Raw genomic sequence first — 72,089 nt, 5'->3', positions numbered from 1 at the left:
CGTCGATAAGGATGGGGCACAAACCTTTCGACTCAAGGCATGCTGCATTTGACTTCCCTGGATAGTACTTGATCTCGCAATCAAAATCTTTCAGTAGATCAAGCCATCTACGCTGCCTCATGTTCAACTCTGACTGAGAAAACAGATACTTCAGGCTTTTATGGTCAGAGTAAATCTCAAATTTCTCACCATACAGATAATGACGCCAAATCTTTAATGCAAATACGATAGCCGCCAATTCAAGATCATGAATGGGGTATCGAATCTCGTGTGGCTTCAGCTCTCTAGAGGCATATGCGATCACATGACCCCGTTGCATAAGAACACACCCCAGCCCTCTGTGAGATGCATCACAATATACAACGAAATCACCAGTACCTGAAGGAATCATCAAGACAGGTGCACTGGTCAGCCTCTTCTTCAACTCTAGGAAGCTAGACTCGCAATCCTTTGACCACACAAATGGTGTATTCTTTTGCGTCAACTGGGTAATCGGCTTCGCAATGCTGGAGAAATCTTTGATGAATCGTCTATAGTACCCTGCTAGACCCATGAAACTGCATATCTCAGGCACCGAAGTCGGTCTCGGCCAACTGATCACAGCTTCCACTTTACTCGGATCCACAGAAATACCATCTCCAGATATGATATGACCCAAGAAGACAACCTGTCTCAGCCAAAACTCACACTTTGACAGTTTCACATATAATCTTTCATTTCTTAGTGTTTTGCAACACAATTCTCAAATGATTGGCATGCTCATTCAAATTCTTTGAATACACCAAAATATCATCAATAAAAACAATCACAAACTCATCTAAATATCTCTGAAAGACACGGTTCATCAACCCCATGAACACCGCTAGAGCATTCGTTAAACCAAAAGGCATGACAATAAATTCGTAATGTCCATACCTGGTTCGGAATGCTGTCTTTGGTATATCAATATCTCGTACTCGCAGCTGGTGATATCCAGATCTCCGATCGATCTTGGAATAGATGGATGATCCCTGCAACTGATACGAGGCAAAGGATATTTGTTCTTTATCGTTGCCTTGTTCAGTTGCATGTAATCTATACACAATCTCATAGAACCATCTTTCTTTCGCACAAATAGCACTGGTGCGCCCCAAGGAGACACGCTGGGTCTGATATATCCCTTGGCTAGAAGATCTTCTAGTTGTGCTTTCAATTCTTTCAATTCTATTGGAGCCATCCTATATGGAGCTCTCGAAATAGGAACGGTACCTGAAATAAGATTAATGCTAAAATCTCTCTCTCGGGCTGGAGGTAACTCTGGAATCTCGTCAGGAAATATATCTGCAAACTCCCGTACTACTGGCAAATCTGCCAATGCCGGGCTCGATTTCAGTAAATCTACTGAATAATAAGGAACCCTTCTGCTCCTTGCTGCAACAATCTACTCATAGTCAGAGCAGATACTAAGGGAATCCGAGATCTGGAACCCTTACCGTAGAATTTCCACTCCTCTGTCATTTCAGGTCTGAATCTGACAATCTTGTGAAAACAGTCTACGGTGGCTCTGTACTTAGTCAACATGTCAATCCTGACAATACAATCAAAATCAGATAAACTAAGTACAACACATTCTAAATCGATCTCATGCCCTTCAAACTATAGTAAGCAATGTCTAACTGAAGTCACAGTTACCTGCAATCACATCGTCTGGTGCATCTTGGGCTTGCTCTTCCGTCAATGCAAATACCTGAACTTGTTGTCTGGGAGGTTGGCTCACCGTCTGGCCACCTCTGGCTCTAGGCTGGGACTGTGTAGGCGTGGGCTGGAAGGAATGGACAGACGAAGCTTGCCTCTCAGGCTGAGTCACTGATGCTGATGACCCTACACTCTGAAATCTCTGGGCACCTCTCTGGGGACAGACTCTGGCGAAATGTCCCTGTTGCTTACATATATTGCATCGGCCCATAACTCCCTGACACTGCTCAGTGGCATGTCGGCCTCCACAAGTAGTACAATTTACACCTGTCACATCTGTACTCTGGCCAGGACCTCTCTGTCTTGACCCACTGGAGTTCGATGAACTGCTCCCTGCTCTATTGAACTGCTTACCCTTAGCTTTCAAAGAATATTTCTTCCCACTACTACTGATTCCACTATCAAATCAAGGAGGAGGTGGTGGAAACTGTGTGGCGAACGATGGCGGTCTCTGACACTGAACACTATAGGAAGCTCCTCACTGCCTAATCAAGCCAGCCTCTGCTCCCTTCGCTCGATTCAGCGCCTCAGAAAAAGTGTTGGGTCGCCCCGTGTTCACTAGGGTAAAGATATCCGGATTCAAACCATTTATAAACTGATCGGCAACTGCCTCATCATTCCCTGCTACATGAGGTGCAAATCGAAGCAAGGACGAGAATTTGGCAACATACTCCTCTATGTTCCACTGGCCCTGTCTCAAGTTGGCGAATTCGGCCCCTTTGTCCTTTCTGTATGACACTGGAAAGAAACGTTGATAAAATTCATCTTTAAATACTTTCCAAGTAATATCAATACCTCGATGTTCTAAGGCTCGTTTCGCCGTTAGCCACCAACTCTTGGCCACTTCTTGCAATTGATGCCCAATCAGCTTCACCCTACGTTCATCTGTATAGGCCAGTGATTCAAATAACATCTCTATATCATCCAACCAGCTTTCGCAATCCACTGCATTTTCTGTGCCCTTCAAGGTAGGTGGATGGAATGATTGAAATCTCTTCAACAAAGTCTCCATCGGTGTCGCAGTAACATCCATCTGAGTACCTGACGTACTACCTTGTTCTAGCACTTGACCTGCAGCTGGTTGTGGTATTCTTCTAGGCGGCATATCTGATTATCAAACAGATTATGATACAATCTATACAATCTGTCTCAGCCCTCCTCTGATCATATACCTCTGATCCATAATCGGTTCTGATTCAGTCTTTACAAGTATATGCTGTAAATCAACTCAGATACAATACAACATATAATAGGGAAAGCATTAAATCATGCTAGCACATCAAAAGCAAGGAAGAAGACTCGATCTACCCCGCTCATTCTACTCTATCTCAGTCTACAGAACCTACTGCTCTGATACCACTTGTTGTGGGGACCCGGGCCCTAACTCCATTCTTTTCGGGATTAATTGGATCTTTATTCAAAATGTGGGTCAAATTTTCGCTTTTTAACATTAATTCAAATGTAAATACTAAGCATAATATCTTTCTTTATTCAATTACAACACATATAATATACATGTCATGTTCTACTACAAACACATCACTAGTGTTTAATACAAACCATAAACTACAAGTAGTACAAATCTAGTACAACATCACTAAGATCTTCTGCGCCCGTAGTCACCACGCTATCTTGATCTCATCTCTGACGTGACCCAGATCCTGCCCCACCTGTTGTTATGCACACATACAGACATAACAACAGCAGGAAACTCCGGTGAGAACAAATCCCAGTATAAAACATGTATACATGCTGATACGAAATCATAATTCATGAATCAAAGCAATAACAATGGGCTCCATAGTCCATGAAACCAATCTATATAAACATGCAATTCAAATCAAATCATGTCTTGACTCGACTCGACTCTACTCTAGGGATCCCGGTGTGAATAAGATGTCAATGGCTGTCACCTACCCTCCAAATCGGGGTGACTGTACGTCTTATTCTTAGACTTCGGTCATATCTGTATCGAATGTCTACAATCGGATTGAATCTGGTCCGAAGCGTCGATACCACCGGACATCTAGTTTGGCAAGTCTGCCAATGACTCTCTTATCTCAAAGGCTTGAATGTTAATCTATAAACAAGACATCATCATATCAAGAGATGTGAATATAAATCTATAAACACATCAAATTCATATCAAAAGATAAACAACAATTCTAGTATGTGATTTGGTTGGGAAACTCAAATTGAATCTCATTTGAGTTGTGCCTTCCCCAAACAAAACATGAATTATACCTTTCGTTGCACAATCTGTGTCGTAGTCAATGTCTCGAAGACGAATCTGTCAATACCAAATCTGAAATGGAAATGTTGATACATATTCTATCAATCTCTAATCTCATTCAACACATATCCAATTCAATACTTGATCTCGGTACAATTTGACGGCATAACGACGTAATTTCTCGATACCGGTCAATCCAACTCTCAACATATATCACCAATTCATAAGTCTCAACTCATAATCATCATTATAAGCACATGATAGTACTCAAAATCTGCATATTTAACTCTAAATATGCTGGAAAATCATAACAATTTCATATGACATCCAATAGTCGATCCGTTTACGAATATATAGTCACTAACTTCACAAGAACACATAATCTAGTGTAATTCACAATTTCCCCAACATCAATATCTCAAAACATGCAGGAAATGAATGAAACTTACATCCCCTTAAAGCCTTTGATGAGAGGAGCTCAAAACCGAAATCGGATTAACGTTTGGATGTGAAAATCTTGTACAAACTAGCTTCAAAACTGAAAGAACTTTCCTTTTCCTTGATCCCTTCTACCTCTCGATTCTCGGCTGTCCAGGAGAGGAAATGAAGACACATAATATATATATCTTGCATGTTGAGGGGCAAGTGTCATATTTTTCAAGTAACACGCATGACCGCGGGTGCGGTAGTTCATGAACCGCGGGTGCGCTCAAGCTTCGGCGGTCCATCCACATTTGCATAAACATCGACCGCGGGTGCGGTCAGTTCTGCACCGCCGGTGCGGTGTCATTTCTGTAAATAATCTCCAACTCTCTGTCCCTCAATCGCGGGTGCACTCTTTCTTGGACCGCGGGTGCGCCTAACTCTCGGTAACCCTATCAATATCCTAGCATCGCCGACCGCGGGTGCGGTCTTGTTTGCACCGCGGGTGCGGTAGTACTACTGTAGCAGCACCGCGGGTGCGCTGCTTCTGGACCGCGGGTGCAGTGACCCTACTGTAAAAATGGCCAACTTTCTGCCTATCCACCGCGGGTGCGGTGCTTCTCTAGGCGCGGGTGCGGTCTCTTTCTTCAAGCAACACTTCATCTTTTTATTTTATCCACATACAATCTAGGTCATTACACAAACAAGTTTTGGTTGCATTTTCGATTGGGAAGTATGTTGATGAGGTATTGTGTGATGTGGTACCAATGCATGCTTGTCATATTTTGTTAGGAAGACCATGGCAATATGATAGGCAAGTGACACATGATGGGTTTAGAAATAAATATTCTTTTGTACTCAAGAAAGAACCCATTGTTTTACTTCCTTTGTCCCCAAAACAAGTGTTGGAGGACCAATTGAAAAAAAAAAAGAGAGATGAGGCCGAAAGAAAGAGTGAATTAAAAAGTGAGATGGCCTTTGAAAAGAAAAATGAAATGGCTAAAAACAAAAGTGATAAAAAAATTGAGATAGCCATACAAAAGAAAATGAGGAAAAAGAAAATGAGAGGAAAAAAACCAAAAAGAAAATATATATGGTCCAAAAGAGTGACATGAAACAATTGTTGCACACACATGATACATTTGTGTTGATTCTTTACAAAGAGATTCTCTTTAACACAAGTGATATAGCCGAAATCTTCCGAGCATTGTTGTTTCCCTTTTGCAGGAGTTTGATGATATATTTCCGAAGGAGCTACCTACCTCAAGGAATACCACCATTGAGGGGGGATTGAGCACCAAATTGATTTTGTGCCCGGAAGTGCATTACCAAATCGTCCAGCGTATAGAAGCAATCCGGAGGAGACCAAGGAGCTTCAACGGCAGGTAATTGAATTATTAGATAGGGGTTTCGTGCGTGAGTGTCTCCTTGTGCTGTACCTGTTTTATTAGTTCCTAAGAAAGATGGCTAATGGCGTATGTGTATAGATTGTAGGGCAATCAATAATATAACCATCAAATATAGGCATCCCCATACCTAGACTAGATGATATGTTAGATGAATTGCATGGTGCTTGTATTTTTAGCAAGATTGACTTGAAAAGTGGTTATCACCAAATTAGGATGAGAGAAGGTGATGAGTGGAAAACGGCTTTTAAAACCAAGTACGGGTTATATGAGTGGATGGTCTTGCCTTTTGGCTTAACTAACGCTCCTAGCACTTTTATGAGGTTAATGAACCATGTCTTGCGTGCATACATAGGAAAATTTGTTGTTGTTTACTTTGATGATATCCTAGTATATAGCAAAGACTTGGATGAGCATGTTAATCACTTGAGACTTGTGCTAATCACACTAAGGGCTGAAAATTTATATGCTAATTTAAAGAAATGTGATTTTTGTACAAGCAAACTTGTCTTCCTTGGTTTTGTGGTAAGTTTCGCAGGGGATACAAGTGGATGAGGACAAGGTAAGTGCTATTCGAGATTGGCCAACGCCTGCTTCTGTTGGTCAAGTTCGAAGCTTTCATGGTCTTGCAAGCTTTTATAGGAGGTTTGTAAAAGATTTTAGCACACTGGCGGCACCGATGACGGCGGTGATTAAAAAGAACGTTCCATTCCATTGGGGCGAAGAGCAAGAGAAGTCTTTTAATATTATTAAACAAAAGTTAATTAATGCGCCTTTACTTGTTTTGCCTGATTTTTCTAATACTTTTGAAATTGAATGTGATGCTTCAGGTGTAGGTATTGGTGGTGTTTTGATGCAAGGAGGACGACCAGTGGCGTATTTTAGTGAGAAGTTCAATGGAGCAGCGCTGAACTATCCAACGTATGACAAGGAGTTGTACGCGCTTGTGAGAACTTTGGAGGTGTGGCAACACTACTTGAGGTCTAAAGAGTTTGTGATTCACACGGATCATGAGTCTCTTAAGCACCTTAAGGGGCAGCAGAAGTTGAACAAGTGGCATGCCAAGTGGGTTGCATTCATAGGTACATTTCCCTACATCATCAAGTACAAACAAGGTAAGGAAAATATAGTGGCTGGACGCATTATCACGGAGGTATGTACTAATCTCTACTTTGGAGTCTAAAGTTTTGGGGTTTGAGCATGTGAAGGAATTATATGTGTTAGATGAGGATTTTAAAAATGTATTTGAAACATGTATGCATGGTCCACATGACAAATTTTATTTGCATCATGGTTTCTTGTTTAAAGAAGATAGGTTGTGCGTCCCTAGATCATCCATTCGTGAATTACTTGTTAGGGAGGCACATGGGGGTGGCTTAATGGGGCATTTTGGTGTGGCTAGAACTTTAAGTGCATTGAATGAACATTTCTATTGGCCACACATGAAACGTGACGTTGAGCGTGTTTGTGATAAGTGCATTACTTGTAGACAAGCTAAATCTAAAACACAACCACATGGCTTGTATACACCACTTCCCGTCCCTAGTGAATCTTGGGTTGATATTTCTATGGACTTTGTTTTGGGGTTGCCTAGGACAAAGAAGGGGAGGGATTCTATATTTGTTGTTGTGAATAGATTTTTTAAGATGGCTCATTTTATTGCTTGTCACAAAACTGATGATGCATCTCACATTGCGGATCTATTCTTTAGAGAAGTCGTTAGGTTGCATGGCATGCCTAGGACTATTGTTTCGGACCGTGATGTTAAATTCTTGAGTTAATTTTGGAAAACGTTATGGGCTAAACTTGGCACAAAATTGTTGTTTTCTACTACATGTCATCCTCAAACGGATGGGCAAACTGAAGTTGTCAATAGAACTTTAGGAACACTTTTGCATGCTATTCTTAAAAAAAACTTAAAGAATTGGGAGGATTGTTTACCATTTGTTGAGTTTGCTTATAATCGTAGTATGCATTCTACTACGAATTATTCACCTTTTGAAATTGTATATGGTTTTAATCCTTTGACTCCGTTGGATTTGATGTCTTTACCTGTGAGTGAAAGGTTGAATATGGATGGCAAGAAGAAAGCTGAATTCGTTAGAAGTTTGCATGAGAAGGTCAAGGATAACATCGAGAAGAAGAATTTACAATACACGAAGCATTTCAAGTGCTTGAAAAGATCAACGACAAAGCCTACAAATTAGACCTACCAGGTGAGTATAATATCAGCTCTACTTTTAATGTTAGTGATCTTTCGTTGTTTGATGTAGGAGATGATCAAGATTTGAGGACAAATCCTTTTCAAGAAGGGGAAAATGATGCAAATGTGGTTGATCAAGCACCAAAGAAAGCATGGGAGTCGTTGGAGTTGCCTGAAGGACCTATAATGAGGGGACGAAGCAAGAAGTTTAAAGATACACTTCAAGGACTCATGATGAGCTATCAAGGAAGTCCTACAAGTTGGATGTCTAAATTAGAGGAGGTTGGGAATCATGGGAATAATATTGGAGGTTTTTGGAATGTTATTCAAGTGCAATTTGCCGAAGGTGGAGCGCACCCGCGCCAGTTCAGGGACTGCACTCGCGGTCCAGTATAATCAAATTTAAGAGAATATTGCCGAAGCTATATCGCACCCGCGGTCAAGCAAGGATCGCACCCGCGGACGGCAAGCGCACCCGCGCTCCTACAATGACCGCACCCGCGGTCCTTTTATTCGAACTTAGCCGAAGCCACACCGCACCCGCGGTCCAGTATGCAGCGCACCCGCGGTCTATTGTCAACTTCCGTGTCAAATTTGCTTGTTATCATAATTAAGCCTTTTTACACTACTTTTTCATACTTTATTGAATATATAATCAGTGTATTAGACCATGAACGAATTATGATGAATGATAGATAATAGTTCTTGAGTTTTCTCTCAATTTGCAAAGCTTGTGCTTTGTGTTTATCAAAATCAAACTTATCAAAGATTGCATCTTTGTGGCGTTTGTCGATTGTTCTTCGCACGGATTGTCAAAACAAGTTCTTTGAAGGTTCGTTTGAAATTCAATTGTTTTATCGTTGATATTTGTTGCTAAGTTATAATCGCTTAGAGGTGAATATCACAAAATCGTTACTTGTTTCAAAAGATCGGGACAAAATAATTGTTCCTTGTTTGTTATTGAATTGAGGGTGCGATTTATATATTTGTGCTTGCCTTTCATTCGTACGAGGATTCGTATCACGGACTATTCTGCTTAGAGCTGTAGTACTAAATTTTGGCACTACTTGGCAAGAAACTTTGCCAGTTTATGAATTCTCGTACAACGATAACTCGTAGATGAATATAGAGATGTCACCGGTTGCAGCGTTGTACGGCAAAAAGGGCAGATTCCTTTATATTGGGGTGACTTATTGAAGATACCTGAGACTGAACCTGATATGATCAGGGATATGACAGAAAAAGTGAAGTGGATTCAGAAGAAAGTGAAGGCAGCTCAAGACAGATAGGCCAAAGATGCCAACGTCAGACGACGACTATTGGTGTTTGAGGCAGGAAACTGAGTATTCTTGAAGATTTCTACTTTCAGAAATGTTGTCAGATTTGACAAGAAAAGAGAGTTGTCTCCAAAATATATCGATCCATACGAGATTTTTGAGAAGATTGGCGATCATACCTATCGACTCGCCATTCCTCCTTCTCTATCTGGAATACATGATGTCTTTCATGTATCGATGTTGCGTAGATATATGCCTGATACTTCTCATATTCTTCAACCTAATGAAGCCGAGCTTGACGACACTTTACGTTATATTGAACAGCCAATCCAGATTCTTGATGGGAAAGAAAAACAACTCAGAACAAAGACTATTCCGCTAGTGAAAGTCCAGTGGAGTCGTCATGGCATTAAAGAAGCGACTTGGGAGACAAAATCAGAAATGAGACAGAGATATCCAGAGTTATTTCCATGCCATGAATATTTATTCAGCTTTTGATTTTATTGCTTCTTTTACTTGATTGAGTATCTGCGAGTTCGAGGACGAACTCATATCTAAGAGGGGCAGAAATGTAATGCCCGAGAATTTTAGGTTGATAAAACGAAATTATGAAGTGTGACATGGAGGAGAGGTCGCACCCGCGCCGGCATTTCTACCGCACCCGCGGTTGTAGGGCAGTAGGATATATTGTAGAGAACAGACCCCACATTGCACCCGCGCCAGAAGTGCTACCGCACCTGCGGTGTTGGGACAGAGAGGGCACCGCACCCGCGGTCAAAAGTGCACCGCACCCGCGGCCGCCGCTTCTGAAATTTGAGTTTGGATCAATACGCCTAGCGTACCCGCGGTGCAATGTGTAGCGCACCCGCGGTGCGACGTGCTGAATGAAAAAATAAGACACTTGCCCTTAGCCATGCAATATAGTGTGTTGTCTCCATTTCCTTCATCAGCTTCAGCAGCAAGAACGAGAGCACACTTCAGAAATCCTCAAGTTTCATTCCATCTTTGAATTGTGATTACTCAAGATCTAGCCATTGGATTTTAGATCCGAATTCAGTTTCGTGCTTCTCTCATCAAAGGTTTCAAGGGGATGTAAGTTTTATTCAGTTCCTCGATAATTTGAAGTTTAGATGTTGGAGAAATTCTGATATGATTAAGATTATGTGTTCTCATGATTATTGTGAACGTATATTCGCAACCAGATCGAAGAACGAACATCGTATGCTATTATTATTATGTTCAGCATGTCTTGAGTTGGGTATATGAAGATTTCAGCATGGTAGATGTGTTTATGATGAGGAGTATGAGTTCTTGTATTAATTTTTGAGATATGAGTGATCGGTATCGCGAGATTACGCCGTTATGCCGTCGAATCAGTAGATTGATATTAATCAAATGCAGGATTGATTCAGATTTGATATTAGATTTGTATTATCATTGATTATGAGATGTTGGGATTGGTATCTGATAGATATGATATTTCTGGGTATATCATTTTTGTGCAGTTATGCCGTTGAAATAGAATTTGATTTCGTGCTGATTATATCCAGTATTGATTTGAGAATGTCTATTGATATTTTGACTATTCGGTATTGTCATTGCCAGATTAGATATGGACAGATTTGAATTCGAGACTTCGACTTCGTCAGACCGAGAAGAGAAAGGTATAAATCGATGTTAACTGGGAGATCGACTTGAGTTAGATTTAACTCGAGTTTCCCTAAACCACATACTTGTATGGTATTGCTTCTTTCATACCTTTGTGTTTTTAAATGATTATGTTTACTTTATTGAATTAGATAGTAGAGAGCAGATAGCTATTAAGTGAGAGTCACTGACAGAGGGGTTAGATTATGACAGAATAGTCACTGACCCATTGCACATTGTCAGAATAGGCTTAGTCTTTGGCAGATATGCCAAGACACTGGACGTTTGGTGTATCGACATGCTTATGAGACAGAGATGTCCTTATTGCAGATAATTCGATATAGAGTAGACCAAAGTCCAAAAATAAGAACGTACCTCCACCGTGAACGGTAGTAGTAGGTGGGAGACTTGTTACGTTCTTATTCACCAGGATCCCTAGATTAGAAGAGAGATGAGTCGAGTCTGAGATGCCGAGTCAAGAATTGAATTACAGATTGTATAGATTATGTTTCGTAGATTACGATCCATGTTTTAGTTACTGTTTGATATTGAATCAAATTTCAGACTATGATACATGCAGTGATATATGTTCCATGATTTTATGTTAGTTCAGTAATTGCATTTAGACATTGTTTATACTTGGATTTATTCTCACCGGGGTTATCCGGCTGTTGTCTTGTTTGTATATATGCATGACAACAGATGGGACAGGATCAGGGTCGAGACAAAGATGAGAGATCAAGATAGCGTGGTGATTACGGGCGTAGCAGATGAACTAGTAGTGTTTACATTGATATGTAATGTGTTTCAAATACTAGTTTATTTAAGTATGAAATGGAACAAAAAATGTACTTATGTTTGTTGAAATAAAATAGAGGTATCATTTGTGTATGATTTTTATACAATTGTTTTTGATAATAAAAGCAAAAATTTTGACCCACATTTGCTAGCAAAGATCCAATTAATCCCAAAGATAATTGAGTTAGAGTCCGGGTCCCCACATTTTTCAGTTCCTTTCGAAGCATTAGCTGATAGATATGACCATCCTTAAATATGTCCACCCACACAGCTATGTTCAAGTGCTCCCGCACTCTTTTCAACTCTGCCACCAGTTCGGGAGTGGTAGCCTCTCCAGTATTATACAGGAACTCAAGCTTCTGTAACTTTTCCCAGTAGTGAAGACTCTGATAGAAGACTTCATCTTCTATAACAGCCTTCCTGGTCTCCAGAGCAAACGGCGAAGCACTCGAGCTACTCGCATATGCCATTCTTTTTGTCTTGAATAGTTTCACCAATATGACTGAAACTAACCGTGTTACTTCTATTTATAGCTGAAAATCATGGAAGCTGAAGGGCCGTCAATGTTTCAGCAAACGATAATCTTTCTGACCTTTACATTTATTTTTATATCGTCACTTTAATTATTCTATTCATCGATTAAGGGGGAATATCAGTTTTTAAGAGGTTAACTGAGAAGACAAATGTTAGTAAACTCTCAACTGAAAGGACACAGTCTTACAACTGATCGTTCAGTTGGGTATTTCACCAATCTTCTCACATAAGTTAACTAATTAAGCATATTCTATTCCATATCAAGTGACGTGACTGTTTGCTATCTAATGATGAAGCTTATTTTAAAAAAAAACGTGGAAGCATTTGAACCGTTTAAATTGTACACACGCTTACAGCACACGTTTTTATTCAAAATTTTGATGGACTGACACGTCCAGAATTTAAACAGTCACATACATATAAATAATTCCCCGCTTCAATTCAGTTTCTTTCTTACGCGTACATCATCTCTCAGAGCAAACTCATACACTCAGAGCTTGAATTTCGCAAAATCTCAGGTTTCCTTACTCTCAGCAATGGCAAATCAGATCCATGCTCATATATTGAATGCTATTATGGCTATCAACTTTGAATCAGCTTTATCAGTCGAAAAAGTCGATGTGAAAAATGTATTTCTGAAGCTTGAATCAGCTGGGCTGAGGATATTCTTGGGGCAATACTCGCAGGAGATTTACCCAAAAGAACTCCAGGACCTCTACTCAAATGGATATATCAACTCTGATGGAAGCATCATTTCCACTATTAATGGTCATTTGGTGACCATTTCTGAAGATTCTTTCGGAGAAATCTTTTCATTACCTTCTGATGGACTGGTACACCTTGCTGCTGTTAAAGCATCAGATATTGAAGAAATGCAAACTGCACTCTCTGCTGATGGACGGAAAATCAAAGTTTCCGATCCTAAGAAGGAACTGAAGCATGAGGTTCAGTTGCTGGCTGATATCGTAGCCAAAGGGCTATTGGCTAAGGCAGGATCGTATGGCGCCTTGACTTTGGAAAAGTTTCAAGCTATTACGGTTATTATGGCTGGAAGAAAATTCAACTGGAAGCAACTTATTTTCAGTATCTTGAAGAATATGTTTTCCTCCACCAAGCAATCCAAAGGATTTGCAGTGCCGCTGAGCTATTTGATGAAAGTCAAAGGGTTGGTGGCTGATGATTCGGAGCGATTATCTAAATTCAAAATTGTAATGCCCAGGATTTGTAGGTTAATAGAACAAAATTATGAAGTGTTGCATGAGGTATAGACCGCGCCTGCACAGCAATACCTACCGCACCCGCGGTGCAAGGGCAGAAAGTTGTGTTTTGACGGAAAAAGCCACCGCACCCGCGCTATGAAATATACCGCACCCGCGATTGATGGACAGAGAGTTGGCTATTTTTACAGTAGTGACACCGCAACCGCGGTGCCAGACAGAGCGCACCCGTGGTGCTGCTACAGTAGGGTCACCGCACCCGCAGTCCAAGAATGAGCGCACCCGCGGTCGCTGTTACTGATTTTTTTGATGGGGCTGCCGAGAGCTAAGCGCACCCGCGGTGAAAAGCTACCGCACCGGCGGTGCGACGTGTTGAGTGAAAAATAAGACACTTGCCCTTGCCATGCATATATGATGTGTTGTCTCCTTCATTTCCTCACCAACTCAGCAGCAAGGACCGAGAGCATTTCAGGAAAGGTGCAAAATTCTTTCATCTTAGAAGCTAGTTTGTGCAAGATCTATTCATCCTATTTTCAATCCGAGTTAAGATTTGTGTTCCTCTCATCACCAGCTTCGAAAGGATGTAAGTATGGTTCATTTTCAGCATGGTTCGAAATATATATGTGGGGAGGAATTAGATTTGATTTCTATTTGGTGTTCCCATGATTATGATGATCGTAGAATTGCAAATGAATCAAAGAACGGATATGATATGGGATTGTTTAGATTTCCAGCATATATGTGTATGAGATTATGCAGATTTTGAGATCTTGATATGTAGATTGTGATGATTATGAGTTGATGTTATGGTCCTTCAATTAGTTGATTGTTGTTTGAGTTATCGATATCGCAAGATTACGCTGTTATGCCGTCGAATTGTATCGAGATTGATTATTGATTCATATATGGGTTGCATTGAGTGGAAGATTAATAGAATGCACATTGATTTTGCCATTTCAGATTTGTATTGGTAATTTCGAGATCGAGATTTCGACTACGACAAAGATTGTACGACAACGAAAGGTATAATTCATGTGAATTCGGGAAGATACAACTCAAATGAGATTCGATTTGAGTTTCTCAAAATCACATACTTGTTATGTTTGTACTTTATATTGATTTATATATATGTACTGAGATAGGAGAGTCATTGGTAGATACGCCAATTTTCTAAACGTTCGGTGATATCGAAGCATAGGGGAAGATTCACTCCGATTGTAGAATTCGATACAGACAGGACCGAAGTTTAGGAATAAGATGTAACGCCTACCCCGATTGGGAGAGTAGGTGGGAGACCTGTTACATCTTATTCACACCGGGATCCCTAGAATTAGATATGAATTGAGTCAAAGATATGAGTTGAATTACATTGCTTGACTTATTCTGATTATGTTTTATAGTATATAAGATGTATTGTTGTTGATTACATCCATGATAGTATGTTCATGATTTATATTGTGTATGCATATGTATACATGTTTTATACTGGGATTTGTTCTCACCAGAGTTTCCGGCTGTTGTTGTGTCTGTATGTGTGCATAACGACAGGTGGGACAGGATCTGGGTCGCGACAGAGATGAGAGATCGAGATAGCGTGGAGATTACGGGCATAGAAGAAAACTACTAGTGGTTTCTTACTAGACATGTACTACGTGTGGTGTGTAGTTAGTATTGAACACTAGTTTGTATACCTTTGAAATGAAACAAGACATGTATTTACGTTTGTGGAAATAAAAGAGAGAAAGTTATTGTGCTTGATTTATATACATTTGATTTAATGTTAAAAGCAAAATTTTGACCCACATTTTCTAGCAAATATCCAATTAATCCCAAAAAGAATTGAGTTAGAGCCCGGGTCCCCACAACAGGTGGTATCAGAGCAGTAGGTTCTGTAGACTGAAATAGAAGTGAATGAGCGGGGTAGATCGAGTCGTCTTCCTTGCTTTTCTTGTGCTAGCATGATTTAATGCTTTCCCTATTACATGTTGTCTCGTTATCTGAGTTGATTTACAGCATGTATTCGCAAAGACTGAATCAAAACCGATTCTGGATCAGAGGTATATGATCAGAGGAGGGTTGAGACAGATTGTATAGATTGTGTATTAATCTGTTTGATATTCAGATATGCCGCCTCGACAAGTACCGCAACCAGCAGCAGGTCGGGTACCAGAACAGGGTAGTACATCCAATGATCCGATGGATGTGACTGCTACACCGATGGAACCTTGCTGAAAAGGTTTCAGTCATTTCGACCACCGACACTGAAGGGCACAGAAAATTCAGTTGAGTGTGAAAGTTGGCTCGATGATATAGAAATGTTATTTGAATCTCTTGACTACCCCGACGAGCGACGAGTGAAATTGGTTGGACATCAACTACAAGAAGTGGCAAAGAATTGGTGGTTGACTACAAAAAGAGCATTGGAGCACCGTGGCACGCAGATTACTTGGAAGGTGTTCAAGACTGAGTTCTATCAGCGATTTTTCCCCGTGTCCTACCAAAAAGACAAAGGTGCTGAATTTGCCAATTTGAGACAGGGACAGCTGAACATTGAGGAGTATGTTTCTAAGTTCTCTGCATTGCTCCGATTTACTCCTCATGTCGTAGACAATGACGAAGCCGTTGCGGATCAGTTTATCAATGGCCTGAATCCAGAAATCTTTACCTTGGTAAATACCGGTAGGCCCAATAATTTTGCTGAAGAATTGAACCGTGCCAAGGGGGCAGAAGCTGGATTGCTTAGGCAACGAAGCACTTCCTATGTCGCTCCTACTCCGAGACCGCCACAACCTTCAGTTCAACCCCCTCTCAGATTTGAGAGCGGTGGTAGCAGCAGCGGAAGGAAAGACCAGTTGAAAGCAAAGGGCATACAGTTTAAGAGATCAGGGAGCAGTTCGTCGAGCTCCAGTGGGTCTCGACAGAGAGGTCCTAGCCAGAGTACAGAGTATACAGGGGTATATTGCAGTTCCTGTGGAGGCCGACATGCCACCAAGCAGTGTCAGGGTGTTATGGGTCGCTGCAACATCTGCAAACAGCAGGGACACTTTGCCAGAGTTTGTCCCCAGAGAGGTGTACAGCAGGCTCAGAGTGTAGGAGCATCTGGTTCAGTAGCTCAGCCTGAGAGGCAAGCTTCATCTGTTCATTCCTTTCAGCCCACTCCTACACAGACACAGCACAGAGCCAGAGGTAGCCAGATTGTGAGCCAACCTCCCAGACAGCAGGCTCGAGTATTTGCACTGACTGAAGAACAGGCCCAAGATGCACCAGATGATGTGATTGCAGGTAACTGTTTTCTTTGCGGTTATCCTACCTATGTATTGATAGACACGGGTGCATCTCATACTTTCATATCTGAGTGTTTTGCATTGTTGCATTCATTGCCTGTCGAGTCATTATCTGCTGTAGTGTCTATTTCTTCTCCGTTGGGAAGTGGTCTTATATCTGTGACTTCAGTTAGACATTGTATACTACAGTTTGAGGGTCACGAGATTGATTTAGATTGTATTGTGCTTAGGTTAGCTGATTTTGATTGTATTGTCGGTATTGATATGTTAACCAAGTACAGAGCCACTGTAGATTGTTTCCAGAAGATTGTCAGGTTCAGACCAGATATGGCTGATGAGTGGAAATTCTATAGTAAGGGTTCCAGATCTCGGATTCCCTTAGTATCTGTTTTGACGATGACTAGATTATTGCAGCAAGGAGCAGAGGGGTTCCTTATATATTCAGTAGATCTACTGAAACCGAGTTCGTCATTGGCAGATCTGCCAGTGGTAAGTGAGTTTGCGGATGTATTCCCTGACGAGATTCCAGGGTTACCTCCAGCCCGAGAGGTTGATTTCAGTATTGATCTTATACCAAGTACAGTCCCTATATCTCGAGCTCCCTATAGAATGGCGCCTATTGAATTGAAAGAATTGAAAGAACGGCTCGAAGATTTATTGGCCAAGGGTTACATCGGACCGAGTGTATCTCCTTGGGGTGCTCCGGTATTATTTGTTCGAAAGAAAGACGGTTCGATGAGATTGTGTATTGATTACCGACAACTGAACAAGGCAACAGTGAAGAACAAATATCCATTGCCTCGTATCGACGACTTATTTGATCAGTTGCAGGGATCCTCTGTCTATTCCAAGATCGATCTGAGATCTGGATATCACCAGCTGAGAGTCCGAGATGTTGATATACCGAAGACAGCGTTCCGAACCAGGTACGGACATTATGAATTCATTGTCATGCCTTTCGGTTTAACAAATGCACCAGCGGTATTTATGGGACTGATGAATCAGGTTTTTCAGAAATATCTGGATGAGTTTGTTATTGTTTTTATTGATGATATTTTGGTATATTCCAAGAATGAAACTGAGCATGCCGGACATTTAAGAACTGTGCTACAGACGTTGAGAAATGAGAAATTATATGCTAAACTGTCAAAGTGTGAGTTTTGGCTGAGACAAGTTGTTTTCTTGGGTCATATTATATCTGGAGACGGTATATCTGTGGATCCGAGTAAAGTTGAAGCTGTGATCAGTTGGCCGAGACCGATTTCTATGCCAGAGATACGCAGTTTCATGCGTTTAGCAGGGTATTACTGACGATTTATTAAAGATTTCTCCATTATAGCTAAACCGATTACCCAGTTGACACAGAAGAATGCGCCATTTGTGTGGTCTGAAGCCTGTGAGTCTAGCTTTTTAGAGTTGAAGAGACGACTGACCAGTGCTCCAGTATTGACGATACCTTCAGGTACTGGTGATTTTGTTGTATATTGTGATGCATCTCACAGAGGGCTAGGATGTATTCTTATGCAGCGAGGACATGTGATCGCATATGCCTCGAGACAGTTGAAGCCACACGAGACTCGCTACCCAATTCACGATCTTGAATTGGCGGCCATTGTCTTTGCATTGAAGATCTGGCGTCACTATCTTTATGGCGAGAAATTTGAAATCTACTCTAATCACAAAAGCCTGAAGTATCTATTTTCTCAGTCAGAGTTGAACATGAGACAGCGTAGATGGCTCGATTTGCTGAAGGATTTTGATTGCGAGATCAAAGACTATCCAGGAAAGTCGAATGCAGCAGTGGATGCCTTGAGTCGAAAGGTATGTTCCCTATCCTTATCGACGATAGGTGTTGGGAAAGAACATTCAACCAACAAAGAGATATAGAAGACTGCAACTGAATATGAAACGCCGCACTTCAATCAATACAGCTTAGAACAACGCATTTTGGCTAAAGAAGTTAAGACGCCGTGTAGAACCCGTAAATCAGTCTACGTATAAGCCATGCATAATTCTAGATTTTTAAATTTAATTGACTTCATTGCATGATTATTTTAAATGCATTTGTTTGAAGTTAATTATTTATTATTTCAGTTCAGTAGTTTGATTTTAGCGTTTCAGTTATTTCAGTGAGGCCGGACCGGGGTTGGAGTTTTGAGATAGAATTTAAGATCCAGAAAATATTTCCAGAAGTTAATTTAGCTAGCAAGTAAGTTCATTTAAGTTTGTAAGGGAGGTTTGAGGATTTAATTTAATTATTTGAGGTGATTAAGAAATGAACTCATTTAAGTTATTTAATTAAGGGGACGCTTACTAAATTATTTAAGGGATTAGTGAGGCTTTTAAGAGTTATTAATTTAGTAAATAAACAACATTTTCCCCTTTATTTTATCATGCATTTTCGGCCACCCTTAGTTGCTAGAAGACTCATTTTCCAACTCATCAACTTTGACCAATTCTTTGCATGTAATTAGTAGGATAATTCTAGGATTTTGGGAGCACAATTTAATTAAATAAATGGACATATCCTAGACTAGAAAATAAGCAATAATCGGCCATCACCATTCTAGAAACACCCAACATAGATTTGATATCAAACCATAATTCAAAATTCAAAATGAGAAGACTTGGTCTTGATTCTTTCCTTATATCCTGCACCCACTTCCCTCACCCTCCTAACCATTTTTCCCCCCCTCTCCTTTTCGAAAAATCAGAGTGAAATCAGACCCCTTTTCAGTAGAAAAATCGTGAGCCATAGCTAGGGAGAAAGGCAAGAAAAATCGAGAGTAAAGAAAACAAGAGAAGCGCTCCACCTCCTCCGTGCCGCGTCGTCGTCGTTTCGTTCGTTTTCTTTCGAAACAAGACCAGGCATGTCTAGATTTCTCAAACCTCAATCAAGTCATATTATCAATTATTTTTCAGTATATGATCATGTTTTATCAAGCAAAAACCGAGATACATGTCAAAACATTTTGGAACAACACATGCAGAATTTTCGAATTTTTCTTGGCAAGCTTCACGGTTTCTTTTGGTTTGTGAGTTTCAGGTATTGGATCGACTCCAAGCTCCCAAGGCGACTTATATACATGTAATAGGATGCATTCGGACCACATTTGTCCATCGGTTTCAGCCCATGCTCGCTGGAAAGCAAGAAATGACAGCAACACCATTTGTGTCCCTTTTTGAGTTCGAAAAATTTCAGTTTTTATGTCAAGGGGTTGGATCTGATCTTGGCTGCCCTAAGGGCTCTTAACCATGGTTGGATCACTCCCCTAGCATGTCTAAGACGTGACTAAGTTTCCCTTTTGGTGGCTTGGTTCATGGCTCATCGGTTTTTAAATAATCAACAAGAACAGCCCCTTTCCCCATTCGGCCCCTTCCATTTTTCAGCATATGGTTTCGTTTCTTTTGTTGCTTGGTATGGATCATGGTTGGCCTATGGCCCTTAGCCACGGTTCATATCATGCTCCTAGATGTCTAGATCGTGCCATGGTCAATCAAATGGCCACTGGAACGACGCAAGACATCGATCCAAGCAAAACACTACACACGCATGCACGTTGGTTCTCGGTTGGAGTTTCGGTTGAGTTATGGTGTGATGCGGATTGTGGCTGGCCTAAGGCCCTTAGCCATGGTTCGAATAATTCCTTGGGATGTTGGTAAGAGTCTCTGGTCGGTGGTTCACGCCCCAATGGCCGGTAGTCTCGAAAACAACACAAGTTACACGGGTGTGCAGCTGCTGGAAATTTACAGCAAGTTGCTGTGTCGTTTAGAAGGCTCTTTTGAGTTCTTGGTTGGCTTTTAGCCCATGGCCTTGGACTGGACAGTGCCTCATTGAGTTGGGAAGGTCATGTTTTTGACCGTTCGTGATTCGGATCATTTTTGAGTTCGTACGAGAATTTACGGTGCGATGTGCCAAATTGACTCTCGAAAGAGCGTTTCGTGTTTTGGCCTCCATTCCACCTAGATTTCGACCCTATCATTTTAGGAGCATTATTTTATGATTTTTCAGCGTATTTTAATCATGACTATACATCGGTTCGGTGTCGTTTCAGGTTGGCTCGGAGTCATGATTAAATGCGAAGTCATTAGGCATCATAGTCGCATCTTTTGAACGTAAATTGCATAGTTGGTCAAATTTAAGCTATTGCATATTTTTCATAGCACAGTTAGGTTGCAGCGAGCCTGGGGACGATCCAATCCAATCCAATCCAATCCAATCCAATCCAGTTGGTAAAATTACGGGACATTTTCATTATGCCAGTTAATTATTTTACGTGCATTAAATAGAAAATGATTATTTTTGAGATTTATGCGATATGGCTTGTGGTTCATTCACTATGTGGGAGTGTTATTTTATACGGTCGCCAGTGACCGATCAGTTCATTATGGTACCACCCGGTCGCCAGTGATCGGCCAGCTCAGTTCAGTTTCAGCCTCCCCGGTAGCCAGTTACCGATCAGTTCAGCTTAGTGCAGGGGCCACAGGCGTAAAACATAATCTCAACAGAAAATTTTATAAGTTATTTCAGTACAGGCTCCAAGGAGCAAACATTTTTTTTTACTGTGATTATCAGTTCAGTTATGCACGTATTATAATTGCTCAGTACAGATTATTTTCAGCATGCCTCAGGACATGATATTTTATCCCATGCATATTTTAATTCCGATTTTTACTCGTTAGATGCGATATATGCATGCTGAGTCTTTAGGCTCACTAGACTTGATTGTTGTAGGTACTGATGAGGCCAGGGCCGAGGGCGGGGACCAATGAGCCAGCTTGGGTCGGCAGTAGTGGCACCCGAGGACCTCAGAGCAGCAGTTGTTATTTTATTCCGCAAATATTTTTATCAGTCGTTGGATTATTTTTAAATTGTGATTTTTGGCAAACTTTATTTTCTTCCGCTGCAATATTTTGAAATATTGAACTTGATTCACCAGTGATTTTATGAATGAGGCCATTTAAGTTCTTTTAAAAAGAAAATTTTTAATTTTCCGCAAATTTTCAAGCAAGAAGTTCTAGGGCCTCTGCACGCCGCATAACAATAAATGAAGCAAACAATGCCCAAGAAATAATGAAGTGGCAATCAACGGATACAAAGATTCAAATATATCTCAAGTTACCGTTGGAAGGGAAGCTTATAAATATGACAGAAGAACAGCTAAAAAAAGAAGAAGATCACTCTATTCAAAGCTTGCTGTTACTCTGCCAAAATCTCAGCTCACTCTTACTTGGTTTATTCGTAGCAGTCAAGGCTACAATTTGAGCTCACTATCACTTTGTAATAATCGCTAAATTCGATAGTGCTAAGATCAGTTACGCACTGAGAACATTTTGTAATACTAAGAGTTTCAGCTTTTGGCAGTGATAAGTCCAAACTGAAGTGGGTCAGTACAAATCTTGTATTCGATCAAAGTCTTTTAGTGGAAATCCTATCCTTGAGATAGAAGGGGTGACGTAGGAGTAATTGAAATCTCCGAACATCCAGAAACAATCATTGTGTATTTTATTTCCGTTTTGTATTCTATCTTTCAGTCAGTTACTTTCCGCAACTACTTTAGTTTAACTGATTGTCATTGACCAGCAAGATTTCGAGAATCAGTTTGTCATCAAACTGAACTCAACATTCGAAAAGATCAGTTTTAATTGTGAGTGTTTATTCAACCCCCCCTTCTAAACACTCTTGATACGTTAATCGATCCTATCACCTACTGCCTTCTTTATCTGGGATACATGATGTTTTTCATGTATCGTTATTGAGGAAATATCTTTCTGATGCTTCACATATTATTCAGCCAGACGAGGCCAAACTGGACAAGACACTGAGTTACTTCGAGAAGCCGATCTAGATTCTCGATCGAAAGGAAAAGCAACTCAGAACAAAGACTATTCCGCTTGTGAAGATTCAGTGGAGTCGTCATGGCATCGAAGAAGCTACCTGGGAGACTGAGTCTGATATGAGACAGAGATTCCCAGAGTTATTTCACTAATGTGAGTTTTCTATTTAGCTTCTATTCTTCATTCCTTATTGAATCTGATTTGATATCTGATTTGATTGCCTGTGATTTCGGGGACGAAATCGGATCTTAGGTGGGGAGAAATGTAATGCCCGAGATTTGATTACTGTAATCTGATATGATTTGTTGATAAATTGATGTGATTATAGACAGAACAGATCAGACCGGGATAGGCGAAAAGAAGACCGAATTATGTGCAAGGACAGAACACCTCGCGCATATGCGCGATCGGACAGGGCGCATATGCGCGAGGCAGGCAGAGCACCTCGCGCATATGCGCGACATGAATCCGCGCATGTGCGCGAAGGTACCCGAGAGTTGTGAAGAATTGTTAAGGACCTCGCGCATATGCGCCGAATGAGGGCGCGCATATGCGCGAGCTGCCGAGAAGATCATTGCCGAGACCAGTAGGTCTCGCGCATATGCGCCGGTTGAGGTCGTGCATATGCGCGAGACGTGTTGGGCAAAGAGGAAGCCATTTGCCCCTTAACATGCAAGATATATATATAACTCTTTCATTCAGTTGGACGGCAAGAGGAAATCGAGAGAAGGCTTCAGAGAACTTGTGAAAAATCCTTACGCCTTTTATTTTATGAATTTGAAGTTTGTGCAAGATCCGTCCGTCAGAATTTCAATCCGACTTCAGTACTGAGTTCCTATTGATGAGGGCTTCAACTGGACGTAAGTTTTCTTATGTTCTGTTATGATTTGAAATTATGCTATTGAAAGAATCGGATATGATTCATATATGGTGTTCTTGACATAGTAGACATCGTATAATCAAAACCGGATTGAAGAACAGATACCGTATGAAATTAATATGATTTTCCGAGTCGATTTGATTGAGATTTGATATCAGATTTGTATTGTATCGATTATGAGATGTTGGAATCGATATCTATTGATTTGTATTGCTGGGTATATTGAGATTGTACAGTTATGCTGTTGAAACAGAATTTGATTCAGTTCTTATTATATCCAGTATTGATCTGAGTTGTATATTGATACGATATCCTCGATATTGTCATTGCCAGATTGAGTATTGACAGACATTGAATCCGAGACTTCGACAGAGTCAGATTGAAAGAAAGAAAGGTATAAATCAATGTTGATTTAGGATTGCACAACTCAAGTTTGATTCAACTTTGAGTTTCCCTAAATCACATACTGAATGATTATTGCATTGATATTTGCAATTCTTGAGATTAGTATGCTTAGTCTATTGATTTATAGCAGAGAATGTGTTGAGTCAGGGGCTGATGTGCCAAGCCTTCGGCTGATTCGCCAAGACACTGGATGTTTGATTTATATCGATGTCGCTTAGGAGTTGATTCATTCTTATCGCTGAAATTCGATATACGATACAATGTCCAGAACCAGGATCCCTAGATTAGAAATGAGTCGAGTCTGAGATGACGAGTCCAGAGTTTTATTTACAGCTTTATATCGATACATGTCTTTTGATTTGATACATGATATGGATATGTGTTTCATGCTTTTATATATATGCTTTTATATGACTGCATGTTTACATTGTTTATACTGGGATGTATTTCTCACCGAAGTTATCCGGCTGTTGTCTTGTTTGTATGTGTACATGACAACAGGTGGGGCAGGATCAGGATCAGGACGAGGATGAGAGATTAAAAACTAGCGTGGAGATCCGGACTTAGAGTAGATTGATTTTCTGTACTTGATGTAGTGACTGAACTTTATTTTGAAATAAATAATGTTGTACAAGACTTGTACATTTATATTGACATGTATATCAGATTGAGTATATTAAGTTTCCGCACTTGTCATTTAAAAAAAAATTATGTCCCACTTTTCTTAATTGTTATACTGATTCTTAATAATGATTAAGAAGACGAATTAGGTTCGGGTCCCCACAGCAACCCCTCTCAAACTTACGGATAAACTCCGTAACAGTCATGTCTCCCTGCCTCAAGGTCATGAACTCCCTGGTCAATCTGGAACGCACCTCGTCAGTAAAATATTTAGAGTAGAATACCTCTGTAAAGCGCGTCCAGCTCAGAGTAGTCAAATCCAAGGCTACAGATGCTCCTTCCCACCACAGGCGAGCGTCTCCTCCAAACATATAGGTTGCACAACGAACCCTATCCTCATCTCCAAGCCCCATAAATACGAAGATAACCTCAAGGGACTTAATCCAGCCCTCGACAACCAAAGGATCTGACGTCCCTGAGAACTCCTTCGGCCTCATCTTCATGAACAGCTCACAAATGGCCTCAGGCCCCTTCTGCCTGGCTACCACAGCATTGTTCCCCGCAAACTGTGCGAAGAACTGAGTCATCCCAGCTAACATCTGGGCGTTCATGTCCAGTGGAGTGGGTGGTGGTAAATCTCTCTCCTGCTTATGATCCTCACCGTCCTCATTACGATGCTCCTCATCTCTCTTGCGATCGTTAATGCGTCTAGGAGGCATATTGTTCCATGCATAATCCACACATAACCAACATACATAATTCTATTATTTCTTTAAATTTAAATAAATACTGCATAATCATAATCTTAACATAAAATATTTCATGAAAACATGCTGTTAAAATATTTCATGCTTTAAACGAAATGCGTAAACGTAAAACTTACAGACCGAAGACGTGACTTCATGAGCTTCTCGAGATCAGTAGTAATACAACCCTTTACAAGAACATAGGCTCTGATACCAACGGTAAAGGCCCGTAATTCGTATTCATATTTCGAGGAATTTTTAAAATTTTTCCTCTTCAAATAAACAAATAACTTGTCTCATTCATAAAATAAATCCGTAAATAGTTTTAACTTTAAAATAACAGCGGAAGTAAATATTGTATTTGTTTCAAAACAACTTAAAATAGTCCAACATATAAAAATCTGATTTGAACATAAGAAGGTGAGTAAACTGAAACAAGAGGTCCTCGGGTTCCTACTACTGCTGACCCAAGCTAGCTCACTAGTCTCCGCCCTCAGTCTCGACCTCATCAGTACCTACAACAATCAAGTCTAGTGAGTCTAAAGACTCAACATGCATATATCGTGAATAACAATTAAATATATCATAAAATCGTATGCAACGTAAAGCGTAACGTAAAAATCGTGTCTTGGGTAAATATAAATACGTGCATATCTGAAAATCGTACGTAAAAGATTTGCTCGATAGAGCCCTGTCATTAAATACCATATCGAGATTTTTTTCTGGTAGAGATAATGTTTCAAAGTAAGTGGCCCGTAACATAACATGAACGTCTGATCAGACTAAACCACAGTATACTGGGCGGTAGAGATCACCACAGCCCTTGGACTGGATGTCCGTACACATACATAATCGTAAACCGGTCATAAGTCACCGGGTGAAGAGATCCCATAAGCGTGAGGTGGCCACAAGACATATCGCATATATCTCAAAATAAACAATTTATATTTTATGCACGTAATATAATTATAACCATGTTTTTTTACCAGATGAGTTGGATCGTTCCCAGGCTTGCTGTGACCTAATCCTAATATGAGACACATGCAAATAATCTCATCTTGACAAAACTTCATATCCGAACCAAAAACGAGACAAACGAGACCAAAAACCTAATTTCCAACCATGGCTTCGTACCAACCCGAACCAACATTGAACCATCGTTTAGCCATGATTAAAATACACCTAACATAATGAAATAATATCCCTAAGAATTTTAATACACGAAAAATAGTGAATGGAGGCCAAAATCATAAAACGCTATTTCGAGAGTCAGTTTGGCACATTGCACCGTAAATTCTCGTACGACCTCTACACTCATCCAAATCACAAACGGCCAAAAACTTGACTTTCGTAACTCATCGGGGAACTGTCCAGTCCAAGGCCATAGGCTAAAATCCAACCATGAACTTGAACAAGGCCCCTGAACCATAACCTTGCTGCTGTCCAAGCACGGTGGCAGCAGTTGTACGTTTGCTAGTTGTTTTATGGAACTAATGGCCATTGGGCTTTAACCACCGACCAGAGTCCCTTACCAACATCCTAATGCGTGGCTTGAACCATGGCTAAGGGCGCTTGGCCAACCACAAATCAATCAAATACCTAGGACCGCCCAAAGTTCCAACCGAGAGCACCAAAATTCTGTACTGTGATGTATTGAATTGTTGGGCTGTCTTGTATCGTTCCAATGGCCATATGATCAACCATGGCTCGATCTAGACATGATGAGGTATTGTGTGAACCATGGCTAAGGGCTAAAAGCCAACCAAGATCCACCCAAACCCCAAAAGCCGAAGCTTCACTCACACATAAAATGGAAAAATCGAAGAGCACTTGTTTTGTTATGGTAAAATCTTGATGGATCCATGGACCAAGCCTTGAAATGCTTTCTTGGTCACGTCCTAGACATGCTAAGAGAAGGTTCTGACCACGGCTACATGCCTTGGGCCAAACAAGGTTCGAACTTTCACCTTAGACAACCAAACACAGAAATAATGACTCAAACTTGCATCTGTGGGAACGTTTGCTGTCAAGACTTTACCCTGAGTGCATGGGCTTAAATCCATGAACCAATGATGTCCTAACACACTCTAATTCATGCCTAGATGCAGCCTTGAGTGCCTGGAACTGACCAACTTCCTGTAACCAACAAAACAATCCCAAACGTGAGTTGCAAAGCAAATGGCCGAGAAGGCCTGTACAGAATTTTCGCATGGTTGCTGTCATTTTCGGTTTTGTTCCTTAAATCATGAACATATAATGGTTTAAAAATATCTATAGGACTTGATTGAAGAGAAAAGAAACGATATGTACATGCCTGGAAATTGGTTGAAGAAGAAAACAAACAATACGACGAACACGGCGCGGCGGAGTCGGAGTTTCTTTCTTATTTTTCTGCTGAAAGTTCTCGATTTTTGCTGCTGTTTCTTTCTGAATTTTTCGAAGTTTAAGGGTGTAGGGATGCTAGATAATGAAGGTGAAGGTTACAAGGTTGATAAATGAGTAAAGAATGCATTTAGATGGAAGTTTCATGTGAGGAGTTTGAATGGCAATAAGAAATGTTTCTTTTCCCTTCTAACTGTACGAAAATGGGGGGATTAGTATGCTAAATTAGTAGGTTGAAGGAAATTAGGTGAATAATGGTGGTTGACTTATCACTAATTGTTGAGTTAAAGGTGAGGGAAATTATTACTCAATGAAGGCCATTGAGGGGTGACTTGAATAGAGAGTTGCCAAACATATATGAATTAATTTAGGGGGTGGCCGAAATTTGCTTTAACAAATTGCAAGGTAGAATATTGTTTAAGTCTTGTATTATAAATTCTTAAAGTTTCAAACATCCATTATGTATTTTAGTAAATTAATCAATTAAATTAGGATAACAATTTCTTGCATGGCATGACTTGGTCTCAAAATAAATTAGTAAAATGTTAGGTTATTGAAACGTCATGCTCTTTTTATTGCTTTAAAAGTACTAGAAATTTTTATTTTTTTTTCCTTTCTCTAAAATTTTCGGCTTTCACTAAAATATTTTTATAAAATATTTTAACCCTTAAAATAAAATACCAACCATCTAGCATTTTAAAAATCAAGTGCAATGGTCATAAAATAAAATCGTCGCATGATTACCAAACCTAAAAAGCAATAAATTTGAAAAGTAAAGCCCATACTAAACCTCTCAAAATCTCTCAAAAGCATAAGTAAATAGTCTTAAAATCTTTAAATAAAATCATAAAGCATAATGCGGAAAATGTAGCGCTGGTCCTCGGGTTGTGTGCGCCTTCAGTCCAGTCAAATCACTCATCAAGTCCTCCCTCAATACCACATGCATCCATCACACCTAGTGAGTCTAAAGACTCAACACACCATAATCTTTATAACGAGTAATACGTAATACAGTCAACATATAACGGCGAAAAATATTTGTACTTAAAATATCGTTTTCATGAAGATGCATAAACATAAACATTTTCGTAAACATTTTCATGATGCATAAAACTTTAACCTTTCTCCATTTTCCTCAACATGACATGACATAAAACATTTTTCATGATCATAAACTTTTTTTTCCTTTTCCTTTTCCTTTTCCTTTTGTTGAATTCAGATCGTTAATTGTGACTTTCCTGATCATGCTCATGAGGGTCGATGGATCCATCTACATAAAACCACAGTACTGGGCGGCGGGGGACACCAGCAACACTCTCACCGGTCAACTGGGCCCTGACCTATCATGATTCGAATGGAAATACGATCGTCGGAGCTCCCTCTGGGGCCTTTTCCCATAAATGGGCTCCCACTGGGGCCTTTTCCCCTCACGATATTCCCATTCTTCCGTTACCACAAAACCGTTACCACATATCCGTTACCACATATTCGCAATGATGGAAACACGATCGTCGGGCTCCCACTGGGACCATAACCCTCACGACGTCTCCAACATTAACGAATTAGTCACAATTATTTCACATCCTTCAACATTTTTCATTCACATCACTTTAGAAAAAAAATCATGAATATCATTACGTTTTTCATTTTTGAAACCAAGCATGCAACATGTATTTTAAATGTCTTCTTAAATCATAAAAATCCCTTAGACATTTAACAATCATCATTTAATCATGAACAATTCATAAACATTTAAAAATAGTCATATTTTCATAAAAATAGCATTCAGGGCACTGCCATGACCTTTACTAATTTCCCGGTGTAAAAAGACCGTTTTACCCCTGGACTCGACATTTTACGTTTTCGACTTTTTTCTTGATTTCATGACTCTAACATGTCCCAAATAATTATTTAAGCTTACATGAATTTTTCCATAATTTTATTTGGCTTAAATGTTAGACTTTTTCAATTATCTTCAATTAACTGTTTTGACGGTGTTTTAATCCCGAAAAATCCCAAACTTTAATATAAAATTCCTAAATTCTAAATTTAGTCTTTTTATATTATTTTAGCCCTTATGGACCACGAATCGACCCCCCGTGAGCCGTTTTACAATTTCTCTTTAGTTTAAAACACCCTATTTAACACCTAAACTTCGATCCCGAGCCATCTCTTAATTTCATCGAGTTACCCTCGGACCATAACGAACCAGAACCTGCCCAACATGCTGGAGTACCCTACTGGACCTAGGAAACTCACGGAATCCTCACCCAAAGCCAAAAATGAAGCCCCCAACCCCAAACCCATGCTGGCCGAGAACTCTCATAGTGACTAGGACTCTTCTTTTTGTGCTTAGGACCATACGCAATGACCCAGCCCTGGAACCAGACCCATGTACACTCACCTAGGACCTTAAGGACTCCTCCTAACCCAGCCCGTGACCCCAAGTTGAGCCCCTCAATCCCTTGACCCTTGCGCAAACCCTGCACCAATCTGTGCAGGGTTCTCGGGTGGAGTCCTAGCATGGCTAGGACTCTTCCCCAGCCCCTAACTCGAGTCTTAGCCTGGCTAGGACTCTCCCCTAGGCTTCCCCACGACTCTAGCTTGCCCCTAGACAGAAGCCAGCCCTTTCCCAGCCGTGGGGTACCAAACCCGCACCCCTTTACCTTATGACAGCAAGTTCCGCTTGTTCTTGTTTCATGTTGTTTAGCCGAGAGTTGTGAGTGTTCTAAGACCTTAAATCATGCATAAACACTACTAGTTCATACCTAAAACCATGGCAGCCCCTTTACATGATAAAAACATGAGTTTGCATCAAAAATCTTAGGTTTTTCTCCATGTGCATGCCATATTCCGAAAATACAAAAAAAATAAATCATGTTCTTTATGCATACAATAATTAAACAATATTATGATATGATGGATGAGAAAAGGAGATGTATGGCGTGCCTTTGCGTTTTATACGCACGAAAAACCGTTGACGACGAAGAACGGGACGCGACGATGGCTTGGTTTGATGCTAGAACCTTCGAAAAACCCCTCCAAAAAAAGTGGGCAGCCGTGAGGTGTGTGTGTGGTGTGCTTGAAAGAGTTTCTGAATTTTTGAAAAGGTGTGGCCGTGTGTTGTGTCTAGAGTGTAGGGTTTTGGGATCTCTTTAACACATTAAATACTAATTAAATCCTCTAAATAGGCTTTAGGCCTATTAAGCCATAAAATTTAGCTCATTAGTTAAATTAGGATTTAAATAAAATAATACCAAAGTTTTTCTTTAATTAAATATGTGAATTTATTAGCCGGGTTGCCAAAAAGCTCGTATTTTAGTTAAAAAACCAACACCGATAAAATTTACGCCCCGGCGTATAAAATCACCTCAAAACCCTTAATTTCACAAAAATACTAAAAAGCATCGACCATCTTTTAAATAATTAAAAATAATTATTTAATAAAAATATTTTACGTTTTCTTCAGCCCTCGGTCCCCGTTCCTCGATCGTCACTTGAATATTCCTAAAAATACATTTTTTTTATGCATGATGACAAATAAATCTCATTTAGCATATAAACAAGTACGTCACATAATTAATTAGCAACTAAAATCAATTAATTACTCAATTTTTCATAATTTCCTAGATTCGCATGCAGTTGGATTACGTCGTCTTAATTTTGGACCTTACAGTTATAATTTCTTAAATATCTTAGGCTTAGATTAATTTATCCCAATTGGTTACACATTTTAATTTAGGCTTATAACTAAATATGGGACGTAGAAGAACTTATTTAATAACTTAAACCCAATTAATTTAATAAATCTTAAAAACATTCTTTATCATTAAAATAAATTATTCATTGGCTTAAATTAAATTTATGAATATTTTCTTATTATTAGTCTTATCTCAATTCTCCAAACTCCAGTTCGACCTCGCGTATTTATCTGAAAAGATAAATCTAAACTTCTGCGTTTAAAATAAATACTCATGATTTAACAATTTATAACATGAATTAAACACTTCATATGTATATAAAAAAAATCATTTTTTTATTTTAAATAACAGCAATTATGCATGGCTTATACGAAATCTGATTTTTTCGGGTTCTACAATAAAAGTCTATGTTCAATACCTCTATACTTTTAAACTCTACAAAAATCAATAAAAATAATTAAATCTCCAAGATTGAATACACCCCCTTAATATTTTCGGATTTGAACAATATTTTAAGAGCTTGTAAAATGGGCGAGGAAGTCCCCTAACAATGAAATGGGTTTCCTCACCTATTTCAATTATCGCCACTTGAAGGGGCGAGGAAATCGAGCGAAGATTGCTCCTCACGCGATGTGGTGGGCCTCTTGCACCTCTTCTTCGCACGGTGAAGGGATGCCTGCATTTTTTTTTAAATAAATATTTTTTAAAATGATAAAATCCAACGGCCAGATTAATATGTCCATTTTAATATTTAAAATAGTTAATAAAAATTAATAAAAAAATTATAAGAAAATAAAAGTGTGCCTGGGAGATTTGCTCGTTGTAAATAAACGGTCAAAATCATCCAGCCTTAAGTTTTTTTAAAAAATATCATTAAAATAAAGTTAAAAATCCAGGAAAAATGATAAATCTCCAACGGGTATATTATATAATATTATATGAATTAACTAAAAAAATCACAATTTCTTCCACTTTCATCCTAAAAAAATTACAATTTCTTTCAAAAAATTAACAAAAATCAGACGCAATTTGTTTATCATAGCATATAAGAGTTTATCATCATTATCATAATCATCATCATCGTCATCATTGGACAATAAAATATCCGATCCCATGATTGATAAATTTCTCTTCACGACAATCTATCAATTCTTGGAACACATCGCTTGTTTTGCATCAAGTTGGAGTTCTATCTCACATGTGATAACAAATTGATTTAGATTATACAATGAAAACTTGTATCATTCTTCCTAAAATGATTGTGGAAGATTAAAGGGAGGATATTCTTGAAGATCATGATTTCCTAGCCCAAGATTATAGATATGTGCCACCACATATTCATTCAAGATATCTTACCGTAGAGTTCAATGCTTTTGTTGGAACGTGTCAATATTCGGAACCAAGATTTGCATCATAGACTTCAAAAGGATTTGATCAAATATATTTGGAGTTTTCATAAAGATTAATAATTAATTATGTGTGTTGATTTAATTATGTGTGCTATTTTTTTTCTTATTAGATGTGATTTTTTTTAAAAAAAATTATGTGTAGTTTTATTTTTTTCAATTATTTGCTGTTTTATTTTATTTGTAAATACACATTTATGTAATGGAATAAAAAATTAATATTTCAATATAAAAAATTAATTAATTCTACCTCTCTACGACATCATCTCATTTTCGCAAAACCAAAAGATGAAGTCATTAACATTGATATATCTCACCATCATCCTCACATACATCATTGAACATTCTCTAAGCTAAGCATACTGACACTATCGCACATATTTCGCTGAATAAGAAGTTACTGAGTCGGAATGATGTCCCATCCATTTTGTTATACATTACCTACTACACAAATATATGTGGTATGTATATCAATTTCATTTTTATTTACATCATTTGCTTGCAACATAAAGAAAACTAAAAACTAATTATAACATATGCATCTGTGTATCGGGAAATGTTACATAAAATGAAACATCAGAGTTTATCCATTACAGGGACACATCAAAAAATGGAAGGTTTAAATACAAATTCATTTCAGAATTCATTTCAGTACCCAAACTTATAGCCTGTGATGCTCTCAAATCCAACAAATTTGCATCATTATTATGAACAAATATCGCAAAAAACCAACTTGTTCAGCATGCATCAAGATCCCGGCATGGAGGAGCCTTAGGCTCGCCTAGCAATGTAATGTTCCCACCATCTGGTCCAGAATTGATGCGATTTGGATTTTGCGTGCCACGCTGAACATTTTAAATATTTAAAATTTAATTCGATAAATTTTGAAATTATGCCTCTTCAACTTATTTGTCTTACCGGTGGCTTTTCCCCTCTTCTCAAAGCCTCGACCAGCTCAACAACTCGCTTAGGAGTAACATCTTCCTGTGAGTAAAAGACACACCGGCATAATATCATATGCGGTTCAAATAATTATGTGCCATCATCCCATGAAAATGAGAGACAATTGCGCAATAACATTTGAATATACAAATAAGCTTACATAATAATTGTATGCATATCCCTCAGATCCATTAGAGTAATCAGCAACTGTGATCATCGGAGCATTTACACAACAACCCTAGGGAGAGCAATGATATATTCCAGATCACATCGCAATCAAAATACATAAACAAACTTTCAACGGTTTTTTGGTAATTTAGACAACAAAAGTTCAAAATAAAGATGCAGGTATTTGTGAAAATTCATGTTCTACGTAGTTCACTCAAAACGTTAGGGGTAATCCATGCACTTGCCTCAAGAAAAAAAATATAAATTTTGGACTACGCCTTCATCTTATGTTGTGAAGTCCAAATTAAAGTATACAACTATACGCTATTTCTTTCAACCATGTGGAGACAAATGGAAGTTTATATAACCAATACCAAGAAATACAACCTATTAACAAGAGTTATTTTGATTCAAGAACAATAATCTCAGGTACTTTAATAAGGAAAAAATTTGTTATACCAAAACAGGTCTTTTGGGAAAACAGACCAAGAAGTCAAAATTGAAGTCCATAGACACATTACATAAAAGGTGGTTATTCCAGATATAAAATATCATCCGAATAACTCACCATGCATTCCATTTCTCCAACAGAAAATAGGCCATCCTTGGTTACTTCTGAAAAGATTAATTAAGGATTACAAATATGAATCAGACAAGGTTTTGACAAGATCAAAATCACCACATCAAACAAAACAATATTACTGCATATGTCATTCAGAACATTACCATTGCGCTTTACTCCAAGATGTTTCAATAATGCTTCTTCAATTTCCCTAGAACCACGTATCATGCAAGGTGTTGTACCACATATCAAAAGATGGTATTTGCCAACCTTAGATCACCAAAAGTAATTTAACCAATTAAGTGAGTTTCAAATTTAACACTGAAAAATCCTAATTCACAAAATTAATGCAGAATATCTCACCTTTGTTCGGTTGAACATCGAATAGAAGGTTGCAACCTCAAATACGCGAATTGGGGCAACTTCAACAATTTTTGCAACCTTTAAGCAATGCTTAAAAATCATCAGACTATAAAACAATGACAATTATCACATCTACACCTTCTGCTTGATATGCAACTAACTAATTTTCCCAATATGTACCAGTAATCATTTGTATACGGATTCTCCACAAGATATCTGTACAATAATCACATTTCCTAGATGTCTAGTGGTTCAATACATGGTAGTAAGAGCCCAATAATCATTTTAGGCCCAACCCATTTCACTTTATTAATTAACCCAACCTATTTGATTAAGAGATAGCAAATCGGTTAATCCACAACAGAAAGAAAAGCTTCTCCCATCTCTGCAAACCGACCCCTTTCTTCCTGTTTCTCCAATCTTGCGCAGCGCGGCCGATGGTCGGAGAAGTAGCACAGCAGGCCAGAAACTTTTTTCTCCAGTCTATTAGCCTTTTTCCTGCCATGAATCGGAAGGAGATGAGCTCGATCGGCTTGTTTTCCAGCAACTGTGCGTGTGAGTTTTGATTCGGTTTTAGGTAAGGTTTTGGCTTCGATTCTTAGTTATTCTTGGTGGATTAGTTTATATGAGTGAAGTATTAAGTTTTTCCCTGTTATCCAGCTTGTTTTCTGACCGTGAACAGTATTTCCGACGACTTTTCCGGCAAGCCACCTTCGCGAGATCACCGTTGTGCATTTAAGCCTCGATTCTTGAGGTATTAAGCTTGAAATTTCAGATTTTTGAATGGATCTATAGGCTGCCGATAATTCGATTTTTAACCGCTCAGATTTAAATTGTTTTAGTCAGTTCGAATGCAGTATATTGAAATATATAGCGAATTTATATTGTAGGTTATATCGTTGGACGAGTTCATCAGAAAGTCCTTAAGAATTACTGTGCTATTGTAAGTTGTAGTTGAGCTACGCTCAAACCTATATTATTACGACGCTTATATTGGTGTGTAAAAATATTCAGTGGTTGTTGTTTGCTATTATGTGCCTTGAATGTTTATTCTGATGCATTCATGCATTAATTGTATCGGCATAACATATTGAGATTTGACTCATTTGACGGCGATTTATGTTGATTCTGTTGAGATATATACTGAGTCGTCAAAGGGACGAGTGGGTTAGAATTAGCCACATTCCCAGATAACAAGCTAGGGACGAGCAACTTAGCTACTCGCATTCCCGATGCTACGTGCATGGACAAGCGACGATTAAATGCTGCATTCCTGGCACGGGCGGCCACTGTTACTGTTGATGTACTATTCGTTTGAACTCCGTTTGGTATCCGTTATTCCATTGTTACCATTCATGCATCGCATATCATTGCATTTAATTGGTATAATTACATGTCTTTTACATACGTCGTAATTTTACTTGTTTGTCGTGCTGGGTCCGACCCCTGTTTTCTTTTTATGTTGTGGTTGTTCTTGATGCCAAAGCAGGTCATTCCAAGGGATTTGACGTGTCTGGTGGAGCGTCAGCGAGTGGTGCCCAGTAGTGGAGTTGGTTTGTGTCAGAGTTCCTAGATATCTATATATTATATTGGTTTGACACATTTGCCAGGTAGATGCCCTGTGTAGCTGTATTGTGATGTTTTTATGTTGTTTTGGATTGTTTGTGTTATGTTGTCTAATCCTGGCCAGTGCAACTGTAGAATATTGGTTTGTTTGATTGTGAACTCGATGTTGTTTTTGAGTTTATATTGTTGTTGTTGTGTTTTGAAATTTTTGGGATGTTCTACTTACGGTGAGGTCATGCCAAAATTTCTATAGGCTCATATGAATATTTTAAACTCGTTTTCGCTGTTTACACTAATTAATTCTTGTTGTTTGGTAATTAAATATTAATAAAGCACGGGCCCCCACAGTTTGGTATCAGAGCGTAACTAGGATACGATCAAATTAGAGTCTAGGACCCTCGAGTTTAGACACAAATAAAATGATTATGCCTGTGTTTGATTATTTGCTCTTACTTGTTTCTATGCTTTGAATTAATTGATTTAGCATGACTATAGCGTATAGTTGATTAAGTTTTGACATTTAGTTTAGATGTTGTCTATTAATTTAAGTTTATACTCTTGTACTAAACCGTTTATTTTGTTTTCTGCCTGTGGATTAAATCCTTGTGTCCTGTAGATGGCACCTGGACGTAGGGGCAGAAAAGAAAAGAAGTTGTTCAAGAATCTAAAGCCCCTAACGCGAGAGGACTTAACGAGACTGATTGGGGAAGACGAGGTCGTCGTCTTCGTGGGGAAGCACGAATGTTAACGTTGAGCATGAAGTGGATCGGTTGACTAGAGGAATGGGTGAAATGGAACTAGTGACATCCCGATTTAAGAACATGCGTCCTCCTCGATTATTTGGAAATGAAGATGGTGAGAAAGCTGTAGCATGGTTAAAAAGTATGAAACGCTTGTTTAATATGTTGGAGTACACTTCTGATTTGCAGCTTAAGTTGGCTATTTGTCAATTAAAAGACCGAGCTCAGCTATGGTGGGAAACTACTGACGAAGCTCTGAAAGAATCACGTGAAAGAGTTAATTGGGATGTATTTTGCGCTCAGTTTGCTCGAGAATATTCACCGCCTTCGTATTATTCGGCCAAGAAGCTGAATTCAATAGATTGACTTAAGGTAACATGACTGTAGTAGAAAATGTCCTCTCAATTTTCAGCGCTTCTTGCCTATGTTCCTCATGTTGCTAGCAGTGATCGGAACAAGCTATCGCATTTTATGTAACGATTGAATCGAACCATTTGTACTTTAGTAATAGCTGGAGAGCCTGTTAATTATGCCGATGCTGTAGAGAAAGCCAAGATTGTGAATGCAAGTCTGCTTTTGGAAGAATCACAGTCTGTTCAACCATGTTTTCCTCAGAGTTTCGGAGGCAATGCATAGGATGCCAGTGGGTGCACCACTATACTGACCTTTACTACCATGTCAGCTTTTGCAGTCTTATCAACAACCAAAGCAGCCAAAAGTTTAAGGCCAAAGGAAAACAGTTCAAGAAACTGACTCGTAGTTGTTCTTCTAGTTCCGGCAGTCAGCGTGGAGGTTCAGTTGGGTCACCAGGTGGAGTATTTTGTGATCCTTGTGGTGGTAAGACTTTCAGTACTCAGTGTACGGGAATTCATGGATCATGTAATATCTGTGGGCAAGTTTGACATTATGCTAGAGTATGTCCGAATGCAGTAAGACAACAATTTCAGCAGCTTCAGTTTGGTCAGAGTTTCAGAGGACAAGCAACTATACATTTTGTCCCGACTCCGTCTTTTCAACAGTCTAGCTATCCTCAGCCTAGAGGTTCTGTTCAGCAGAGTTTTCCAGGGCCACAGCAGGCTCGGGTTCCTGCTCTAACTCAGGATCAGGTTCAAGAGGCACCAGGTGGATTTATTGCAGGTATATGCCTTATTTTTAACCATCCTGCACGTATATTGATTGACACTGGAGCATCTCGTTCATTTGTATCTGTTGTATTTGTTGATGAGCATGAGATTGCTACTACTCCGTTGATAGATATTGTGTCAGTCTCTACTCCTGCCGGTGTATGTTTGATGTCTAATGAGATAATTCTGAATTGTGTGATTAGATTCGATGATAATATTATGATAACTAATCTAATCAAGCTAGATATGTCTGACTTCAACTGTATTTTGGGAATGGATACTCTGTCAAATTATCGAGCTACCGTTGATTGTTTCCATGGAGTTGTCAGATTCAGACCGTATTTTGGCAGTAAATGGAATTTTAACGGTAGTTATTCGCAATCGCATATTCCATTACTGTCAGCAATGGAAATGTTTAGATTGTTGACAACAGGAAATGAAGGATTTATGATCTATGTATTTGATGCGACACAGGGAAAAAGATTTGAAGTTTCAGATATTCCTGTTGTCAAGGTTCCCTGATGTATTTCCCGATGAAATTCCTGGGTTTCCACCCCAGAGGGAAATAGATTTTAGCATTGAGTTCGTGTCAGGGACAAAACCTATTTTTAGAGCACCATACCGTTTGGCTCCAGCGGAATTAAAAGAACTCAAAGAGCAATTACAGGACTTACTGGAAAAAGTCTATATTAGACCAATTATGTCACCTTGGGGAGCTCCGGTATTGTTTATAAAGAAGAAAGACAGAACGATGAGAATGTGCATTGATTACAGGCAGTTGAACAGAGCTACTGTGAATAACAAGTATCCTCTGCCGCGTATTTATGACTTGTTTGATAAGTTGCAGAATACATCAGTGTATTCAAAGATCGATCTTCGTTCTGACCATCAGCTTAGGGTTCGAGAGGAAGATGTTTCGATGACAGCATTTCGAACACGTTATGGACATTATGAATTTCTTGTATGCCTTTTGAAAAGACTAATGCTCCAATGGCTTTTATGGATTTGATGAATCATGTTTTTCGAGAATTTATAGACAGGTTTGTTATTGTCTTCATTGATGACATTATGATTTATTCAAAAAAAAGAAGGAGCATCGAGAACATTTAAGGTTAGTCCTCCAAACACTCAGAGCAGCGCAATTGTATGCAAAATTTTCTAAATGTGAATTCTGGCGGGACAGAGTAGTAGTCTGGGTCATGTTATATCAGCTCAAGGAGTATCAGTAGATCCTAGTAAAGTGGAATTTGTTATCAATGGCCAACAACGACGAATATTTCCGATATTCGCATCTTTTTGGGATTGGCATGATATTATTGGCATTTTATTGAAGGATTTTCTATTATAGCAAGGCCTATGACCCAATTAACGCAAAAAAGCTCGACGTTTTGTGTGGACTGATGAATATGACTCAAGTTTTAAGACTTTGAAGGAAAAGTTGACAACAGCTCCAATGCTAGCTTTGCCATCAGGCTCGGGTGAATATGTTGTTTGTTCAGATGCAACTCTAAATGGACTTGTTTGTGTTTTAATGCAAAATGGGCGAGTGATTGCGTATGCTTATCGTCACTTGAAGCCACATGAGACCCGATATCCAGTTCATGACATAGAGTTGGCTGCCATTGTGTTTGCATTGAAGTTATGACGTCATTATCTGTATGGAAGTTGCTTAAAGACTTTGATTGTGAGATTCAGTATCAACCAGGGCGAATGAATCTTGTTGCAGATGCCCTCAGCAGGAAAGTTCAGAATGCTATGCTGACATCTTTGACTATCTTCAAGGTTCACGAACACTAGGGAACTTCAGGATGGACTTATCAGATCAGGGGAGACTACTTTATAGTGTCATCTATTCAAGTTGAGCCATAGATTTTATTCAGCATCAAAGCAGCACAGAGAGCTGATCCGCACATTCATAGATTAAAAAAATTGTCTAAGACAGGTCAGACAGAAAAGTTCATTGTTGCCTCATATGGTAGTCTGCGGTTTAATGGTAGACTTGGGGTTCCTAATTTGATAGATCTGAAAGAAGCTATATTACGGGAAGCACATTGTAGTCGACACAGTATTCATCCAGAAATTCGAAAGATGTATCATACCTTGAGAGCTCATTATTGGTGGGTATGAAGATAGATATTTCTCATTTTTTGCTAAATGTTCAACGTGCCAACAAGTTAAAGCCAAGAAAATGAGACCTGGTGGAATGTTACTTAGTCTTGGAAGTGCCGCAGTGGAACAGAGCACATTGCTATGGATTTCATGAAACATCTACCTCGTTCTAATCGTGGTTGTGATGTGATTTGGGTGATTGTTGATAGATTGTCTAAACCAGTTCATTTTATTCCGTATGATCATACTTGTACTTATATGAAAATGGCGAAACTGTACATTGATCATATAGTGAGATTGCATGTTGTGCCAGTAAGCATAGTTTCCGATCGTGATCCAAGGTTTGCTTCAAAGTTCTGGGGAAGTTTGCAATCAGCTTTGGGTTCAAAGTTGGCTATGAGCACCGCGTATTACCCACAGACATATGGTCAATCAGAAAGAACCATTCAAACGCTTGAAGACGGGTTACGGGCAGTAGTGATGGATTTCAAAGGTGGTTGGCAAGAATCATAGTCTTTGATTGAATTCTTTTACAATAATAATTCTCAGGCAACTATCGGTATGACACCATTTGAAGCTTTATATAGAAGAAAGTGCATATCGCCGATATGTTGGGAAGATGTAGGAGAAAGACATATGTCAAAACTAGAACTTATTCAAGAAATGAAAGATAAAGTTGAATTGATCAGGAAAAGGATGAAATCAGCCCAAGATCGTCAAGCCAGTTATGTTAATAAAAGGCGAAGACCTTTAGAGCTTCAGGTTGGCGATTTTGTTTTCTTGAAAGTATCACCATTCCGGGGTACCATGAGATTTGGACATAAAAGGAAGTTAGCTCCGCGTTATATTGGTCTGTATGTGATTGTTGAGAAGATTGGCACATTGGCTTATCATTTAGACTTGCCACAGAGTTTGTCTAGGATACATAATGTGTTTCATGTATCTATGTTGCGGAAGTATGAGACAGATCGTCTCATATCTTGAATGTCGAGGATGTGGAGTTGGACAGTTCCCTTAGCTATGTTGAACATCCAGTGCAAATTTTAGACCGCAAGGAAAAACAACTCAGGAGCAAGACGATTCCACTGGTTTTGGTACAGTGGAGTAAACACGAAAGAGAAGAATCTACATGGGAATTAGAGGCAAAGATACGACAAGAATGGCCTCATTTGTTTGAAAATGTAATGAATTACCCGCTGTATTCTGAATTTCCTATGTATTATTAGTCGTAATGTTTTGGATATCAGTGTTGTGTCAGTTAGATTTCGTGGACGAAATCTTTTATTAGTTGGGGAGAATGTAAGAGCCCAATAATCATTTTGGACCCAACCCATTTCACTTTATAAATTAACCCAACCCATTTGATATAAAAGATAACAGATCGCTTAATACACAAGAAAAAGAAAAGCTTTTCCCATTTCAACAAACCGACGCCCCTTTCTACATGTTTCTCCAATCTTGTGCAGCGCCGCCGGTGGTCGGAGAAGTAGCGCAGCAGCCCATAAACTATTTTCTCCCGTCTTTTAGCCTCTTTCCTGCCATGAATCGGAAGGTGATGAGATCGGCTTGTTTTCCAGCAACTGTGCGTATGAGTTTTGATTCGGTTTTAGGAAAGGTTTTCGCTTCGATTCTTAGTTATTATTGGTAGATTAGTTAATATAAGTGAAGTATTAAGTTTTTCCCAGTTATCCAACTTATTTTCTGACAATGAACAGTATTTCCGGTGACTTTTCCAGCGAGCCACCTTGGCAAGATCACCTTGTGCATTTAAGCCTCGATTCTTGAGGTATTAAGCTTGAAATTTCAGATTTTTGAATGGGTTTATAGGATGCCGAGAATTCGATTTTTAACCGCTCCGATTTAAATTGTTTAAGTCAGTTCGAATGCAGTATATTGAATATATAGCGAATTTATATTGTAGGTTATATCGTTGGACGAGTTCATCAGAAAGTCCTTAAGAATTACTGTGGTATTGTAAGTTGTAGTTAAGATACGCTAAAACCTATATTATTATGACGCTTATATTGACGTGTAAGAATATTAAGTGGATGTTGTTTATTATTATGTGCCTTGAATGTTTATTCTGATGCATTCATGCATTAATTGTATTGGCATAACATATTGAGCCTTGACTCCTTTGACGGCGATTTAAGTTGATTCTGTTGAGACATATACTGAGTCGTCAGAGGGACGAGTGGGTTAGAATTAGCCACATTCCCAGATGACAAGCTAGGGACGAGCAACTTAGCTACTCGCATTCCTGATGCTACGTGGATGGACAAGCGACGATTTGATGCTGATTCTGGCATGGGCAGCCAGTGTTACTGTTGATGATACTATTCGTTTGAACTCCGTTTGGTATCCGTTATTCCATTGTTACCATTCATGCATCGCATATCATTGCATTTAATTGGTATAATTACATGTCTTTTACATACGTCGTAATTTTACTTGTTTGTCGTGCTGGGTCCGACCCCTGTTTTCTTTTTATGTTGTGGTTGTTCTTGATGCCATAGCAGGTCATTCAAGGGGATTTGACGCGTCTGGTAGAGCGTCAGCGAGTGGTGCCCAGTAGTGGAGTTGATTTGTGTCAGAGTTCCCAGATATCTATATATTATACTGGTTTGATATATTTGCCAGGGAGATGCCCTGTGTAGCTGTATTGTGATGTTTTTTATGTTGTTTTGGATTGTTTGTGTTATGTTGTGTCTAATCCTGGTCAATGCGGCTGTAGGATATTGGTTTGTTTGATTGTGAACTTGATGTTGTTTTCGAGCGTATATTGTCGTTGTGTTTCGAAATTTTTGGGATGTCCTACTTACGGGGAGGTCATGCAGAAATTTTTGTAGGCCCAAATGAATATTTTTAACTCGTTTTCGCTGTTTACACTAATTAATTCTTGTTATTTGGTAATTAAATATTAATTAAAAGCACGGGCCCTTACATACTAGTTCAGCAGCCCTACTTCTTTCCAAGGGAAATCATCAAAACATTGAGTCCTTGAAGCACTTTATATTTAGATATTCACTTATGCACATAAAAGCTAGAGTAAAGTAGATGACTTCATTGCCCTTCTAGAAATTAGATACGTCCCTTCAACAATAACAGGGGAATTCTTCAACAGTTCAAGTAAAAGGAACAATCATCACTGCAAATCATGTTAATGACATGCTACTGAAATTGAATTGCACGAGAATCAAGTTAAGTTGGTTATTTATCTCATAATTTCTAGTTCAGCAAGATGAGAGGCATTAATCTTATTCATGATTTACGTAGATGGTCATTTTCAATCCCATCATCCTATTCAAATCAGATGAATCAATATTGCAATGATGCCAACATACATGATTCATGGCTGAAACTGGGAGCCAGCCTCCATGTTGCTGTTGCGCAAGATCCAGTAAAGGAATGACAGCAGATCGCTTATAGTTGGAAGGATAGTGAGATAAAATCTCCTTAACCTGTAAAAAACAAAAGACAATAGTTGGTCCACAGTGAATAGCCTGATCTTAGCTATTGAGAGAACTTTCACACGATTATGGATATCAGCGCGCAAAGCTTGCATGACTAAAAACTAAAGCTCCACTGCATAACAAGGATATAGAAATAAAAAAACAATTAAGAATGTAACATTTATGATCTTATGTACATTCCACAAACAAATTCCCCAACGCAGATTAGTGAATCTACAAATTAATGACTGGTGAAGTGTCCGTAAGAGATCAAAAACAAATATTATCAATTCATGTGCATCGACTTCAGCAAACATACCAGACAGTTGTTATTCTTAGCTGTCATTCAGTCCTTGGATTCCTATGACCATAGATATTAACAAAAAGACCACTGGGCGACACCAAATTCCTTTCGAACAAGCCAATTTACATGCTATTTTCCGAAGAACCAAAACTAAGATAACCTCACTCCTTCAAACAGATACCAAATCATCAGCTAAATCTATCGTGGTAAAATTTCCAAATACAAAAAATTGATACCAATGCGACAAGTTAAGTTGCAAACTGAATAAAGAAGTGGAATATCAGATCTAGATCGGCCAATATCCAAGTAGTGTAACCAAAATCACACACAAAATCGAGTGTGTTAAAAAATCACAAATAATGTATATCACTAGCCTTTTCTTTGTTTGCATCGCTGAATTCCCATGGAATGCCTGGATTATTGTCTGGACTATCAATATGCTGCATTCCTCGGAAATAAATTTTATTTGGATCAAATGCTGACATACTAATATACAGTCGAAAATTTTAATTCTAAGGAAAACAAGAATCAACTTACATAGTTCAGGGCAGTCGAAAACGATCGCGATGGCTGCATAAACATCGTTTATAAGCCCGAAATGACAAAACAAAACCAAAAATGAAGTTTCGAATTAGATTATAGGTGCGAGAAATACAAAGGAAACCTGGGGGAATTGACGGAAGGCCTGACGGATCTCAAGAATGCGTCGAGAGGCGAGGCGGCTCAACATCTTCCGAATGAACTCGAGGATACTGAGCTATAAAGCTCCGACACCGAGAACACAGATTTGGGGGCGGAATCCAGATAGTAGAGTACGCGATGTTCTATTGTAAACGTGAGCGCGTAGTACCCACACCCCGGGTCAATAGACACAGAACCAGGGTTCAAGGGGCCCCTTCCATAAATTGGGCTTAATCTTAACGGACCAAGACACTCATGTTAACAAACATAAACATGCCCAAATATTTCTATTGTGCTAAAATGTTATTGGAGCAAGAAATATATTATAACCTATAACTTGAATATGCATTTAATATTTATATGATTACAGACGGAAATAATCATATTACCCATCTATCAATATTCTCTGAAGACAAACAATCTATTTATGAGTTTATAATAAATTTATTAGCAAAAAATTTTTTTAAAAAAAGATTTGTTAGTTACTCATTTCAGCTAGTGTCCAATGAATTTGAATTGGCTGATATTATATTTGACAATAACTTCGGCAATCCTGTACATCTGTGAGTACCGAATATATTTATTGTCGTTGGGGACTAACACCAATAAATAAAAAATGCATCAAGACTAAAGATATCTCAAAAAAATTGCTATTGCTTTATCAATATTCATCAAGCATTCAAATCATACATCCCTCAAAAGATTCATTTTTAGTTGTTTTTGCAAATACTTAGTTTCCCATCAGATCGATTGATGATCAATATCGTGCACTTTGTATCTTCACTTATCCTTTACACAATTTTTGGTTTTTACTTCGCCACTGGTTACTTCGGGGATTATTAATTATGAAGTAGTATATATCAATCAACTTCGGTAATAACACATGCGAAGTTTAACATTATTTTTTACTTCAATATTTAAAAAACATGGGCTTCACTTCTAATTTTTTGCAACATTTTACTTCGAAAGAGTAGTTTTGATGAAGTACAAAATTTTAAAAAAAAATTAAAATTTATATTTAATGAAGAAAAAAATGAACAATACTTAACTTTTAATTTATCTTAATTACTTTGTAAAAGATGAACCGATGGTTAACTTTTAATCTTTCACGATTTCTTTTTCCATCACAAATTAAGATGCAGTGGAAAATAAACAACCACCATCCCCATTTTTCTACAACCCTAGGGGCTACCATTTTGAATCTCCAATTTTGCACCGCCTTCGGTAATTTAATCTACTGCGTTTGGTTGGAAGGATATAATAAACTAATGATTAGTATGTAAATGATAAAGAAAATGATTGTGGTAGAATTGTAATATATGGTGTAAAATAATATTATGTTTGGTAAGATTTTTAAGTGTAGGATAATTTTGAATTTTTTGATGAAAAGACAAAATTGCCCTTCCCCTTCGCGGCGGCGGCGGCGACGGCGACGGCGACGGCAACAGTGGCGGGAGGCGGCGGCCGGAAACGGCAAGCGGGAGGCGGCGGCCGGAAACGGCAAGCGGGAGGCGGCGGCCGGAAACGGCCGGCCGAAAATTTCGACCGGCGCCGGAAATAGTCGGCGACGGCGGCGGCGGTCGGCCGGGGCTCGGCCGGCGGTACGTCGACGGTTGGCTGGCGGCGATCGTGGCGGCGGCGGCGGCGGTCGGTGGCGGGAAGTGGTGGTGAGTTTGAATATAAGAGAAGGGTAAAATTGAAAAAATAGGAGGTATTAAGAGTTGGATAAATAATCCTAGGGGGTGAGGAGGTATTATTTTAACATACCTAATATAACCTAATCATTCATAGGAGGGATTGACTTGGTTAAATAATCACGCGTACCAAACAGCTGACTAGGTAGGATAAAATAATCTATCCTGGCTAGTCATCCGAACCAAACGCGGCCTATAGGCTGCGTTTGGTTGGAAGGATAGGATAAACTAATGATTAGTATGTAAATGATAAAGAAAATGATTGTGGTAGGATTGTAATATATGGTGTAAAATAATATTATGTTTGGTAAGATTTTTAAGTGTAGGATAATTTTGAATTTTTTGATGAAAAGACAAAATTGCCCTTCCCCTTCGCGGCGGCGGCGGCGACGGCGACGGCAACAGTGGCGGCGGCGGACGGCTCCCGAAAACGGCAAGCGGGAGGCGGCGGCCAGAAACGGCCGGCCGAAAATTTCGACCAGCGCCGGAAATAGTCGGCGGCGGCGGCGGCGGTCGGCCGGGGCTCGGCCGACGGTATGTCAACGGTTGGCCGGCGGCGATCGCGGCGGCGGCGGTCGGTGGCGGGAAGTGGTGGTGAGTTTGAATATAAGAGAAGGGTAAAATTGGAAAAATAGGATGTAGAACCCGTAAATCAGTCTACGTTTAAGCCATGCATAATTCTAGATTTTTAAATTTAATTGACTTCATTGCATGATTATTTTAAATGCATTTATTTGAAGTTAGTTATTCATTATTTCAGTTCAGTAGTTTGATTTTTAGCATTTCAGTTATTTCAGTGAAGCCGGACTGGAGTTGGAGTTTTGAGATAGAATTTAAGATTCGAGAAATATTTCCAGAAGTTAATTTCGCTAGCAACTAAGTTCATTTAAGTTAGAAAGGGAGGTTTGAGGATTTAATTTAATTATTTGAGGTGATTAAGAAATGAACTCATTTAAGTTACTTAATTAAGAGTTATATTCAATAAATTATTTGAGGGATTAGTGAGGCTTTTAAGAGTTATTAATTATCAACTAGATAGTAATATTTCCCCTTCATTTTATTTGTAGATTTTCGGCCACACCCCTAGAAGAACAAACTAGGACTTGCCAACTCACCTTTGACCCATTCTTGGTTGATTAGCATGCTAATTCTTTTAGCTATTTTTCCACCTTAATTAATTAATACTAGACCACTATCCTAACCCTTGATTGGCATGATAAAATCGGCCACTATACTCTAGAATCACCCAAGAGATCATTTGATAGCAATTCAAATTCAAAATTCAAATGCATGAAGACTTGGTCTTGATATGATCCTTATATCTTGCACCATCCTCCTCACCCCTCATAACCACTCCATCACACTCCCTCCCCACCGAAATCAGACCCCTTTTCAGTAGAAAAAAAGTGAGTAATAGCTAGGGAGAAAGGGAGAAAAAAATCGAGAACTAGAAAGAACAAGAGAAGCGCTTCATCTCCTCCGTGCCGCGTCGTCGTCGTTTCGTTCGTTTTCTTTCGAAACGAAACCAGGCATGTCTAGATTTCTTTCAAACCTCAATCAAGTCATATTATCATTTATTTTTCAGTACATGATCATGTTTATTCAAGCAAAAACCGAGATACATGTCAAAATATTTTGGAACAACACATGCAGAATTTTCGTTTTTCCTTGGCAAGCTTCACGTTTTTCTTGGTTTGTGAGTTTCAGGTGATTGGTTCGACTCCAGGCTCCCAAGGCGACTTATATACATGTAATAGGATGCATTAGGACCACATTTGTCCATCAGTTTCAGCCCATGTTCGCTGGAAAGCAAGAAATGACAGCAACACCATTTGTGTCCCTTTTTGAGTTCGAAATTTTCAGTTTGGTTGCCAAGGGGTTGGATCTGATCTTGGCTGCCCTAAGGGCTCTTAGCCATGGTTGGATCACTCCCATAGCATGTCTAAGACGTGACTAAGTCACCCTTTTGGTGGCTTGGTCCATGGCTCATCGGTTTTTAAATAATCAACAAGAACAGCCCCTTTTCCCCATTCGGCCCCTTCCATTTTTCAGCATATGGTTTCGTTTCTTTTGTTGCTTGGTATGGATCTTGGTTGGCCTATGGCCCTTAGCCACGATTCATATCATGCTCCTAGATGTCTAGATCGTGCCATGGTCAATCAAATGGCCACTGGAACGACGCAAGACATCGATCTAAGCAAAACACTATACACGCATGCACGTTGGCTCTCGGTTGGACCCTTCGGTTGAGTTATGGTGTGATGCGGGTTGTGGCTGGCCTAGGGCCCTTAGCCATGGTTCAAATCACTCCTTGGGATGTTGGTAAGAGTCTCTGGTCGGTGGTTCACGCCCCAATGGCCGGTAGTCTCGAAAACAACACAAGTTACACGATTGTACAGTTGCTGGAAAATTACAGCAAGTTGCTGTGTCGGTTCGGTAGCTCGTTCGAGTTCTTGGTTGGCTTTTAGCCCATGGCCTTGGACTGGACAGTGCCTCATTGAGTTAGGAAGGTCATGTTTTCGAGGGCCTTTGCATAGGAGGTATTAAGAGTTGGATAAATAATCCTAGGGGGTGAGAAGGTATTATTTTAACATACCTAATATAACCTAATCATTCATAGGAGGGATTGACTTGGTTAAATAATCACACGTACCAAACAGCTGACTAGGTAGGATAAAATAATCTATCCTGGCTAATCATCCGAACCAAACGCGGCCTTACAGTACATTTTTCTCCCAATTCGCCATCTTTTTTTATTTGATCGTGTGCATCAATCTTCGCTTCTTCCCCCTTCTCACATCTCAATTTTTTTATTCAATTGAAAAACTTCTTCTGTGGTCAAACTGTGCATTGCGAAACTTGTTGTTTGCCCCTGCCATATGTGAATCGAGAGGATTTAACTTCAACAATCTCAGTGCCGAGATTTTATTCCCCATGCAACCAGCGAATCCAGTTTTTACCTTCCCATCCTTGTCCGAAAACAGACTACATATGAGTATCAAGTAAGTATCAGTGGTTCCCAAAATCCATTTCCCATCATAGGTAACATCCACATGAGTAATGGGGGAACCAAGTTCTGGAAATGCAGTTTTGGCCTGCCATAGGTAACATCCACATGAGTAATGGTAGGTCTCCCTCTGGTCTACGCTCCTCCCTGTCTTCTCGGCGAGGCTCCTCCTCTCTGATGCGCTCTAAAATGCGTCTAGGGGGCATACTGTTCCAACATAACCCATACGTAACTAACATGCATAATTCCATACTTTATTTTAAATGAACACTGAAGTACTGAAAAATCTGGAAGCATGCTGACAAACTAATTCATGCTTTAACTAAAATGCTGAACAAAATGCTGAACTGAAAAACTTACAGACCAAAGGCGTGGCTTCGTGAGCTTCTCGCGGTCAGTAGTAGTGAAACCCTATACAGAACCTGGCTCTGATACCAACTGTGAAGGGGGCCTAAAACTCCTTTCTTGAAAATTTGCGGAAAATTAAAAATTTTTCTTTTTAAAAGAACTTAAATGGCCTCATTCATAAAATCACTGGGGAATCAAGTTCAATGTTTAAAATAATAGCAGCGGAAGAAAATAAAGTTTTGCCAACAATAACAATTTAAAAATTATCCAACGACTGATAAAAATTGTTTGCGGAATAAAATAACAACTGCTGCACTGAGGTGCTCGGGTGCCACTACTGCCGACCCAAGCTGGCTCACTGGTCCCCGCCCTCGGCCCTGGCCTCATCAGTACCTACAACAATCAAGTCTAGTGAGCCTAAAGACTCAGCATGCATAAATCGCATCTAACGAGTAAAAATCTGAATTTAAAATATGCATGAGTTAACATATCCTGTCCTGAGGCATACTGAAAATAATCTGTACTGAGCAATTATAATACGTGCATAACTGAACTGGAAATCACTGTAAAAAAAATATTTGCTCCTTGGAGCCTGTACTGAAATATCTGGTAAAATTTTCTGTTGAGATTATGTTTTACGCCTGTGGCCACTGCACTAAGCTGAACTGATCGGTAACTGGCTACCGGGGAGGCTGAAACTGAACTGAGCTGGCCGGTCACTGGCGACCGGGTGGTACCATACTGAACTGATCGGTCACTGGCGACCGTATAAAATAACACTCCCACATAGTGAATGAACCACAAGCCATATCGCATAAATCTCAAAAATAATCATTTTCTATTTAATGCACGTAAAAAATAATTAACTGGCGTAATGAAAATTCCTGTAATTTTACCAACTGGATTGGATTGGATCGTTCCCAGGCTCGCTGCAACCTAACTGTGCCATGACAAATATGCAATAGCTTAAACTTGACCAACGATGCAATTTACGTTCAAAAGATGCGACTATGACGCCTAATGACTTCGCATTTAATCATGACTCCGAGCCAACCTGAACCGACACCAAACCGACGTATAGTCATGATTAAAATACGCTGAAAATCATAAAATAATGTTCCTAAAATGATAGGATCGAAATCTAGGTGGAATGGAGGCAAAAACACGAAACGCTCTTTCGAGAGTCAATTTGGCACATTGCACCGTAAATTCTCGTACGACCTCAAAAATGATCCGAATGACGAACGGTCGAAAACATGACCTTCCCAACTCAATGAGGCACTGTCCAGTTCAAGGCCATGGGCTAAAAGCCAACCAAGAACTCGAACGAGCCTTTTGAACGACACAGCAACTTGCTGTAATTTCCAGCAGCTGCGCAACTACAAGACTCGCGTTGGTTTCGAGACTATCGGCCATTAGGGGCGTGAACCACCGACCAGAGACTCTTACCAACATCCCAAGGAATGATTTGAACCATGGCTAAGGGCCCTAGGCCAGCCACAATCCGCATCACACCATAACTCAACCGAAGGGTCCAACCGAGAGCATCTTGAATGCGTGTGTAGTGTTTATGCTATGATCGATGTCTCGTCTCGTTCCAATGGCCATTTGATTGACCATGGCACGATCTAGACATCTAGGAGCATGATATGAACTGTGGCTAAGGGCCATAGGCCAACCAAGATCCACACCAAGCAAACACAAACCGAAACCAAAAGCTGTCCAACCGAAGTAGCCGAAGGGGTATAGGGGCTGTTTTGACGTTTTTATTAAAAACCGATGAACCATGGACCAAGCCACCAAAAGGGCAACTTAGTCACGTCTTAGACTTGCTAGGGAAGTGATCCACCCATGGCTATAGGCCTTTGGGGCAGCCAAGATCAGATCCTTCCTCCATGACAACAAACTGAATTTTTCGAACAACATTTCTGCACCTATGGGGACTTGCTGTCATTCTGAATTTCCAGCAAGCATGGGGCTGGTTTGAATGGACCAAAATGGTCCTAATGCATCCTACTACATGTATACAAGCCGCCTTGGGAGCCTGGAGTCGATCCAATACCTGAAACTCACAAAACAAAAGAAACCGTGAAGCTTGCCAAGGAATTCAAAAATTCTGCATGTGTGGTTTCAAAATGTTTTGACATGTATCTCGGTTTTTGCTTGAATAAACATGATCATGTACTGAAAAATAAATGATAATATTACTTGATTGAAGTTTGAAAGAAATCTAGACATGCCTGGTTTCGTTTCGAAAGAAAACGAACGAAACAACGACGACGCGGCACGGAGGAGGTGGAGCGCTTCTTGTCTACCTTTCTTGAACTCGATTTTCTTGCCTTCCCTCTAGCTAAGACTCACGATTTTTCTACACTGAAAATGGATCTGAATGGTGCTGAATTCGGTGGTGAGGGAGGGAGAAAATGATTGGGGAGTGAGATAAGATGGGTGCAAAATATAAGGAAGGATCAAGACCAAGTCCACTCCCTTTTGAATTTGAATTTTGAATTATGGTTTGATATCAAATGAGTTGGTGGATGCTTCTAGGAGGTGGTGGCCGAAATTTATCTTGATTCTAGACTAGGATATGTCCATTTATTTAATTAAATTGTGCTCCCAAAAATCCTAGAATTATCCTACTAATTACATGCAAAGAATTGGTCAAAGTTGATGAGTTGGAAAATGAATCTTCTAGCACTAAGGGTGGCCGAAAAATGCATGATAAAATAAAGGGAAATGTTGATTATCTAGTCAACTAATAATCCTTGAGAGCCTTACTAATCCTTTAAATAATTTAGTGAGCTAACCCCTTAATTTAATAACTTAAATGAATTCATTTCTTAATCACCTCAAATAATTAAATTAAATTCTCAAACCTCCCTTTCTAACTTAAATGAACTTGGTTGCTAGCTAAATTAACTTCTGGAAATATTTCTCGAATCTTAAATTCTATCTCAAAACTCCAACTCCGGTCCGGCCTCATTGAAAATACTGAAATGCTAAAAATCAAACTACTGAACTGAAATAATGAAATAATTAACTTCAAACAAATGCATTTAAAATAATCATGCAATGAAGTCAATTAAATTTAAAAATCTAGAATTATGCATGGCTTATACGTCTACTGATATACGGGTTCTACAATCCTTCTCCCCTTAAAATAAATTTCGTCCTCGAAATTAGAACTCACCGAATAACTCAGGGTATCGACTTCTCATCTCCGGCTCAGACTCCCACGTAGCTTCCTCCTCTGAATGGTTGAGCCATTTGACTTTGACTCGCTTAACCAACTTGTTCCGAAGTTTCTTCTCCTGTCTGTCTAGGATCTGCACGGGTCTCTCCTCATAAGATAAGTTCGGAGTAAGCTGCAACGGCTCGAAATTCAGCACACGCGAAGGATTTGCCATATACTTCCTCAGCATGGAGACGTGAAAGACATTGTGTACTCCGGCCAGATTTGGCGGAAGAGCCACACGATAAGCAAGCGTCCCAACTCTGTCAAGGATCTCAAACGGTCCAATGAATCTCGGACTGAGCTTCCCTTTCTTGCCAAATCTCATGACACCCTTCATAGGTGCCACTTTCACGAAGACATGATCGCCCACTGCAAACTCTAACTCTCTCCTCTGCTGATCAGCATAACTCTTCTGTCGACTCTGAGCAGTCCTCATTCTATCACGGATCTTGACTACTACATCTGCTGCCTGCTGAACAATCTCTGGACCCAACTCTGCTCTCTCTCCTACTTCATCCCAATGAACAGGAGATCTACACTTGCGGCCATACAGCGCCTCATACGGAGCCATACCTATAGACGACTGGAAACTGTTGTTATAGGTGAACTCTACCAATGGTAAGTTCGACTCCCAACTCCCAGAGAAATCAATGACGCAAGCACGGAGAAGATCCTCTAAGATCTGAATAACTCGCTCCGACTGTCCATCTGTCTGCGGATGGAAAGCTGTGCTAAACAGCAACTTCGTACCCATAGTCGAATGCAAACTCTTCCAAAACGAGGAAGTGAATCTGGGATCTCTGTCGGATACGATAGAAACTGGAATACCATGGAGTCGGACTATCTCTCGGATATACAGCTCTGCATACTGAACCATGGTGAAAGTCGTCTTAATAGGCAAGAAGTGCGCTGATTTGGTAAGACGATCTACAATCACCCAGATAGCATTCGATCCTCTGGCTGACCTCGGAAATCCGGTCACAAAGTCCATGGTAATGTTCTCCCACTTCCACTCGGGAATAGGAAGAGGCTTGAGCAAACCTGCTGGTCTCTGATGCTCGGCCTTCACTAACTGGCAAGTCAGGCACTCAGATACAAAACGCCTGATGTCCTTCTTCATCCCTGGCCACCAATACAATAGCTGCAGATCTTTGTACATCTTCGTACTCCCAGGGTGAATGGAGTACGGGGACGTATGGGCCTCTGATAAGATGTCTGCTCGGATAGAATCACTGCTAGGAACCCATATCCTATCTCGGTATCTCACAATACCGTCGCTGACTGAATACAAAACACTGCCCTTGGCTTCATCTCTCTTCTTCCACTGTGCCAACTGCTCATCTGCGGTCTGACCACTGCGAATACGGTCCAAAAGGGAAGACTGAATGGTCAAGGTAGATAGACGAGGAACTCTACCTCGAGGGTAAGTCTCAAGATCAAACTTCTGCATCTCAATCTGAAGAGGTTTCTGCATCGTCAAATGAGCCATCACTGCGACTTTCCTGCTCAAAGCATCCGCAACTACATTAGCTTTACCCGGGTGGTAGCTAATGTCACAATCGTAGTCTTTCACAAGCTCCAACCAACGCCTCTGACGCATGTTCAGCTCCTTCTGCGTAAAGAAATACTTGAGGCTCTTATGGTCGGTAAAGATCTGACACTTCTCTCCATATAGATAGTGCCTCCAAATCTTCAAAGCAAAAACTACGGCCGCTAACTCCAGATCATGGGTAGGGTAATTCTTCTCGTGGATTTTCAGCTGTCGAGAAGCATACGCTATCACTCTCCCATGCTGCATCAAAACTGCACCTAAACCAAGCTTCGAAGCATCGGTATAAAGGACAAACTCGCCGGATCCTGACGGTACAGCCAAAACGGGTGCTGAGATAAGAGCTTGCTTCAAAGTATCGAAACTCTTCTGACACTCCTCGCTCCACACAAACTTCACATTTTTCTTTGTCAGTGCTGTGAGTGGAACGGCGATAGAGGAGAATCCCTGGATGAATTTTCTGTAATATCCTGGTAGCCCAAGAAAACTGCGGATCTCTGATGCATTCTGAGGCACAACCCAATCTCTGACTGGTACAACTTTCGCCGGGTCTACCTCAATGCCACTGCTAGAAACAATGTGGCCCAAGAACGCCACCTTCTCTAACCAGAATTCGCACTTACTGAACTTTGCGAATAATTTGTGCTTCTGCAATGTCTGCAACACTGTGGTCAGATGCCTGCTGTGCTCCTCCCGACTCTTGGAGTAGACGAGAATGTCATCTATGAACACTATCACAAACTGGTCGAGGTACGGCTGAAATACGCGATTCATGAGATCCATGAAGATCGCTGGCGCATTCGTCAGACCGAACGGCATCACAAGGAACTCGTAGTGACCATAACGAGTCCTGAAAGCTATCTTCGAGACATCAGCACCTCTCACCCTCAACTGGTGATAACCCGAACGCAGATCTATCTTGGAGAAAATCGAAGCTCCCTGCAACTGGTCAAACAGATCCTCAATCCTCGGCAGTGGGTATTTATTCTTCACTGTAACCCTGTTCAACTCCCGGTAGTCAATGCAAAGCCTCATCGAGCCATCCTTCTTTTTCACGAATAAGACCGGCGCGCCCCATGGAGAAAAGCTCGGGCGAATGAACTCCTTGTCGAGAAGTTCCTGGATCTGCTTCTTAAGCTCTGCCATCTCTGTCGGTGCTAGACGGTACGACGCTTTGGATATCGGAGCCGTACCTGGCATAAGCTCAATGGAAAACTCCACCTCTCTCTCGGGTGGCATACCAGAGACGTCTTCGGGAAAAACATCTAAGAAATCTCTAACAATCGGAACATCTGAGGCTGACTGGCTGGGTTCCTCGGGGACAGATAAAAAGGTTGCTAGAAATGCCCGACACCCTCTATGCATGAGCTTCCTAGCCTGAACATAAGGAATAATGCGCGGTAAAGGAAAGTACCTGTCCGGCTCAAATAAGAACTGCTCCATTCCAGGCGGTCGGACAAGAACGGATCTCCGCTGGAAGTCTATCAACACTCTGTTCCTCAATAGCCAGTCCATCCCTAGGATGATGTCAAATTCCGGCATCGGTAGCACAATCAGATCCGCATAAACAAGATTACCGTGCAGCTCAAGGTCTATATCTCGGATAACATTGGTAGCTGCCATCTCCTCTCCTGACGGCAACACTACTGAAAAGGCTGTATCTAGCCCAATGGTCTGGATCTTGAGAAAGTTTGCAAAGATCTCCGAAATAAACGAGTGAGTGGCCCCTGAATCTATCAAGGCCTTGGTAGCGGAACCAGATATAAAAATTCTCCCTGAAAGAGCGGATCTCTAAGTTGAATCCCACTACAAGATCTAAACTTATAGACATGCAAAGGTCTAGGTTCCTCTAGCTTAATTTCCCCGAAATAAATCTGAGTAGAGCATGCAATCCTATAACAGTTCTAAGTGCAAAAATCTAAATCCCGATTCCCAAAATGCTGAAATTCGAAGAATAACTTAAAGTTTAAAGGTACCTGTCAACAACATAGTCTCCGGGTTGGTTTCCGCGGCATGGAGAGCAAAAACTCTGCCTTGGGTAGGCAGATTCCTCTGAGGGCACTGCATCAACATGTGGTCTGGACTGCCACACTTAAAACACTTTCCTGAGCCAGCCATACATGCTCCAGGATGGCAACGTGAGCACCTGGGACAAACTGGGTGCTCCTGAGTCCTCGGGGCTGGGCGTCCCCGCTGCTGCTGCTGCTGCTACTGCTGCTGGCCTCGGTTCCTGGGCGGTCCATGAAAAGGCCTCTTATTCTGCTGCTGATGCTGATGAGGAGGAGGGCGGTGCGGTGCCTGGACTGGGCGCTTGCCCTGGCGATCCCTCTCGATATCCCGCAGATCCTGCTCTGCGGCTAAGGCCTTGGAGACGGCAACCTCATAAGTAGCAGGGTCAGATACCCTAACATCCCGGCGCAAGATCGGCCGTAAACCCACCAGGAAGTGCATCAGCTTGGCTCTGGCATCATTCGCTATCAGGGGCACAAAGTGACAGCCCCTCTCGAACTTACGGATAAACTCCGTAACCGACATATCCCCCTGTCTCAGACTCATGAACTCGGTGGTCAGCCTGGTGCGAACCTCCTCAGCAAAATACTTGGAGTAGAAAATCTCCGTAAAGCGGGTCCAAGAAAGTGTAGCCAATGTCAGGGCTACCGAAGCTCCTTCCCACCATAAGCGGGCGTCTCCAGTGAACAAGTAGGTGGCACATCGGACTCGGTCTGCGTCCCCCAGCTCCATAAAATCGAAGATAACCTCGAGGGATTTGATCCATCCCTCGGCAACCATGGGGTTAGATGCCCCAGAGAATTCCTTCGGGCGCATCTTCATGAATCGCTCATACACAGCCTCGGGCCCTGTCGGCCTGGCTGCGGCTGCGGCTACGGCTGCGGCATTGCCCCCCGCAAACTGTGCGAAGAACTGTGCCATCCCAGCTAACATCTGGGCACTCATGTCCGGTGGGGGCGGTGGAGGAGGTGGTAGGTCTCCCTCTGGTCTACGCTCCTCCCTGTCTTCTCGGCGAGGCTCCTCCTCTCTGATGCGCTCTAAAATGCGTCTAGGGGGCATACTGTTCCAACATAACCCATACGTAACTAACATGCATAATTCCATACTTTATTTTAAATGAACACTGAAGTACTGAAAAATCTGGAAGCATGCTGACAAACTAATTCATGCTTTAACTAAAATGCTGAACAAAATGCTGAACTGAAAAACTTACAGACCAAAGGCGTGGCTTCGTGAGCTTCTCGCGGTCAGTAGTAGTGAAACCCTATACAGAACCTGGCTCTGATACCAACTGTGAAGGGGGCCTAAAACTCCTTTCTTGAAAATTTGCGGAAAATTAAAAATTTTTCTTTTTAAAAGAACTTAAATGGCCTCATTCATAAAATCACTGGGGAATCAAGTTCAATGTTTAAAATAATAGCAGCGGAAGAAAATAAAGTTTTGCCAACAATAACAATTTAAAAATTATCCAACGACTGATAAAAATTGTTTGCGGAATAAAATAACAACTGCTGCACTGAGGTCCTCGGGTGCCACTACTGCCGACCCAAGCTGGCTCACTGGTCCCCGCCCTCGGCCCTGGCCTCATCAGTACCTACAACAATCAAGTCTAGTGAGCCTAAAGACTCAGCATGCATAAATCGCATCTAACGAGTAAAAATCTGAATTTAAAATATGCATGAGTTAACATATCCTGTCCTGAGGCATACTGAAAATAATCTGTACTGAGCAATTATAATACGTGCATAACTGAACTAGAAATCACTGTAAAAAAAATATTTGCTCCTTGGAGCCTGTACTGAAATATCTGGTAAAATTTTCTGTTGAGATTATGTTTTACGCCTGTGGCCACTGCACTAAGCTGAACTGATCGGTAACTGGCTACCGGGGAGGCTGAAACTGAACTGAGCTGGCCGGTCACTGGCGACCGGGTGGTACCATACTGAACTGATCGGTCACTGGCGACCGTATAAAATAACACTCCCACATAGTGAATGAACCACAAGCCATATCGCATAAATCTCAAAAATAATCATTTTCTATTTAATGCACGTAAAATAATTAACTGGCGTAATGAAAATTCCTGTAATTTTACCAACTGGATTGGATTGGATCGTTCCCAGGCTCGCTGCAACCTAACTGTGCCATGACAAATATGCAATAGCTTAAACTTGACCAACGATGCAATTTACGTTCAAAAGATGCGACTATGACGCCTAATGACTTCGCATTTAATCATGACTCCGAGCCAACCTGAACCGACACCAAACCGACGTATAGTCATGATTAAAATACGCTGAAAATCATAAAATAATGTTCCTAAAATGATAGGATCGAAATCTAGGTGGAATGGAGGCAAAAACACGAAACGCTCTTTCGAGAGTCAATTTGGCACATTGCACCGTAAATTCTCGTACGACCTCAAAAATGATCCGAATGACAAACGGTCGAAAACATGACCTTCCCAACTCAATGAGGCACTGTCCAGTCCAAGGCCATGGGCTAAAAGCCAACCAAGAACTCGAACGAGCCTTCTGAACGACACAGCAACTTGCTGTAATTTCCAGCAGCTGCGCAACTAAAAGACTCGCGTTGGTTTCGAGACTATCGGCCATTAGGGGCGTGAACCACCGACCAGAGACTCTTACCAACATCCCAAGGAATGATTTGAACCATGGCTAAGGGCCCTAGTCCAGCCACAATCCGCATCACACCATAACTCAACCGAAGGGTCCAACCGAGAGCATCTTGAATGCGTGTGTAGTGTTTATGCTATGATCGATGTCTCGTCTCGTTCCAATGGCCATTTGATTGACCATGGCACGATCTAGACATCTAGGAGCATGATATGAACTGTGGCTAAGGGCCATAGGCCAACCAAGATCCACACCAAGCAAACACAAACCGAAACCAAAAGCTGTCCAACCGAAGTAGCCGAAGGGGTATAGGGGCTGTTTTGACGTTTTTATTAAAAACCGATGAACCATGGACCAAGCCACCAAAAGGGCAACTTAGTCACGTCTTAGACTTGCTAGGGAAGTGATCCACCCATGGCTATAGGCCTTTGGGGCAGCCAAGATCAGATCCTTCCTCCATGACAACAAACTGAATTTTTCGAACAACATTTCTGCACCTATGGGAACTTGCTGTCATTCTGAATTTCCAGCAAGCATGGGGCTGGTTTGAATGGACCAAAATGGTCTAATGCATCCTAATACATGTATACAAGCCGCCTTGGGAGCCTGGAGTCGATCCAATACCTGAAACTCACAAAACAAAAGAAACCGTGAAGCTTGCCAAGGAATTCAAAAATTCTGCATGTGTGGTTTCAAAATGTTTTGACATGTATCTCGGTTTTTGCTTGAATAAACATGATCATGTACTGAAAAATAAATGATAATATTACTTGATTGAGGTTTGAAAGAAATCTAGACATGCCTGGTTTCGTTTCGAAAGAAAACGAACGAAACAACGACGACGCGGCACGGAGGAGGTGGAGCGCTTCTTGTCTACCTTTCTTGAACTCGATTTTCTTGCCTTCCCTCTAGCTAAGACTCACGATTTTTCTACACTGAAAATGGATCTGAATGGTGCTGAATTCGGTGGTGAGGGAGGGAGAAAATGATTGGGGAGTGAGATAAGATGGGTGCAAAATATAAGGAAGGATCAAGACCAAGTCCACTCCCTTTTGAATTTGAATTTTGAATTATGGTTTGATATCAAATGAGTTGGTGGATGCTTCTAGGAGGTGGTGGCCGAAATTTATCTTGATTCTAGACTAGGATATGTCCATTTATTTAATTAAATTGTGCTCCCAAAAATCCTAGAATTATCCTACTAATTACATGCAAAGAATTGGTCAAAGTTGATGAGTTGGAAAATGAATCTTCTAGCACTAAGGGTGGCCGAAAAATGCATGATAAAATAAAGGGAAATGTTGATTATCTAGTCAACTAATAATCCTTGAGAGCCTTACTAATCCTTTAAATAATTTAGTGAGCTAACCCCTTAATTTAATAACTTAAATGAATTCATTTCTTAATCACCTCAAATAATTAAATTAAATCCTCAAACCTCCCTTTCTAACTTAAATGAACTTGGTTGCTAGCTAAATTAACTTCTGGAAATATTTCTCGAATCTTAAATTCTATCTCAAAACTCCAACTCCGGTCCGGCCTCACTGAAAATACTGAAATGCTAAAAATCAAACTACTGAACTGAAATAATGAAATAATTAACTTCAAACAAATGCATTTAAAATAATCATGCAATGAAGTCAATTAAATTTAAAAATCTAGAATTATGCATGGCTTATACGTCTACTGATATACGGGTTCTACACTAACGATTTTCACAAACTTTTCGAATGATGAGTCAGTTTGGTGACCAACTGAAACTCGGAATCTTGTCAGTCGATACCGATCAGTTAACAATTAAGTGCGAAAATAAACTGACGGATAGATAGAATGAAAACTGGAATGAGAATACACGATATTTTATGGATGTTCGGAGATTTCAATCTATTTTGATCGATACAAACACTTGTACAGACCCATTTCAGTTTGGACTTAACAATTCCAAAACTGAAACTCTTAGCTTAAAAAATGTTTCACAGTACTCAACTGGACTTAGCACAACTGATCTATTTTAAGATCGAATTTATAACAAGATGATTTGTGCTAGTAAGCTCGAAAAGTAGCCTAGAATGCTACAAATATATTTGATAAGTGTGAGCTTCTAATTCTTTTGAATATGAGTGAGAATTTCAGCAGATTAACAGCAAGATTGATTAGAATAGTGAATCGTTGATTGTTGGGATACTTTTTCAATTGCCATTCTCTGCTATTTATTGGTTTCTCTTCAACAGTAAATAATAATCAATGTAAATTGAATCTTTATATCCGTTGTTTGTCACGTCAATATCTTTTTGACATTCGTACACTGCAGCTTTGCGACGTTCCCACTATCTGTTGCAGTCTGCTTTGTACTGTTGTCGGTTGAATTTCCTTTTCGTTAACTGATGATGTGTACAGCTGAAGGATCAACTGAAGGATCAGCTGATAAGCAATAGCTGATAAGCTCACAACTGAATGTAGCAACTGATCAGTTTCCAACTGATTAGTCAGTTGTCTGCGTAAGTTCAGTTCAGCTGGTTCAGTTGCCTTTATAAATCTGCGCATTAATCTTCAGTTATAGGCAACTGTCAGTTTGATTATTTGTTCAGTTACTTTCAAACTTCTTGATCAGTTAATCCAATCGATTTAAGCATTTGGTTTGTCAAACAACCGAAATTTAGTTTCCAACAATTTTACCCTTTTCGGTGTTTGATAAAACTTTGAATACATGAACTGATCAACTGAACTCACAAAAATAATCTTCGAATTCTTTGTAGATAAAATAATCCTTTCAATGTACAGATTCGTACAAAGAATTAAAGAAAGAAATAATCTTCAAGAAACAATAAAATAATCTTCTATTTCTTCTTGACGTTCTTCGAAGATTTTTCTGGCTGATCCTTTCCTCCTTGTTCTTGTTCTTTCCCCTTTTTGTCAAACTCATCAACCTTTTTCGATAAATTCCACACATCTGAGTTGAGATTAAACACCACATTTAATAGAATATCTTGCAGTAAATCCATTCTTTTGGACATAGTACTTTCCGAAAGTCAAGGCGTCTTGTAACCAAAGCTTGAGTCTTGAAATGAGCTTCAGCTGACAATTTGTCTTTCCGAAGTTCGTCCATTTGAAGGAATAAAGAAGTGACGTCCTTTTGAATTTGCTGCAATTTTCACATGGTATTGTCCTTTATAGAATAAAACCTCATAGTGTGCAAGAATTGGGTTGACTTGATATCTGAAATGGAAGACACTATACCGACGAGGTTGGTCTGAATCTCCTGAATTTCTTCGAACAATGATTCAGTTGCTATCGAGATGTCACAAGACCTGGCTCCAGAAGTTTCTGGTTCCTGTTCTCTGTTCTGTTGATCGAAGATGATCAGTGCCCTGTCAGATGTATCTGTTTCAAGTGTCACCATTTCTGAATCATGTTCTGGGAAGGCTTCCTGTGTTGAGGAGAGGAAAGATTTGGATCAACAGATGTAACAGTTGGCTCTCTTGTTTGAGAATCAGTTGGTTGAGAAGCTTGTTCTTTAGTTGGTTCAACAACTGAAATATTAACTGGCTCTTCAGCTGGAACTTCTTCAGTTTGTGCTGAGTCCAGCTAAGCCTTGTCAGTTTCTTCAAAAATTGCATGTTCAGTCATGGCTGCTGACTGAACTGGCTCTTCAGATTGAGAGAAAGTTTGTACAGTTGGTTCTTCTGTCTGTTCGACTGGTTCTTCAGTTTCAAAAATATCCTCAACTGCTCTTGCTGATTGTAGCTGAATGTCAATGGCAACTGATTTTATCACTTCATCAACATTTGCTAGTGATAATTCAGCATCTGAATAGAGTTGTAGTTTAGCATTTGAGGATGGAGTAGAGGAGAATGATGGTTGTACATCCTTGGAAGTAGAATCAGTTGCTTGCTTGGAAGACTCATCAACTGGTTCTTTGTACTGCTCCTGATGTTGAGCTGATTGTTCAGCTGGCTCTTGAGTTTAGAGATTTTGGGAATCTGCTGGTAGAGTAAACTCTTGGTCCATTTCCCATTGTTTGATTTCCAACTGGAGCGAGAGAAGATCCGAGTCCAGTTGGTCATGGACAGCTTTATCATTGAATGTGGTTGGACTGGTAGGATCAAAATTGAGTCGCATCTGAGCAAGCATTTTCTGTAACTTCTTCTCCCGCACCTGGTCAAAGAAGTATTTCTTCCGCTCCAGAGCTTGAACAATTGAAGAAGCTTTGACCATTTTAAGCACAACCTTCTCCAGTTTTATGAATCTCTCCAGAACTAATTTCTTCAGAATCTGCGTAGCAAATACTTGAGTTCTGAATTTAAGCCATTCATCGTAGGTTTTCAGCTTTGTTAATGAAAACTCATTGATCTCTTTTTATATCAGATCAATGTGAGTTTGGATTGGATTTGTTGGCCTATACTCTTCTTGCATTTTCCCTTTGCCTTTTGAATCAGTTAGGGCATGAGGGATGCTTAGCCTTGAGGTTGTTGCATCAATTCTCTCCCCTATCACTTCTCCTTTTGGTCTTGCAATTGGTAGAGGCGTGTGGCCAATAATGATGATCAATGGAGCCTTGATTCCAGCCGATTTCTTCTCATCACCAGATTTGGTGATCTTCTCCTTTAGTTGAGCACCATATTGAGGTAACTGAACCTCAGCTGGATATTCAGTTGGAATGGCTTGCAAAGGTATAGCCTGAATAGGCTGTTGGGCTCCTGGTGGTGTCAGCAGTTCAGTAGAAATGGTGCTGACAACAACTGTTGAGCAGTCCCACGAAAACAATCATAACTCACTCATTTCTTATCCAAATATTTTTAATTTACCGTCAAATCGAAGGTATCGAAAAGTTCTACGTTTCATATGTTGAATGTTTTTCCAGAAAATCGACCGAAAAATCGCAGTAATTCAAATGACAGCAAATTACGAGTTTTAGATCTAAAAACGTTTCAAAAATCGATGCAACAATTTTCTGCTCAAACTTTGCACACCACACATGGATTTTTACGCATAATAAACAACACAACGCATAATATGACGAGATCGACATAGGAAAAATAGAATATACATGCCTTTTGACGATTTGAACTACCGAAACGACGATATCGAGGCGGGAAGGATGCGAGAGACGATCTGGGACGAACATGGCACTAATTTCCTTGAAGAAAATCAACGAAAAATCTCTGGGAAAAATCGGGGGAGATGGGCGGCTGCACTCTTGCTAGGAGAACCCTAGGTTTTGCTCTCAAAAAATATATGAAGAAAATGTGTATGTGTGAGTGTGAAAAAAAAAACGTGTATGTGTGTGCGTGTGTTTTTAGTTAAATTAGGGGATTAAAATATTGCTTAAATGATAATTAGCATGCTATTTAAAAATACTAATAATTACTTAATATAATAACTAAAATACTAACTCCTCAGAAAATCCTAGCATATTAAAAATTGAAATAAAATAAACAATAGGTACACATTTTTTTTAAAATTATGAAATTTTATAATCACCTAATTACAACCAAATTGGGCTTTTAAAATGCTACAAATAAATAAATTATTTAAAATGTCTCATCCTTAGCTTAAAATAAAATACCACATTTTAAAATTGCCAAAATCGTCGTTGGTCCATTTTCCTCGATCCCACGTCGAATAATCATCTGAAACATGAAACTCGAGAAATATTTTAACGTGCATCACATAAACATAAATAATTTAAATTAATGCAATTTCATAAAACATGCATCGCTAAAATCATTTTAAACTTGGATAATTAATTTCACAATTTAATAAATGCATGAAATTTACGTTTACTGATTTTGGGCTCTACAGGTATCGCTAAGGTTGAGATGTGCTAAAGCTAAATTTCAGTGCCTGTTTCAGTGAGATCATGTGTTCGATTTTTTTCTCATATTTTCTCTTTCAACTATATTCATTTTACTTGATTATCAATTCGGTGTTTGAAAAATTATTTTATTTTGAGTTAACAATCTCCATCAAAACATGAAATTAATTTCTTATTGTTTCAGATTTCTCAACAAGATTAGTTTTGTTCAAGAATGGTTCGGTGTATAGGTTCTATAGTTTCAATTTTTACGGGAAGGTCTGAAGTTTTTGAACCATACATCAGCATGACTATGCTGCTAACATAAGCTTCAACTAGTAACTGAATCATCGTGAGAATGAAGGTATGCGTTATCACCTGAATCATGCAGAACTTACCATCTATGCGAAGTTACTTTGGTATGTCGATCTGATTCTTATGTATATGATGGTTCTTATGTTACTTATGAAAGCATGTTGAGGATGATTGTATATATGTCTTTTAGTTTTTGTTAATTGTAATTTCAGGAATTTTGAATCGGTGTTTTTATAAAATTATTAATTAAATAGTTCATTCTATATATAATAGAAAATCGTTTAAAAAATTAATTTTCGTCAAAGACATCGGTTTTTCAAAGATGTGAAAAATTAATGACCATGTTTATAAAGTGATGCAAAACTGATTTTTAAACAAGGCCAAAGTCATCAGTTTTTATCTGTTCCTAAAATTTTGTCTTTTACTTAAAACAACGATTTTTATTCGTTGCGTAAATGTTGTTGTTGTAAGGCCCGAGAATTTGATTACCGTAATCTGAACTGATTTGGGTGTATTTACCGTAATCTGAGATTATTCTGGGATGATTTCTTGATTAATTGAAGTGATTATAGACGGAACGGAGTGGACCGGGAAAGACGAGAACATACGCGAAATATGTGGGAAGGAAATGTCATGCGCGCACATGCGCGAGTTGGTGCGCACACATGCGCGGTTTTGACAGAAGACTCTGCGCATATGCGTAGCGTGAGGGCGCGCATATGCGCGAGGTGTACAGTAGCCTAGTGGAGTGCTCGGCGCATATGCGCGACGTGAACGGCGCATATACGCGAGCAGGGCAGGAAGGTTGGCACACATGCGCGGCAGAAGGCACGCATATGCGCGAGTTGATATATGCGGAGACAGTAGGTCTCGCGCATATGCGCGATGTCAGTGTGCGCATATGCGCGAGTAGTCCAGGAGCCGGACAGTGCTTCCGGCGCATATGCGCGGATCTTGGGCGCGCATATGCGCGTGGCATGCAAAACGTAAGATTGCCACTTGGTTTGTATGAGCGATGTGTATATATATATATATACAATGCAATTCCCTTCATAAGTTGGCAAGAAAACCGAGAAAAGGGTCAGGGGAAAGTGATAGAAAATCCTTACGCCTTTTGTGAAAGATCCGGCCGTCCGAATTGTAATCCGACTTCAGTACTGTGTTCCTATCAACGCAGGCTACAACTGGACGTAAGTTTTGTTACGTTTAGATACGATTTTAAAATATGATGTTATCAGAATTGAATAGGAACCATATATGATGTTCTTGACATGTTAGACATCATAGAATCGAAGTCAGATTAAAGAACATACTGGTTATGTAATTGTTATGATTTTTGCAATTGATTAATTGAGATTCGATGTCAGATTTGTATTGTTATTGAAATTATGAGTTGCACCGATATTGATTATGAGTTCTGGTATTATATCGGTGGTGTTGGACTTGACGGGGTTATCGAGACTGTATTGTTATACCGTCGAAACATCCATAAATTGATATTGATCAGATTCGATATTGATTTAGATGGTATTGTGGTATCGTAAGTCGATTGGCATTGATCAGATTATGTTTTGATTTGAGTATTGATCAGAACAGGTGTTGAATTGGGTTATATACTGATATTGTATCTATTCGATAGTCATTATCAGATTGGGTATGGACAGAGTCGACTTCGATACTTCGTCTTCGTCAGAGCGAGAAGAGAAAGGTATAAATTAATGTTGAGTTAGGATTGCACAACTCGAGTGAGGTTTGGCTCGAGTTTCCCTAAATCACATACTTTACCTTATTGTATTGATTTGGTTGATGTACTTGTTCTCTTGATTTATAGACAGCAGGTATTAGACGAGTAATCTTGTGACAGAAGTGCCTGATAGTGGTGAGATCGCCATGGGCACATTGCACGATGTCACAAGATAGTGTATTGGCGATTGTGCCAAAGTCTGTCACCGGATGTTTGGCTATCGATGTGGATAGAATTATAACTTCTTCTAGTAGTGATGATCGATATTATATCGATGTGGATAGAATTGGAGCTTCTTCTATTACTGGTGATCAGTACCGTATCGATGTGGATAGAATCATAACTTTTTCTATTACTGGTGATCGATATTATATCGATGTAGATAGAATCGGAGTTCTTTCTATTACTGGTGATCGATACTATACCGATGTGGATAGAATACGAGCTTCTTCTATTACTGGTGATCGATACCATATCGATGTGGATAGAATTGGTATTTCTTCTATTACTGGTGATCGATACCCTATCGACGTGGATAGCACTGGAGTCTTTTCTATTACTGTTGGTCGATATGGGAATGCTAACTTCTGGAAACCGGGATCCCTAGACTAGGATTGAGTCTAGTCTTAAATTTGGAGTCATGAGTCTAATTGACAGTTTATATTGATTCATGTTGATTATGTTCCTGAATATGGTACATATTGATTTATGTTCCTGATAATGGTACATGTTTAGAATATGATTTATTCTTGATATGAATTTATATTCTGATTTGAATACATGTTAGACATATCTGTTTTATGCTTTTATATTGTTTTTATGATTGCATGTATACATGATTTATACTGAGAATGTAATTCTCACCGGAGTTATCCGGCTGTTGTCTTGTCTGTGTGTGTGCATGGCAACAGGTGGGATAGGATCAGGGTCAAGAAGAGAAAGAGGCTGGACTAGATAGCGTGGAGATCCGGGCTTCGAAGCAACTTAGGATTCAGCACTGAGATATAGTTGAACCTAGTTGAATTCTTGTAGATAATACAAGATTTGTATATTTATGTTTAATATGTAATTTGAATTGAATTACATTACGTTTCCGCTTTGTATTTTAAAAAAAAAAATTTAGACCCTGTTTATTATAATTGTTTGAATTATTCCTAAAGACGATTAAGGAATGGATTAGCGTCCGGGTCCCCACAACAGGTGGTATCAGAGCATTAGGTTCCAGAACAGTAGGTTCTAGAACTGTAGGTTCTTGAGATTGAGATAGAAGAGAATGAGCGGGGTAGATTGAGTTTTCTTTCCTTGCATGTGATTGCTAGCATGTGATTATTATAATGTTGAATTACATGGTGTGTGCTAGCATGATGTTATGTGTTATTGCTTGAAGTTACATAGCATCTGATTGAATATAATGTTGAAATTACATTGTATATGCTAAGATTTCAGTATGTTTTTACTGTATATTAAGCTACATGTTACCTGAATATCTGAGTTCATTTGGTAATATGTATTATTTGCAACTGGATCAGAACCATTTCTTGATCAGGGGTAAGCTGATCAGGATTGGGATTGAGACGGAATTGTCTCCTGTTACTACTAACATCTGTGATTATCAGATATTCCTCCTAGAAGAGTTCCAGAAAAGGGTAGTACTTCGCTGATCAGATAGATGTATCAGAAACGCAGATGGAAATAAAGTTGAAAGAGTTTCAGTTATTTTCAGCCGCCGATTCTGAGTGGTATCGAGACGTCTGAAGATTGTGAGAACTGGTTTGATGACATGGAAATACTGTTTGATTTACTTGATTGTACAGATGAACAGAAAGTTAAAATGGTGCCTAACCAGTTACGTGAAGCCGCCAGGAGTTGGTGGATTACAAGCAAAAGAGTATTAGAACAGCGGGGTACGGTGATTACGTGGGAAGTCTTTAAAGCTGAATTTTATCGAAGATTCTTCTCAGGATCGTACCGAGAGGATAAGAGAGAAGAGTTTGAGAATTTGAAACAGGGCCAACTGAATATTGAAGAATATGTTGCTAAATTCTCTACTTTACTGCGTTTTGTTCCTCAGATAGCTGGGAATGATGAAGCTGTAGCTGATCAGTTCATCAATGGATTAAATTCTGAGATAATTGCCTTGATAAAGGTAGAACGACCCCACCATTTTGCTGATACTTTGAATAAAGCAAAAAGAGCTGAGGCGAGTCTGATTAGACAACAAGAAGGGTGTGTGCATTGCAACCCCAGGCACAACAATTTCCTCTCCGATTGGATAGTGGCAGTACGAGTGGGAAGCAATATTTGCTGAAAGCTCGAAAGAAACGGTTCAAGAAGTTAGGGAGCGGTTCATCTAGCTCCAGTGGTTCTAGCCCGAATTATACTGGAGTTTATTGCAGGACTTGCGGAGGGAGACATCCCATGGAGCAGTGCCAGGGAGTGACTGGTAGGTGCAATATCTGTAAACAGCAAGGACACTTTGCTAGAGTCTGTCCACAGAGAGGTTCCCGAAGATTTCAGGGAGTAGAATCATCTGGTGGTAGTGATCGAGGAATAGACCCAGGACACACGTGATGATATAGTGGCAGGTAATAATCTTTTATGATTATGTTGCATATGTATTGATATATACTAATGCATTCCCTACGATTATCTTTGACTGAATTGCATTGATATATGCTGTACCTGTTGGGTCTGTATTACTGTAGTATTGATCCTTGTACCTTTTGGGGGAAAGAAATTGATATCAGTGAATTCTGTGATATATTGTGTACTGCAGTAAAAAGAGAATGAGATTGAATTAGATTGTATTGTACTTGTGTTATCTGATTCTGACTACATGATTGATATTGATATATCGAACAAGTACAGAACTATTATAGATTCTTGCCAGGAGATGGTAAGATTCGGACCTGAAATGGCCGATGAACGAATGATATACGGTAAGGATTATCGATTTTGAATTCCTTGATATCCGTATTATGAATGATTCGATGATTATCGAAAAGAATGGAGTAATTCCTTATGTATTCAGTTGATTACTGAAGTTGAGCCTATCTGGAAATGATTTGTCAGTAGCAGGAGAGTTGCTATAGTCGTTCCAGATGAAATCCAGGTTTGTCTTATATCAGAGAGAGCGACTTCAGCCTTGATTTGATATCAGGTATGGATTTCATTTTAGACTTCTGTACAGAATGATATTGATTGAATTGAAAGAACTGAAATGTCAGTTAGAAGACTTACTGCCTGAGAATTAGAGTTACATCTGATTATGTGTTTCTCTAGGAAATACTTCAGTTCTGTGTATGGGTTGATAAATCATGTGTTCCGAAGTGTTCTGATGACTTTATGCTCGTTGTATCTATGAGATCCTGATATATTCGCAGCGTATGATTGATTGAATCGAACAGTGAAATTTATATTGAATATTCTGGGAACTGAGATTGTTGTATACAGAATTGTTCGGCTATGAATCCAGATTGCAACAGATTGTATTCAGAGTCTGTGATATCTGAAGATAGTATACTGATTGATTGTAGCACAGTTGAGACAGTGATCCGATTGTTCAGAACTTGATTTCGATAGTCAGAACAGGGTGTCAATCAGAATACCAGGTAGGTAATGCTTTATTTTATATAATTAGCTGCTTTGTTTGTGCCAGATATTTCGAATTTGAAATGACAGGTATTGTCAGAGGCACACAGTAGTAGATTCCGTATTATTCTAATAACAAGAAATGTGTGATAATACGAACGGACAGTTTTGATGTAAACAAATGAAATCAGTTTTGTCAGAATTTGTATTGAAATGTCTAAATCGCTGACAGATGAAGACAGGAAGATAGAAACCAGGAGATTGGTTATACAGATTATCGATTCCTGAATAGAAATATGAGTACATTTCTATGGATCTGATGATAGACTTACCGAAATCGTGCCAAGAATGTACCAGGATGTGGTTATGATTGAACGATTGTTCAAATCGGCATATGTATATTGTACAGGATGACGTACAGATATGACAAGACGACTGAGAGGTAAGTCAGAAAAAGGGGTCAAATGGTATTGAATGCCAGAGTTAATTATATCATACCGTGATTTTGGTTGATTTTGTACTTTTGGCAGAATGTATAGCATGATTTTTATCTATGGTTTATAGATTGACGGATAGTCGGAGCGAACTATCTAGATACTGGAGGATATCCAGGAACTGTAAGTACTGGATTTTAGCACCAGTGACCTGATGTCTTGTCACTTTATGAATTATTGTACAATAATAGCTATTAGATGAGTATCGAGATAGCTCTAGTCGAGGTATTGTACAGTGAGTACTGCGGATTTCCGCTGAATGGGAATGATATTACGGTGAGATTTGAGATTGAATTTGATAACAGCTGATGATATTGATTGGGTATGAGCTGTTGATTGGTATATACGGATGTTGTATAGCCAATATTTGTAATTAATTTTATCAGAATGGTTTGATAGTGTGAAGGGGGGGCCTAAAACTCCTTTCTTGAAAATTTGTGGAAAATTAAAAATTTTCTTTTTAAAAGAACTTAAATGGCCTCATTCATAAAATCACTGGTGAATCAAGTTCAATATTTCAAAATATTGCAGCGGAAGAAAATTAAAGTTTTGCCAACAACAACGATTTAAAAATATCCAACGACTGATAAAATTGTTTGCGGAAAAAAATAACAACTGCTGCTCTGAGGTCCTCGGGTGCCACTACTGCCGACCCAAGCTGGCTCACTGGTCCCCGCCCTCGGCCCTGACCTCATCAGTACCTACAACAATCAAGTCTAGTGAGCCTAAAGACTCAGCATGCATAAATCGCATCTAACGAGTAAAAATCTGAATTAAAATATGCATGAGTTAACATATCCTGTCCTGAGGCATACTGAAAATAATCTGTACTGAGCAATTATAATACGTGCATAACTGAACTGGAAATTACTGTAAAAATATTTGCTCCTTGGAGCCTGTACTGAAATAACTGATAAAATTTTCTG

At 39.7% G+C, this 72,089-nt stretch overlaps 1 protein-coding gene across 1 annotated transcript; it reads right to left on the bottom strand.

The window, feature by feature from the left end:
* Positions 1-33,242: 33,242 nt before the first annotated feature.
* On the bottom strand, positions 33,243-44,923 carry LOC142553891 (NADH dehydrogenase [ubiquinone] flavoprotein 2, mitochondrial-like). Its single transcript, XM_075664424.1, has 10 exons — positions 44,730-44,923; positions 44,603-44,635; positions 44,440-44,505; positions 43,654-43,770; positions 34,771-34,848; positions 34,572-34,677; positions 34,414-34,460; positions 33,838-33,915; positions 33,654-33,719; positions 33,243-33,580 (listed from the first exon to the last, which is right to left on the bottom strand). Exons 1-10 carry the CDS (start codon positions 44,793-44,795, stop codon positions 33,473-33,475), a joined length of 765 nt encoding a protein of 254 aa, XP_075520539.1. The 5' UTR covers positions 44,796-44,923; the 3' UTR covers positions 33,243-33,472.
* Between the last annotated feature and the right edge of the window lie 27,166 nt (positions 44,924-72,089).

This window comes from Primulina tabacum, chromosome 8 (genome assembly GCF_025594145.1).
Source record: "Primulina tabacum isolate GXHZ01 chromosome 8, ASM2559414v2, whole genome shotgun sequence".
NCBI classification, from domain to species: domain Eukaryota; kingdom Viridiplantae; phylum Streptophyta; class Magnoliopsida; order Lamiales; family Gesneriaceae; genus Primulina; species Primulina tabacum.
The sequence above is the reverse complement of the archived record's forward strand: the minus strand, read 5'-3'. Positions and strand labels throughout refer to the sequence as shown.

Bases quoted from the DNA above. Each gene is read 5' to 3' on its own strand.
- LOC142553891 (XM_075664424.1), bottom strand. From the start codon at position 44,795: ATGTTGAGCCGCCTCGCCTCTCGACGCATTCTTGAGATCCGTCAGGCC. The intron at 44,506-44,602 runs GTAAGTTGATTC...CGAGGAATGCAG, and splicing joins TTTCGACTGCCCTGAACTAT to CATATTGATAGTCCAGACAA. The intron at 34,678-34,770 runs GTGAGATATTCT...TGGTGATCTAAG, and splicing joins CGATGTTCAACCGAACAAAG to GTTGGCAAATACCATCTTTT.